Below are 72089 nucleotides of genomic sequence, written 5' to 3'. Positions count from 1 at the left end.
TAGGGAAATATCCAAAAGACCCATGCAATTTCACTGGTATTTGGATCCTACAATGCATTCCTTTGGATCAACACTTTTACATAATGTATGATAAAGTCAAGAAGGCTAACAGAAGTCCTATTGATTTCTATGGCTCTATTCTAAATATGACTTAAGCCTGGATCTGACCCAATAAAAGCTTTACCACCTTCAAAAAGTTGGGCAATGGTTACTACTTAATGGTATTTTCTCATTTGTCAATAAATAAATAAATAAATCTGAAGGTGAACTCAGGAATATGAGTTAATGCATCAAAAAACACACAGTGTCAATGACAAAGGGAGGTGGACAAAGATTCTGCATTGTCTAGAATTCACCAAGATACTGACTGTAGTGTTTCATGTTGTTGAAAGACCAGAATACATATGAAGGAACAAGTGGGAGAGTATTAAGTGTAGCTCTGGGTAAAGGGACATCACTGTTTTATACTGCTTAAATATATAAGGCCTCAGGCCTTGTCAGTGACACCAGTGCAAGAAACTTAAAGGGACAGGGCTTCCTGAAATGAAGTCAACTAATGTCCTGTTCCTCCTGCTTGTACTGCAAATATGTAGGGATGTCAGAGAATTTCGCCACGAATCTCTGGGAGGCCGAATGCCAGTGCATTCGGCCGTCCGAAATCAGTGGTGAAACGGTCTGCCCCCTCCGCCCCCCCGGGACGGGACTTACCTTGGGCAAATCTCCCTGGTGGCGGTGGCGGCTCTGGCGGCGGTGCGGCGGCTGCTGCCGCCGCCATTTCCAGTAAAAAACAAAAACAAAAAAAGTGATAGGCTACGTAAAGATTTATGTAGCCTATCACAGTTAGATTTTTAAAAGATACCGTGATAGGCTAAGTAAATGTTTACGTAGCCTATCACGGCTGAGTAAAACAAAAAACAAAAAAACGTGCGTACGCAAATGGCGGCGCCCATGGACACCGCCATTTGTGTTCCTTATTTTGGCACGTCTAGTCTACGTAAAAATTTACGTAGGGGTGCATGAAAGCCACTTACCTGGTCTCGCAGCTTGCTTTGCGGTGGGGGGGAGGTGCTTCGCTGCTCCCCCTGAGGTTCAGGCGGGGGGGGAGGCTTCCCGCCTCGCCCGGCCGAAATTCAGGCCGGGGAGGAGGTGCCTTGCCTCGCCCGGCCGCGAAATAAAAAGTTTTTTAAAAAAACGCCCCCGTGATAGGCTACGTGATGATTTACGTAGCCTATCACGGCTGACTTTGCAAATCTAGCCGTGATAGGCTACGTTAATCGTCACGTAGCCTATCATGGGGGCGTGGTTTTTTTTTTACTTTTATTGGAATGGCGCTGGCGGCAGCCGGTCGAAAGACCAGCTGCCGCCCCTGTCCCTGACGAAGACCTGCCGAACCGCTGCCGGGACCCGCCGCCGGGACCTGCCGCCAGGAGGGACATTCGGGAAGGGTAAGTCCCATCCCGGGGGGGGGGCGGGGGGCGGGTGTGTGTGGAGAATTTCTCCCCGAAACTACTTCGGGGGGCCGAATACGTTGGCACTTGGCCCCCCAAAGTTTTGGGGAGAAATTCTCCCCCATCCCTACATTTACGTAGACTACGGTGAAAATAAGGGGAACACAAATAGCATACAAATAAGGGGAACGCAAATAGCATTTGCATACGCGCGGTGTTTTTTTTTTTTTTAACTCAGCCGTGATAGGCTACGTAAACGTTTACATAGCCTATCACGGCTGACTGCAGGGATGCAAACGGTGGCGGCTATGGCTGCCGCCATTTGCAGACCCGGCCAGCCAGGATTCGCGGCAGGAGGGACGGGGTGCCTCCCCCCCGGCCAGAATTTTGGGGGGGAGGGACGGGGCGCCCCCCCGGCCAGAATTTCAGGGGGGAGGGACGGAGCGCCTCCCCCCCAGCCAGAATTTTGGGGGGAGGGACGGAGCGCCTCCCCCCCACCGCGAATCAATTTTGTCATAAGGTAAGTGACTTTCATACATCCCTACAATATGAAGAGGGGAATGACCCATCATAGTTCACTTTTGCATGCAGATCACACAATGACTTTTGGATCCAGTGATGAAGATGTATCACTCGCATCATACAATATGAACTGAATCTTTGCCATGTCATATTACTTAATATTCCCTTTTTTATTTGTTAGCTGCATGTGTTCCAGGGAAGTTACTTCAAACATTCAGCTCTGAGGCATTGAGGAGATGAGTTGCCAAATGAATTGTACCTAATTTTATGTAAAAATGCCCAGTGAGTACAAAAAGCAATTACATTTTCAATCTGATCAATAGATATTAACTAAATGTAAGTCTTCATATTTAAATATACTAATTAGTTCTGCAATGCTTTACACACGTGGAAATGTTATGGTGAGATCATGAGAACAACATTTGTGTTCCTGTCCATGCTTCCTAACATTGATACTTTTCTCTGCCATTCTGATAAAAGAATTGCATCCATTGTTTTTCATGCTCCATTCATGGTTTCAATGTCATATTCTAAGATTAATTAAGATTAAGGGCAACAAGTTAGTTTTTTGGATAGATCATCTATTGTCATGTGTGCCTGTAAGCTCTCTACATTCTGAGATACTGGCTTCAGTATTAATATTTATTATGAAATCTCACAGAACACAAAATCTGCTGACAAGTTCAGCCAGGCAGTCCTCTGAGCAGTGAGGTTGCCAGCCTTGTTTAATGATCTTAGATCTATTCTGAAGCAGTAGGGGCCCCAATCTTGCAAGGAGTGATTAGTAAAGGCCATACCTGAGATGAGAACAATGTAAAACAATGGGTTGTATCCAGATTTAATCTTAGAATATGACATTGAAATCAGTGGGACTTCCATTAGTCATGTGGCAAGCTGCCAAGAGGCATAGGTCAACTTGCAAGAGGATTCCACTAGCAGTACACTAAGGCTGAGATGCTTCATAAGACAATACAGGATCAGGACAGTCTGACATCAATCCCTGGGAAAATTCTGGAGCAGATCATAAAGCAATCCATCTGGAAGCACCTTGACAACAATGCCGTGATTACTCGAAGCCAACATGGATTTGTCAAAAACAAGTCCTGCCAGACAAATCTGATCTCATTTTTTGATCAAGTCACCTCCCTTGTAGACCGTGGGAATGCTGTAGACATCATATACCTCGACTTCAGCAAAGCTTTCGACAAAGTGCCCCATGATATCCTGATGAGCAAACTTGCTCGAAGTGGGCTAGATGAAACAACGATCATGTGGATCCACAGTTGGCTACAGAATCGGACTCAAAGAGTGCTTATCAATGGGACCTTCTCAAGCTGGGGAGAGGTAACGAGCGGGGTACCGCAGGGCTCAGTCCTGGGCCCAGTGCTCTTCAACATTTTTATTAATGACTTGGAGGAGGAGGTGCAGGGAATGCTGATCAAATTTGCAGATGACACAAAATTGGGAGGGATAGCTAATACTTTGGAAGACAGAAACAAAATTCAAAGTGATCTGGATAGACTGGAGTGCTGGGCAGAAAACAACAGAATGGCATTTAATAGGGACAAATGCCAAGTTCTGCACCTAGGAAAAAGAAACCAAATGCACAGTTACAAGATGGGGGATACGTGGCTCAACCACACTACGAGCGAGAAGGATCTTGGAATTGTCGTCGATCACAAGCTGAATATGAGCCAACAATGTGATGTGGCTGCAAAAAAGGCAAATGCTATTTTGGGCTGCATTAATAGAAGCATCGCTTCCAAATCCCGGGAAGTACTAGTTCCCCTCTACTCAGCACTGGTTAGGCCTCATCTGGAGTACTGTGTCCAGTTCTGGGCACCACACTTTAAGAAGGATGCAGACAAGCTGGAGAGGGTTCAAAGGAGGGCAACAAAGATGATCAGGGGACTGGAAACAAAGCCCTATGAAGAGAGACTGAAAGAACTGGGCATGTTTAGCCTTGAGAAGAGAAGACTGAGGGGAGATATGATAGCACTCTTCAAGTACTTGAAAGGTTGTCACAGAGAAGAAGGCCAGGATCTCTTCTTGATCATCCCAGAGTGCAGGACACGGAATAATGGGCTCAAGTTACAGGAAGCCAGATTCCGGCTGAACATCAGGAAAAACTTCCTGAGTGTCAGAGCAATACGGCAATGGAACCAATTACCTGGGGAGGTGGTGGGCTCTCCCACACTGGAGGCCTTTAAGACGAGGCTGGACAGCCATTTGTCAGGGATGCTCTGACTTGGATTCCTGCATTGAGCAGGGGGTTGGACTCGATGGCCTTGTAGGCCCCTTCCAACCCTACTATTCTATGATTCTATGATTCTAGGACAATGTGGTGGATTTTTGCATCCTTCCCATCTGAATTTGGCCCTGAAAGACTAACATTCCAGTCCCTGGGCAAAACATTGTGGTGCTTGGATAGCCAGGAGAGCCCAATCCATGTCCCAGAGGCATAGTACACTTGAAGGCATCTAATCTCCAATATACCACTGGTAGCATCATCAGCATTAGTATCACGGTCAAAATGCCTCTGAATCTCCCACATCTGCTACATTCCCCAGAGTATTTATTATTATTATTATATTTATTTATATCCCGTCTTTTTCCCAATACTGGGACTCAAGGTAGCTTTACAATGTTAAAACTTATACAATTAAATGTGTGTGTGTGTGTTTGTGTGTGTGTGAGAGAGAGAGAGAGAGAGAGAGAGAGAGAGAGAGAGTTTCAACAATGTTTTGTAATCGGGTGTGCTGGGCTTTTGGGAGTAGCCCAAGAAGTCCGAAGAGGCTAATATGACTTTGGGAGTAGAGTAGCCCAAGAAGTCCAAAGAGGCTAATATTCCCATGCATGATGCAACTATCAGTTCCTGCAAAATTGGGTCCCAATTATCATTACATATGAAGTGTTTCTAATACACATAATGTGGCAATTGCCACCAGAAGATTGAAAGTGCTTGGCCTTGTTCACCATTGACACATCATGCCTTATAGGAAACTGGAAGAGAAATTAAATCTTACACTGAAAATGTTTACTTAAAACATTTAGGTAAGCTTTATTGTTTCCTGTGATTGTGGTGTATGCCAGACTGATTTGCCAACTTTTCCCTTTCCTCTAGTCTCTCTCTCTCTCTCTCTCTCATCTATATCTATCTATTGAATTCAGTAAGAGTTATTATCATTATTTTTATTTATTTCATTATACCGCCGCATAGCCAAAGCTCTCTGGGTGGTTTACAAGGTTTTTAAAAATATATAGCAGCATTACAAAAGATAATAAAAAACACATGCTCTGAAATATGCATAGAATTGCAGCCAATCTTTCTAGATTTATAAATGCTTCCTCTTGGAAGTGCATTTTGCTGACATAATTATCTGTTACTGATGTGAATGAGTAGAATAATACAATCATTTCAGTTCAATTTGGTTGTAGAATAAGATAATTTCAAGTGCTCTTATATATTCTTGAAGCAGCAAAATGCTGTGGGAGAGATCATTGTAATGTTTGACTTAAATGGATAATCTGGTATCATGTATTCCAAATGAACATAAATAAATATATTACTATATGAACAAATGCAAATGCTATTGTAGCTATCTAATACCCCACAACCAATTGTTCATTCAGTTGGGCTGTAAGTGTGTGATGATGGAACATGCTTTATTTCTTGGTCACAAAAGGGCAAGGGTGATCATGCATGAATTCACTCATTTAATGTTACACTCATGTAATCAGTGATCTCCAGGGTTCTGGCTGCAGTAACATTTGCACTAGCTTAGTGTTGCATTTAATGCGAGCACAGATCCACACTACATTACTATCACCCAACACCCATTGAAGTATTAAAGCCATACTTTGGCAAGAGCAGTAACCCTCTTGGCCTGTGAAGTTCATTGGGTGCTTTGTATTAGGCTACACATTGTGTTGGGTCATCTTAGATTGCTGACTTTATTCATAAATCCATGTCTACTCTATGCTGCATCTCTCATTGATTCCAATGGAAAGGAACCCTAGCTTAGGGCAAAGCAAATTCTTTGCTTGCAGGAGATCTCAATTTCAGTCCCTGGCATCTGCAATAAAAAAGTGAAAAGATTAGCTGGCAAGAGATGTGGAAGATCGTTTGCAAAAATGCTGAAGAGTTACTGCTAGGTGGAGTAAACAGTACTGGGCTGGATGGACACATTGTCTGAACTGGTAAAAGTAGGTATGTACGGACTGTGTAAAATCAGCTCCATCTGTGTTTCTCAGATTGTTGGGCGCCTTCTGCTCCATCATCTGCCCAGAGACGGATGTAGATGATTTTTTTTTTTTGTCATGCAGAAAAATCTGCAAATTATTATGTAAGTATTTACATAATTTACCTCAGTATGTAACATTTAGTGTATTTTCCCCCATTCCATTCAATGTCTCCTCAGAAGAAACTACATATTTTCCTACAAATATATATGTGTAAGTTTTGGGAAAGTAAAAAAAAATCATCCGAAAGTCCACAGACCCCACGTGGCCTGAAGGGGTTGCTCTGCAGCGGATTCTGCTGGTTGGATTCTTAGAAATCCCAGCACATTTTAGTCCATCTCTAATTTCTCCAGCATCCCTAGGCAGCATGCTATGTTCCTTCAAATCCCCATCCCATTAACACTATTCTGTTTGAGCTGATCTGGAAGCTACATGCTGTCTGATCTATGAATGTCAACATGCAAACAGTCACTTGTTATGCAGTCATTCAAATTAATCCTACATTGTGTAGGATATATATATATATATATATTTTGGAGTAAAATGCCATAGATGAATGCACATATAATATTTCCTCTAATCCATGATACTATTTTTACTAAAAGGTTCCTAATACTTAGTAAGAATTCTTCCCATTTCAACTTTCCTCTGACCAAGGAAGTGTCTAATTTGCAATATTAATAAATGGATATGAGTTTGGAACTTTGGTTACAATATCTCCAGATGAATTTCTTTTGCCTTCTAGGCATCCCAGATTTTACTATAGCCTTGATGAATACAGATCCCAAAGTCTCCTAAGAATTCCAAATGAATGCCATAAATCACAGAACATAGAGGAAGGCTGGGGGAAGTGGGGCCCTCCAGATTACAACTCCCATCTCCCTTAGTCAGCATAACGAATGGTGAGGGATGATGAAGTTGCAGTCCAGCATCTGGAAAGCCCTATGCTCCTGACTTAGCAGATATATGAAGTGATATATGTATATAGATGCTGCAACCTAGATAATTTTATTTGGACTGCTGTGCTAGCTAGAAATTATCATTTTGTTTGGATATGCTGCTTGTCTGATCTTCTCCATGAAACTCTTTGGTGAAAAAAAGTGCCGTCAGCGCACCATATTACACACTAGTGGGCAGCTTTGCAATCACCTTCTGTTCTAATCTTGTCACATAGATCTTCTATCAAGTCTCACAGTTATCAACACTCTCCTGTTTTGACATTTACCTAGTTGAAGTTGGGTTTCTTGCACAAGGTGTGTGTGGGAGAGTGGGAGTGAGACGGGTGTAGGGGTTTAGATTTTCATGGTGTAGAACAATAATGTCTTTCTTAGTCCTTACATTGTTCACGTCTTCAGAGCTCCCCTTTTTTTTCAAGTACTAGTGAGTACTAGGTTCCTGAATTTGGGCACTTCTGATGATTGTTATTCCCCCCGCTCTCTTATGATATATCTTCTTCTCTCTCCACCACCCCCAGCTTTCATCCTTGCCACCTGCTTTAATCTCTGCCACCACTATCATTAACTGCTTCATTGGATAAGGAGACAAGAAATATTCTGGATCATGATGATGCCCTCTTTTAAGTCCCTAATACTAGGTTGGTTTCAATATTCCCCTATTTCCATGGGTCTACTTTAAAGATGGTGTGCTATGGTCCATTGGGTCACGAAGAGTCGGACACGACTGAATGACTGAACAACAACAACTTTAAAAATGTGTATATGCAATGCAGACCAACTGTGCATTCAATGGAATCAGTGAAAGTGAACCTCAGATGTGTATAGGCAAGTAGGCTCTCTGTTGGATCAAAAACTTTGCATGATTGACATTGTTAAATAGACAGAGGTTGCTCATATAGAACCATGGGCACTGATGTTCTGTTTTCCAACATTCCACTGAGTGTGCAGAGATCTGGGGCAACAAGGCTGGGGCACAGGCCCACTTTCCCCTCTCTACACTTCCTTTATTTAGGAAAGAATGAACAGGGCTACTCTCATTAAAACTTTGAGGAGTGAATAAATTGAACAAAACTGTTTGCCCACTACTCATTTAGCAAATATGTATCTGGTGAATTTCATTGCTAAATTAGAGGAATCCTGTTTAAATTAACTGCTGAAGTAATATTGGTAGATTAACACGTCTCATCTTCTTACTCCCACATGTAGCATGCAAGTAAGGAAGACAAAATGAGCAATCTCACTTCCAAGTCCACTTTTCTGCTGCTGGAGTTCTCAGACGTCCAAGAACTACAGATCTTGCACTTCTTTGTGGTCCTAGCATTGTACCTGATGGGAATTGCAGGAAATCTTCTCATCATCATTGTAGTTGTTCTTGATCACCAGCTGCACACCCCCATGTACTGTTTCCTCATAAATCTGGCCATCCTGGACATTGGCACAATTTCAGTCTTACTGCCAAAATCCATGGTGATGACCCTCATGAATAACAGCTCAATTTCTTATTCTGGATGTGTGGCTCAAGTTTTCTTTTATTTCTTCTTTGGATCATCAGATTTTGCCCTCCTAACTATAATGGCACATGATCGCTACGTCGCTATCTGCAACCCCCTCCAATATGAGAGAATTATGCACAAAGGAGCCTGTCTGCAGATGGTCACCACTGGGTGGATTGCTGGTCTTTTTAATGCCATCTTACACACTGGTGCCACCTTTGGAATCACCTTCTGTTCTAATATTGTGAAGCAGTTCTTCTGTGAAGTTCCACAGCTATTAAAGCTTTCCTGCTCTGACATTTACCTAGTTGAAGTTGGATTTATTGTATTAAGCAGTAGTATAGGACTAGGATGCTTTATCTTCATTGTCATAACATACATGCAGATATTTGCTGTGGTACTCAGAATCCCCTCTGTACAAGGTAAACAAAAAGCCCTCTCCACTTGTCTTCCCCACCTCACTGTTGTCTCTGTGCTTCTATTCAGTGGAATCTTTGCCTATGCAAGGCCACCCACTAATGCTTCTTCTGGTTTGGATATAGCTTTTGCTGTAATATATCTCATAATTCCTCCTATATTGAATCCATTCATCTATAGCATGAGAAACAAAGAGATCAAGGCTGCTATATGGAAACTGTTAGATTTTGGGCTTTCTACTAAAAACGTCTTCAGCATTGTCCTGTTAGTGTACGATTGTATGACGTTTTGCAAATGAATATTTGTCTCTGGAATTCTTAATTTTTTTACTATCAATATGCCTCAGTATTCAGCATACAGTAATTCTGTCACATAGAACTGGTTGAAACATAATGCTAACCTGTGGTTTATTTAACCCATGGTTAACCCATGCTTTGTTGCTGTAACCAGGGCTTATCTGGCAGACATACTGTGGTTTCTTTTCTCAATCCCTGGGTTGTTTTCCTTTTCCTTTACCTGCTCCTTTTCTGTATCCTAAATGCCTTTGTGGCACCATCTGACATGTACAGAAGCTGTGTTTTTTGTTTTTTTGTTTTGCTTTTACCACTCTTGCCCATCACCTCTGTAGCCTGGTGAAACAGCCCATGAATAACTCACAGTTCTGGGTTCATATGTAACAACAACCCAGAGTTTAAATACCCAGAGTTCACAAACCAACAACAAACCATGGGTTCTCTGGGTTCCCACACCATGACAACCCTGAGTATGGGTTCAGTGTGGGTTGTCATTGAATCCTGGGTTATTGTGTTGTGTGAATCCAGCCACACTAACAAACCATGATTTGTTAAACACAAAGAGAAGCCATGATTTGTTGTTGGATTGTGAACTGTGGGTTGTTTGTGGTTAACATGCCATGGTTTGTTAGTGTGGCTAGGTTCACACATCACAACAACCCAGGATTCAACAATACATGGTTTAAATAAATCATGGGTTAGTATTATGTGTGAATTTGGTCCTAGAGTGCTCGCTGACCCATCTACCCTTTTCTCTGTGTTGTTTATCCTTGTCAGGGATGTTCATCAGTTTTGGATGATGCTTGAAGTCCAAACAGAATCAGACCACTTCTGCCCAGTTCTGTTGTGTCCAAAGTCAAAGTGGGTTTCCCTCCCCAAACAACAGAACTGAACCTTCCCCAGAATGAAGGTTTGTTAGTAATTTGTGTTTTGTTGCTGTGGGGTTTTATTTGGTCTCCTGCAAAAGAAGGTGTCTCATAACTTTCCTTATTCTAATACCACTGAGCTGATGTGGCGGGGGCTGGGGGAATGGAGGGAGTGATGTTGAGTGACTGATAGGTCCACTGCCTAATGCTATGGCACATTTTACCAGGGGTTCCAATCACTGGGCTTTGTGGGAGGGATTGATTTGAGACTAAAATTTGAGTTGAAAAGGATGTGCCTCCCAGCTACTCCACACTTTCATAGTTGGCATTTTGGTGGCTTAAAGAATGTGTTTATTTGTAATTTTTGTTCTTGATGCTTCTGATTCCTCCTTCAAGCCCTTCCTCCTTCCCCTAGAATTCCTTTTCCCCATTTCTTCTCTTGCACTGCATTCTTATTCTGTTTCCTTGGCTGATCCTCACCGTTTCCCCCCCCCCTTCCTAATCTTTCTTCTTTCTCTCTTAGGATAGTTTAGCCCCCCCCCTTTTGCTTCTTCTGCTACAGGGGGAAAGAAACTTTGTTTTAAAATCACTTTGTTCATTCTATTTTAGTTCTTTTTCTTTAGTGTGTGTGTTTTAATTTTACTTAATTTATTAATGTGGGATAATAACAGACACTAGGGGGGTGATAGAGAATGTGTTTCATCAACAGCCACTTGTCTTGTTCATCCCTCTCAGTGTCCTGTTACTTCCTTTTTCCTCCTCATTCTCCTTCCTCTTCCTTCTCTTTCTTCTTCTTTTCTGCCTCTGCAACAAATGCCATATGGTGTCTCCAGAGGGGAAGCAAGAAAACATATGTCATGCCTTTGCTTACTTACACTAATGAATCCTGCCTTAGGGGGTGCTTGTATTTAAACAATGCTACATAGCCTTCTCTGATGATGTGTACAAAATAGAGATGGTGGAGAATTCCGCCACAGATTTCAGTGAGGCCGAATGAACTGGAATTCGGGCCCCCGAAACCTGTGGTGGAATGGCCTCCCACCCCCCGCCACCTCATGGAATAGCCCCGGAACGAAACTTACCTGGGGCTCCGGTGGTGGCGGCTGGTCTTTCGACCGGCTGCTGCAGCCACCATTTGCATCCTGCAAGGCTGCTGTGATAGGCTACGTAAGTATTTACATAGCCTATCACAGCAAAGAGCAGGGACGCAAACAGCGGCCACTACGTAGGGATGGCAGAGAATTTCTCCCCGAATCTTCGGGAGGCCGAGCACCAATGCATTCGGCCCCCCGAAATCGGCGGTGAAATTCTCCGCCCCCTGCCCCCCCCAGGATGGGACTTACCTTTGGCGAATGTCCTTCCCAGCGGCAGGTCCCGGCGGTGGTTCGGCAGTGTTTTGTCACGAACTGGGGGCGGCGGCCAGTCTCCCGACCGGCTGCCGCCACCGCCATTGCAAAAAAAAAAAAATAAAGTAAAAAAAACACCACACACCCGTGCATAGGCTACGTAACGATTTACGTAGCCTATCATGGCTAGATTTCCGAAGTCAGCCGTGATAGGCTACGTAAATCGTCACGTAGCCTATCACAGGTGACTTTGAAAAAAAAAAAGGGCGTACGCAAATGGCGGCGGCCCATGGGCGCCGCCATTTGTGTTCCTTATTTTGGCACATCTAGTCTACGTAAAGATTTACGTAGACTACGGCGAAAATAAGGGCACGCTATTTGCGTTGCCCTTATTTTCGCCGTAGTCTATGTAAATCTTTACGTAGACTAGACGTGCCAAACTAAGGAACGCAAATGGCGGCGCCCATGGGCCACCGCCATTTGTGTACGCGCTTTTTTTTTTCAAAGTCACCCGTGATAGGCTACGTGATGATTTACGTAGCCTATCACAGCTTACTTTGGAAATCTAGCTGTGATAGGCTACGTAAATCGTCACGTAGCCTATCATGGGGTCTTTTTTTTTTTTTACTTTTTGTTTCACAGCCGGGGAGATGGGGCGCTTCTCCCTGGCCTGAATTTCAGCCGGGTGAGGCGGGAAGCCTCCCCCCCTTCACCTGAACTTCGGGGGGAAAAGCGAAGTGCCTCCCCCCCACCGCGAAGCCAAGCTGCGAAAAGGTAAGTGACTTTCGTACATCCCTACCGCTACACCGTTTGCACCGCTGCTCTTTCCGTGATAGGCTACGTAAGTATTTACATAGCCTATCACGGTAAAGGCAACTACGCAAATGGCAGCCACTATGGAGCACAGCTGGCCAAGGGAGGATTCCAGGGGGAGGGATGGAACGCCTCCCCCCCACCGCGAATCAAGCTGCGAAAAGGTAAGTGACTTTCGTACATCGCTATATAAATATTTTTTACGTTATGTAGCCTATCATGGCCAGGGGCAGGAACACAAATGGCGTCTGCTACACTGGATGCCATTTGTGTCCGCAGCCCCGGCAGCAGATGGCTGCAGACCGAAGACAACAGACCTGGACTGGCCAGCGCCAGGTAGGCTCCATCCCGACGAGACTTCGCAGGGTAGCGGGGAGGGCAGTCTGTTCCGCCACGGACTCCGGGGGGCCTGATTCTAAAGAGTCTGGCGGATTTCTCTGCCATCCCTACTCCAGTCAGGATAATCTATATAAACAAATCATTCTCCACTAATTGTTGGAGGGGATGTGGTCAGAAAGGTACCTTTGTGCATATATGGTGGGATTGTGAGAAGTTGCAAAATTTTGGGAGAGGATATTTCAGGAAATATCACTTATTTTGGGGAAAGAGATTTCAAAAAACACCGAAATCGGCTTTACTCAACCTATACTATGGGGAAAATCAAAATATATTGAATAAAAACTTGGTAGTTTTTTTTTTGTTAGCTGCAGCAAGATTGCTAATAGCCAGGAAATGGAAAGATGCAAAGGGTTTAACTATTGCAAGCTGGTATAACATGAGAAATTCCCCTTTCAGAAAAACTCACAAAAAAACTGAGAATTATAAAGGGCATAAAAAAGAAGGAATCATTTCATGTGGACTGGTGACCTTTTATTATTTATACAAATATATCTGCAATGAGGATTGAAGTACCTAGCACATTTGAAATGCTTTGGCAGAGATGAAGAAATAAGTTTATGAAATTTATGTATTAATTATGTATTAGTTTTCATCGAGGACAATATATGTTTATACTTAAGGACTCTCCTTGCTGATTGGGTTTGATAAAATTTCCCAGTGGGCTGTTGTGGGGGGTGGGGAGGGTTATTGCTGTTGTTTGTTTTGTATTGTATTTGTCCTTAGTAAGCATATATATATATGTGTGTGTGTGTGTGTGTGTGTGTGTGTGTGTATGTATGTAGGCAGGCAGGCAGGCAGGCAGGCAGGCAGGCAGGCAGGATTGTTGAAAAGAGGGAGTGGGGATAGGAGGTAGGTAGGCAAATATATTTGCAAAGTAGTTGAAAAGAGGGAGGGGGGAAGGGAGGAAGACCCGTTGGTGAGAGAGAGAGGGAGAGAGAGAAGGAAGGAAGCTGGAAGGATAAGATATACAAACTGGTTAAAAGGAAGGAAGGAAGGAAGGAAGGAAGGAAGGAAGGAAGGAAGGAGGGAGGGAGGGAGGGAGGGCAGTTGAAAAGAGTGTGGGGAAGGAGGTAAGTAGGCAAACATATCTGCAAAGTAGGTGAAAAGATGGAGCAAGGAAAGGAGGGAGGGAGACTGACTGGTGTGTGTGTGTGTGAGAGAGAGAGAGAGAGAGAGAGAGAAGCTGGCAGGGAAGATATACTAAGTTGTTAAAAGGACGAAAGAAGGAAGGATTATTGGAAAGAGAAATTGGGGACCATCATTTCATGGACAGATATGGAGACTAGAGATATATTTCAATAATTACAATGGAATCTTCTCTTTTTTTAAAAAGCCATATGGTGTCTCCACAGGGGAAACAAGTAAGCATAGCTCATGCCTTCGCTTACTTACACTCATGCACCCTGCTTTAGGGGGTGTTTGTATTTAAATCACGTTAGATAGCCTTCTCTGATGATGTGCACAAAAGCACTAATAAAGTTGGTTGATTTGAACTTCTGTTAAACTGGTTCTAGTCTGTTTTTATTGCCTCTGAGACTAAATGCTGTGTTGCCACACTTTCTTGATATATAAGAAATGTCTTCTGTAAGTCACACCAGACTTCCCAACATTGGTTATGGGTCCAGGAAGCAGTAGTTCCTTCTCAAAATAACTAGAGACTGCATGTGTGGTCAGTTTATTGGCTGAAGCCACACACACATCAAAACAAGTCTTGATTTTTATTTTTATTTTTAATTGGAACCATGGCTGAGAGAGCAGACAAAAAGTGGTTCCCAAACTAAATGCAGGGAACTATCATTTTTGGTGCTTCAGACTGAAAAACTAACTCGGAGCAGCTGGGACTCTTGAAGCACTGGATAAAGAGTGACCCAGGACAGGATAGGAAGGCAGTCTAAGGTGGGGCTGCAAAGACGTAAAGGCAAGAAATGTATTAATACAATGCTTACAAGATGAACAGATTGTGCATATAAGGGGAGAAAGAATGGCTGCAGATATGCTTAGAGCACTGCAGAAATTACATGGGGAAGATGAGACCCAGAAACAAGTTTTATCCTTTAGAGAACTGTTTTCTACAAACTTAAAGGAAGGAAGGGATGCTGATAAGCATATTGCAAGTCTACTAAATATAGTTATTATTATTTATTATTTATTAATTACATTTATATTCTGCCTTTTTTCCTCCTTAAGGAGCCCAAGGCAGCGTACATAGGAGCCCAAGGCCTCCTCCTCCTCCATTTTATCATCACAACAACCCCGTGAGGTGGTTTGGGCTGAGAGTCTGTGACTGGCCCAAAGTCACCCAGTCAGCTTCCATGGCCCAGTGGGGACTAGAATCTGGATCTCCTGACTTCCAGTCCAACACTCTCACCACTACACCAAATTGGCTCTTACACCACACTGGTAAATATACTAGAAATGCTGGCCACATCAGGGCAAACATTAAATGATAAGCTAAAAATGGGGCTATTTTAGAGATGTACGAAAGTCACTTACCTGTTCGTGGATTATGCTGATGCTGCGGGGGAGGCGTTCCTTCCCTCCCCCCAGAATCCTGGCCGGGGGGGGAGGCACTCTGCCCCTCCCCCCCGGAATCCTGGCCAGCCGGCTCCGCTCTGCAGGGATTCTGCGGAGCCGCCAGCCGGCTCTGCCAGCGGCCGGACATCCGGCCGCTGGCTAGCAGGGACGCAAATGGCGGCGGCTATGGCATCCCTGTTTGCATCCCTGCAGTCAGCCATGATAGGCTACGTAAATGTTTATGTAGCCTATCACGGCTGACTTAAACAAAAAACAAAAAAAATGCACGTACGCAAATGGCGGCGCTCATGGGTGCCGCCATTTGCGTTCCTTATTTTGGCATGTCTTAGTCTACGTAAACATTTACGTAGACTAAGACGTAGACTAAGATGGCGAAAATAAGGGGAACACAAATAGAGTAGCGTCTAGTGGTAGTACACCATTTGCGTATGCACATTTTTTTAAAAAAATGTTTTTAAACATTTACGTAGCCTGTCACGGTGTTTTTTTTTAATCTAGCCATGATAGGCTACGTAAATCTTTACGTAGCCTATCATGTTTTTGTTGTTGTTGTTGTTGTTTTTTACCTGGAAATGGCGGTGGCGGCAGCCAGTTGGAAGACTGGCCGCCGCAGCCACCGCTGCTGAACCTCTGCTGGAGCCGCCGCCAGAGCCGCCGCCGCTGCCAGGAAGATCCGCCCCAGGTAAGTCCCATCCCAGGGGGGGCGGGGGGGTGGGGGGCCGTTCTGCCACCAATTTCGGGGGGCCGAATGCGCTGGCATTCGGCCTCCCCGAGATCCGTGGCGGAACTTTCGTACATCCCTAGGCTATTTCTAAGTTCTCTTCCACAGAGCTACTCTGCATTTGTTTCAATGATAAGGAAAGAACATTTAGTGTTTTACTAAGCTCCATCAGGGGAGAAGCACTACGACAAAAGCCTTGTGAAGTGGCTGAAACACAGAGTGGCTTAAATTCCATGATCACCCCAAACAAGCCCAAAGGCAGGCATTTTCAAAGCCAATCAAAGCAAGCAGACACACAAAAAAGGAGCCACCCACATGCCCTAAAGTCAACAAAAGGGCCACCTCCAGAGGTAGTTCTGGAGCAATTTTAAATCCCCCAAGGGGACACAGGGCCCAAAGGATTATCATCAGCATAAAAAAAAAAATCACAGAATTTTTAATGGAACCCAAAGAAGAATTACCAAAGTTACCCGTGACTCCTGATGATGTGGACAGGCTGCTTGGTTTGGTCAAAAAGACATCTTGCCCTTTCGATCCTTGCCCATCCTGGCTTGTAGACAGGCATGTAAAAGAAAAGAGATCCAAACTCGAATTCAGAGCCGAAGAAGGCATCATGGTTGGCTATGCTCCAGGAAGCAAAGGATACAGAATCCTACCCCGAAGACAGACAAGACAACTGTATGCTGAGTACCGTTCTTCAGTGAATGAGAAGTGACCAGAGATGTGGTGGTGATGACTACAAAGGTGACAGTGACAACAAACAGTGACAACAATATTGCCTGACACCCAGAGCAGCGGCCATCACCTAAACACAACCAGATGGGGAAATACAGGCAGAAGCTCTCAGAGAGCCAGCAGATGAGATGGAGGACTGAGAGACTGATGTGGAAACAGATGCAACTCCTGAACCAAATCCCAGAAGCTCACCATGGTCCGAAAAAGGAGGTCTAGCTGAATGACTCACCTACCTTGCAAAGTCGTCATTACCACATAACTCAACATTATGGAAAGAAGTAGAGGATATTGTCCACAGCAGAAGCAAGCAAATGGAAAAGGGTAGCACAATAAGAATTGTGGCAGTACGCAAAAACAAACTGCATTCTTACGAAGCTGCCAGGTGGCAGAAAGGCCATAGGCTGCAAGTGGTGCAGAAGGGGAGACAGAATGATACAAGGCCAGGGTTGTTGCCAAAGGCTGCTTCCAAAAGTATTGTGAGGACTATGGTGAGCCTTTTCCACCAGCTGTGAAACATGCTACAATAAGAGTACTCTTGAGCCTAGTAGCTCCAAGAAACTTGGACATTGAACACCTTGATGTAAAGATTGCATTTCTTTCATGGAAAAAGAAAAGAAGGGTTGTACAAAGGTTCATATAAGGGTTCCTTGCAAGAGGAAAAAAGACAGGATATAAATGCAATAAATAAATAAGCAAGCAAGCAAGCGCCATGATTTACAAGTGACAACACGCATCTCATGTACAAACTGCAGAAAAATTATTTCTGCCTTAAAAGAAGGTGCAAGAGCATGGAATGAAAACCTGGACAAGATGCTGACCAGCCAAGGCTTTAAACAAGGTAAAGCTGACCCCTGCCTCTTCACACATTATAGAGAAGGCAGATGGACATTTATACTGACTAATGTCAATGACCTGATTATATGCCATGATAATCCAAAGGACTAGGGATTACTAGGGGTTACCTGAGGAAAAAAAGCAGGATATAAATAAATAAATAAATAAATAAATAACGGATTGTGTAAATTCCACTCTGTCTGTGTTTCATGGATTGTCAGGTGCCTTTGGTTCCGTCGTCCATTCACAGATGGATTCAGTTTTTTCCCCGTTATGTGGAAAAATACGCAAATAATTACATAAGAGTAATTATTTACATTTACACAACAATTTACATAATTTACCTTAGTGCGTAACATTTAGAGTATTGTCCCCCATCCCATTCAACATTTCCCCATTTTATTACCAGTCCCAGCAGAAACTTGTGCATTTTCCTATGAATAAATATACGTAAATTGTCGGTGGTAATCCACCAAGCTGGAGCCCCCAACCAGACTCTGCTGCCATCCCTAGAAGACTAGGGATGGAAGGACTCACCCGCACCCACCTTCGTCAGGTGCTTGCCAACCCGCCGCTACCACCTGTCCCTGCTCACGGCTAGGGATGTACGAAAGTCACTTACCTTTTCGCAGCTTGGCTTCGTGGTGGGGGGGAGGCACTTCGCTTTCCCCCCTGAAGTTCAGATGAAGGGGAGGAGGCTTCCCGCCTCGCCCGGCCGAAATTCAGGCCGGGGAGAAGCGCCCCGTCTCCCCGGCCGCGAAACAAAAAGTAAAAAAAAAAAAGGCCCCGTGATAGGCTACGTGACGATTTACGTAGCCTATCACGGCTAGATTTCCAAAGTAAGCCATGATAGGCTACGTAAATCATCACATAGCCTATCACGGGTGACTTTGAAAAAAAAAAAAGCGCTTACGCAAATGGTGGCAGCCCATGGGTGCCGCCATTTGCGTTCCTTATTTTGGCACGTCTAGTCTACGTAAAGATTTACGTAGACTACGGCGAAAATAAGGGCAATGCAAATAGTGGGCCCTTATTTTCGCCGTAGTCTACATAAATCTTTACGTAGACTAGACGTGCCAAAATAAGGAACGCAAATGGTGGCGCCCATGGGCCGCCGCCATTTGCATACGCGCTTTTTTTTTTTCAAAGTCACCCGTGATACGCTACGTGACGATTTACGTAGCCTATCACGGCTGACTTTGGAAATCTAGCCGTGATAGGCTACGTGAATCGTTACGTAGCCTATCACGGGGTTTGGGGTTTTTTTTACACTTTGTAATGGCGGCGGTGGCAGCCAGTCGGAAGACCGGCTGCCGCCCCCGCCCCCGACGAAAGGCCGACGAACCGCCGCCGGGACCTGCCGCCGGGAGGGACATTCGCCAAAGGTAAGTCCCATCCCAGGGGGGATGGCAGATAATTTCACCGCCGATTTTGGAGGGCCGAATGCATTGGCGCTCGGCCCCCCGAAGATTCGGGGAGAAATTCTCTGCCATCCCTACTCACGGCATGTAGGGATGTCAGAGAATTCCGCCATGGATCTCGGTAAGGCTGAATGCCAGTGCATTCGGCCCCCCGAAATCCATGGTGGAATGAAGCCCCCGCCCCCCCACGAAAGGCGCGTGAAATGGAGCAGTTACCTACTGCTGTCCGCACTGACTTGCAAATGGCGGTTGCGCTGCGGCCGCCATTCGCTTCCTCATCATAGCTGTGATAGGCTATGTAAACAATTACGTAGCCTATCATGGCTAAGGCAGAGATGTTATTTGTGTCCCTGCGGAGGCCGTGATAGGCTATGTAAGTATTTATGTAGCCTATCACGGCAAGCTAAAAAAAACACAACAGCGTAAACAAATGGCGGCCGCTATGGCGGCCGCCATTTACGTTCCCTTTTTTCCGCTGTTTTAGCGTATGCAAATATTTACGTAAGCTATTACGGCGAGAAAAAGGGGAACGCAAATAGCGTAGTGGGCGCTATTTGCGTTCCTTTCCCCCCCCGCCACAATATTTAAATATTTAAATACATAAATATTTAAATAAATATTTAAATACATAAATATTTACGTAGGCTAAAATGGTGGGGGGAAAAGGAACGCAAATGGCGCCCACTACGCTATTTGCGGTCCCCTTTTTCTTGCTGTAATAGTTACGTAAATATTTACATAGGCTAAAACAGCAAAAAAAAGGGAACGCAAATGGTGGCCGCCGTAGCTGCCACCATTTGCATACACTGTTGTTGTTTTTTTGCCTGCAGGATGCCCAGCGGCCGGACGTCCAGCTGCAGGCATCCCCAGCTGGTGGCTCCGCAGAACCTCCGCGGAGTGGAGCTGGCCAGGTTAGGATTTTCCCCCACCGCAAATCACCCCGTCGAAAAGTTAAGTGACTTTTGTACATCCCTAACGGAACGTGAGCTTCTAAACAGCCTGATGAGCACCAGAGGAAGCCACAGGCTGTCCGCCCTTGTAGCGAGCTGCCGTTTTGTACAACAATGGCAGCTTTAGACCTTCTGTATTATTAATGTTTTGTAATTGTAGGGGTGCACGAAAGTCACTTACCTGGTCTCGCAGCTTTTCGCGGTGGGGGGGTGGCGCTTCGCTGCTCTCCCCCCGAAATTCAGGCCGGGGGGGAGGCTTCCCGCCTCGCCCGGCCGAAATTCAGGCCAGGGAGGAGGCGCCTCGCCTCGCCCGGCTGCAAAATAAAAAGTTAAAAACAAAACAAAACGCCCCCGTAATAGGCTACATGACGATTAACGTAGCCTATCACAGCTAGATCTGCAAAGTCAGCCGTGATAGGCTACGTAAATCGTCACGTAGCCTATCACGGGTGACTTAAAAAAAAAAAATGCGCGTACGCAAATGGCGGCCCCCATAGGGAGCTGCCATTCATGTTCCTTATTTGGTCGCTGTAATCTACGTAATCTTTACGTAGACTACAGCGACCAAATACGAAACGTGAATGGCAGCTCCCTGTGGGGGCCGCCATTATCCAAACGCGCTTTTTTTTTTTTTTTTTTTAAGTCAGCTGTGATAGGCTACGTGACGATTTACGTAGCCTATCACGGCTGACTTTGCAAATCTAGCCGTGATAGGCTACGTTAATCGTCACGTAGCCTATCACGGGGGCGTTTTTTTTTCTTTTATTGGAATGGCGGCGGCGGCAGCCGGTCGAAAGACCGGCTGCTGCTCCCGCCCCGCACGAACACCCGCCGAACCGCCGGCCGGACCCGCCTCCAGGAGGGACATTCGGCAAAGGTAAGTCCTGTCCCGGGGGGGGGGTGCGGGGTGCAGGGGGGTGCGGAGGATTTCTCCCCGAAACTTGTTCGGGGGGCCGAATACGTTGGCGCTCGGCCCCGCGAAGTTTCGGGGAGAAATTCTCCGCCATCCCTAGTATTGATATGTCCACAATGCCTATCAGGAATTGTGAACATTTCACATGGAATGCGACTCGCCAAGTCTGTTGGATGGGGCCCCATTGAATGACACCTTTCTGATGGCTCCTACAAGCCAGAAACCAGTTTCTGTGTCCTGATTAGATCAGGCCCTTCCTAACTCTCTGAAGGTGGTAAGTGCAATTCATTCATTCATTCATTCATTCATTCATTCATTACATTTATATCCTGCTATTTGCGTTGCCCTTATTTTCGCCGTAGCCTACGTAAATCTTTACGTAGACTACAGGGACCAAATAAGGAACGCGAATGGCGGCTCCCTATGGGGGCCGCCATTAGCGTACATGCTTTTTTTTTTTTTTTTTAAGTCACCCGTGACAGGCTACGTGACGATTAACGTAGCCTATCACGGCTGACTTTGCAGATCTAGCCGTGATAGGCTACGTTAATCGTTACGTAGCCTATCACTGGGGCGTTTGTTTGTTTTTTTACTTTTCTTGTAATGGCGGTGGCGGCGGCAGCCGTTCGAAAGACTGGCTGCCGCCCCCACCCCTGATGAAGACCTGCCGAACCACCTCCGGGACCCGCCGCCGGGAGCAACATTCCTAAAAGGTAAGTCCCATCCCGGGGTGTGGGGTGGGGGGTGGCGGGGGGTGGGGGAGAATTTCTCCCCGAACCTTCGGAGGACCGAATGCATTGGCACTCGGCCCCCCGAAGTTTCGGGGAGAAATTCTCCCCCATCCCTAATCCTGCCTTTTTTCCTCCTTAAGGAACCCAAGTTGGTGTATATAATCCTCCTCCACCTTATCCTCACAACAGCAACCCTGTGAGGTGGGTTGGGCTGAGAGTCTGTGACTGGCCCAAAGTCACGCAGTGAGCTTCCATGGCTGAGTGGGGACTAGAACCAGGATCTCCCAACTCCCAGTCCAACACTCTCGCCACTACATCACACTGGCTCTGGGGTAAGATTAGTATCTGTGCAGAGTAGTGATAGAGGGCTGTAGGTCCCTTGATCAAGGATGTGCTGGAGCACAGAGACCTGATACCTGGATTATTCTCTGGATGTCCAGTTGGCATCCAAAAATCATCTGGGTTTGCTGAAAAAAAAAAATCCAGTCTGATCTGCCAGGGTAGGTGGTTATCCTATCCTCTCTGCTGTGGCACCCTGGCTGTGGAATGCCCTCCCATTGGAGGCCTGATTAGCGCATATTGATTTCATTTCGGCACCAAGTAAAAAAATGGCTTTCTACCCTTTGAGGACTAAATGCACTCCCTAAAGCAGCACACTGTTTTAACTGTTTTATTGTTTTGCATTATAATTGATATTGGCTTGTTTAATGGTTTAATATGTTTTTATTTGTTTAAATTATTATTGTTTTATACTGTTTGAATTAATTTTATCTGTATGCCACCCTGAGATCTTAATGATATCAGGGGGATACAAATGTTTTAAAATTAATTAATTAATTGATTAATTAATTAAATAAATTATAAAAGAAAGTATCCCGATTTGTCCATCTTCATTTGGAAGTGTAGCATTATTTTGGAAAGTTCTCAGACCAGTCAAAGCACTCTCTTGATGTCTTAGTAACAGAACCCTTCTGGATCAAATCTCATATCTCTTGCTGTCTTCCATTCTTTCACATAGAAGTATTGTGTTTTGGCCCTCCTCCCACAATATCCTGACACCCTGACATTAAATCAATTTCCAGTGTACTTTGATAGATCCACATACACACACAAAAATGTATCTGAGAGAATTCTAGACATGCATTTCATTCACAACTGTGATAGTTTTGCATATATTCGGAAACATGTGGCTTGTTCTAATTCTCTGCTTAGATTTGTTACAACATTTGAAATGCCATTGTAAGGAGAGGAGGAGTTTCAACAATCTTTTCTGCGTAGTTGTAAACTCTTAGGAATAAGATCCAAAGAAGTCCAAACAGGCTTAAATGACTTTCATTCACATGCAGGCTGCAAGTATGAGTTGCTGCAAAATTTGGTCGCTATTATATTTACATATGAAGCACTTTTAATTTAGTTGGAACCAAAAGTGTCATCATGTCTCCACTGGAGGGATCTTCCTCCTCTTCTGAGGTGTGTGAACAGCAGATGAACTTGTAGGGATATACAAAACTCACCTTTTCACGGAATCTTTCGCAGTGGGGGGGGAGGCGCTCCATCCCTCCCCCCGGAATCCTCGACAGGTGGGGAGGCGATCCGGTCCTCCCCCCCGGAATCCTGAATGGCCGGCTCCGCTCCGTGGCCAGGCCACGGAGCAGCTGGCCAGGGCCATCTGCAGCTGGATTTCTGGCCACGGACAGGCTGGTGTGGACAGAAATGGCGGCCACCATAGCGGCCACCATTTGCGTCCAGCCAGACAGCAGTGATAGGCTATGTAAGAATTTACGTAGCCTATCATGGCTAACCTAAAAAAAAAATACCCACAGCTTATGAAAATGGCGGCAGCTACAGCGGCCGCCATTTGCATTCCCTACTTTTTGCCAATTTATCTTACGTAAATATTTACGTAAGATAAAACAGTGAAAAAAAGGGGAACGCAAACAGCGTAGTGGACGCTATTTGCATTCCTGTATTTTTCACTGTTCTAGCCTACGTAAATATTTAGGTAAGTGCCATCCCGGGGGGATTCCGCGGGGGGGGCGGGGGGCAGGAGGCCGTTCCGCCCCGGAGTCCAGGGGAATTCTTTAGAATCCGGCCTCACTGGAATCCATGGCTTAATTCTCCGCCATCCCTAAGATGAAGCCATAGAGCCTGTATTGGGAGACATGAGGGAGCCTGGGACCTCAGGGGAGAGGACTATAGGTCTGCCCCTGCCAAAACAAGGGAGAGCTGTTTCAGAGACTGAGCTGAGCATCCACCCAGTCCAGATCAGTAGGGTTCCTTTAACATGAAGTTGAAGTGCATGAAGATCAGTAGGGTTCCTTTAACATAAAGCACCTGATTCCATGGAATACCTCCTCAGGAGCAAAGATTGAAATGTAAAGCAGCTGAGCTGTGGTGTCAGGAGACCCTGGAATTGTAAGCCTGAATTTTTTGTCTGGACTCTGCTCAAAACAACACTGGTTGTCAGCTCCTTTTTTCCTGACTGTAACACAGGTCTGTGCATTATTGATTTTAGGCTTCTACCTGGTGTTTCCTCTGGATTCTGATTACACTTGCCTGATATCCTGTGCCCTTGACCTTGGATATGCCCCTGATATATCACTAGAAAATCCTTGTTTTCTGGTAACAACTCCGCTTCATCCTTGCTTAACTAGCTCCTCAGTTAACTGTGTGCATGTTTGCATGGCAACAAGGAGCTGAACCTGGCTGGAGCAGGACAAGATGTATGGAAGTGCTTGGATGAGATGGTGCATGGACTTGCCCCCATTGACACATCATGCTTTCTGGAAGCTGGAAGGAAAACTGAATCTTAGAATGGAAGGGGTTTCCTCGTTAAAAAAAATGGGTGATTTTTATCATTTACTGTGCTTGTGTATTCCAGAGTTCTTTGTCAACTTTTTCCTTTCCTCTAATATCTGACTATCTATTTATCTGTTTATTCCTCTTGAATATATAAATGGTTCCTTTTGGAAGTATAGTTTATTGTCAGAATTCTCACTGAACTTAATGAGTAAAATAAAACACCCATTTCAGTTTAATTTGGTTATGCATCTGCAGCATGTTGAAAATGACTTAGCAGGAGGTATCATTACACTGTTTGACTTCAATGGACAGTGGCCATCCGGTATGGTATATTCCAAATGAAGAACATAAATGATCATAGTACTACATGAGCAACTATAGACAATATTGTATCCAGTAATTTCCTGTAAATAACAGTTCATTCAATGGGGCGGTATTAGCTGAATACATTAATGTCTGTACTAGTTCATTCATATAGTACTATGATCGCACTCATACAGTATGATGATCGAACATGTTTCCCACCCTGTCCCAGTCACAAAAAGAAAAGGGTTATCTTGAGTCAGTTCACTATTCTAACTTTGCAGTCATCTCATTAGTGTTCTGCCAGGTTATCCAGTTGCAGAACATATTCACTCACTCTGTGTTGCATTCCATTGGATCAAATCCACACTAGAGCAGTATCACCGATTGAATTATTGGATTACCCACTGGGCTAAGCCCTGAACAATCCAGCACTTTGACTTTCCCCATCATGCTGAACAACCTATGAATGCAGCAATTGTAGGTTGTTGATGGCATGCTGGAGGCAGTGCACCTGCTCTTTCCCATGCTTTCCCAACAGCTTGTGGATTGTTTAAACCATGGGCTGTCACTACGTGCGAACTGGCCAAAAGCCATGAGTAACAATTTGTGAGCTGGGTTAGCCAGAAAGCTAAATGCAGAGTGACTGTTGTCTTCAGGAAAGAGTTCCTGGCTGAAACGGAACCCAGTTTTTTGGTCTGCCCTCATGGAGCAGTGATTACTGCTCATAAGAAATAACTGAGAAATCCAGAATTTCCGGAAGCATATCCAGCCCAAAACAACACATAGCAGCAATGCCATGAATTTGTGCTCTTTCTAGTTCAGGTCTTACTTCACACAAATAACAACAACAACAATAATATGTTTTTACTGAGTACATACACAGACACACACACACACACACAATCACCCTGCAAATAAAGCCCGTTATTATGGCCATTTTTATGAGTTTGCACTTAATGATGATTTATGCAGTAAGTATCCCATGGATGGTTGGGAAGGACTGAACACGCTATCTGGTGACCACTCACCTCTTCTGCTTTGCATCCAAAACTCAGTTTGAACCCATGGGGTTGTTGTTTTAATTCTCTGGGTTGCTTGTCCCTCCACAATCCACAGTTCCAGGTTTGGACATCATAGTGACACCCCAGGACCAGGGCTTTCCTTGGGTAGTTCTGCAAACGGGAGACCAAGCGGAAGTGGCAAGCATGCAGGGGGCAGCGACTGGGCTCACTCTGGCTCAGTAGTGACTAACTATGGATTGTTGAACCCATAGTTAGGCATTATGTGTGACCTGGGTCATGGTGTGGGGGTGGCTCTGTGGCTGAGCAGGAGTCATCAGCCCTGCCAAATAGCCCAAGTAGTCCTTATGCCCATGTTGCTCAGATGAAATAAAAAAAGTAGTGCAGTGTAGTCCAGCACGGCTGTCATATCTGCTGGCTGGCTGTTGGGTGTTCTTAGAGAAAATGCAGTTAGGGAAGGCTGTGATGTTTAGGGCTATGCAGCAACCCAAAGGAAGGAAGAACAAACAGAAGGAAGGAAGGAAGATGATAGATAGATTAAGGCTGCAGTTCCATGCACACTTTAATAGTAAGTCTTATTGAACACAATTGGAACACCCACACCCCCCAGCAGCCATGGAGAGGATTGTGCTGTAAGGCTGGAATCCTATACACACGTGCTTGGGAGTAAGCCCCATTTCACTCAATGGTACTCACTTTAGAGTAGATCTGTATAGAATAGTGCTGTTAAAGTTCCGTAGAGGTGATGATCATGCAGAAGATGGGGGCGTATGGGCAGGGCAAATGAGAAGCAAGAGGAAGACTTTCACATATATTTCCTTTTAGTATGAGTTCAGAGTTATGATCAGCGTTCAGGATTTAGCTGTATCTCTGCAGAGTATCTATAAGGTTACCCCCCAAGTAGGGTACTGGGTGCATCTTCTCTCTAGTGCTCATGGATGTAAACGTATGCACACACAGTCTGGGACTAGACAATGCACAGCTAGCCATTTTACATCTTAGAGACACTTCTTTTGAACTGTTAGTAATAGAATGTAGGGCCATTTTGTTTTTCAAGTATATCTTTTTTCTTTTGATTTACCTTATTTTTAATGTTCATCCTTTCCTCCAGAAGCTAAGTATCTTCCCATTTTTATCCTCATAACAATGCTGTGAGGTAGGTCATGCTAAGAAGAAGGGAGTTTGCATGCTGGTCCACCTCACACAGTCAAAATTCATTAGCCTCCTGCTCCCTCCCTCCTGTCCTGTGCAGTTGTCATGTCTAGTCTGAGACAATGAGTCAGTCTGTGTCTCTTTCTGCAGTGTGTGTGTGTGTTTGAGAGAGATTCTATATGTGTTTATTTTTCCTTTGTCTGTATAAACCGGGTAAGTGAGAAAAAAAAAGGAACATGTTGCATTTATGCTGTCTATTATGGACAAGGTACAAGAGCTTATTCCTCCCAGGAAAGCATGAATGATTATTTCCAGTAACTTATGGCATTGTTGTTGTACACAAAATTGCCTTCTTTGACTCTGTGTGTGTGTGTATGTGCGTGTGTGCACACACACTTGGCCATGTGCACAAATGTCAAATGTGAGTTCAGTGTTGCAGACACAATACAGTCTGCTAGCCCCAGGGAACATCATGATGTGGTTCCAGCCCTATGCATGGCAGGATAAAGCCTGGAGCTAAGGTGGCCACAGCCCCTCATATCAGGGGACCCATGAAATAGCCCAGATTCCCACCTTTCAAATATAACTCACCATCATGAACTGTTCAATTTCATTTGATACTGAATCAGGAAATCTGAACTACAGTGATGCCCCCTTTAAGTCCCTTATACTAGGTTGGTTCCAATATTCTCCTCCTTTACTGTATATGTGTGTATAGAAGGATGGGGACCAACTGTGGTTTCAATGGGATGAGAGAAAGTGTATGGCTGTATGCCAGCAGGCTCTCCACTGGATCAAAATCTCTGCATGGTTGGCATTGCTAACTGCATGGAGTTCACACACATAGAACTGTGGGCACAGATGGTCCACTTTTTGACATTCTAATGAATATGTACAGATTAGGGGAAGGGCTGGCTGGAACAGTTCAACTCCCCCTCTATGCACTTGTTTTACTTAGGAAATAATGAGCAGGGAGCACTGACAATACAACTTAGAAGAGAATAAAACATTGAACAAAATTGTTTTACTGATTACTGATTTAGCAATCAGCAATTACTGATTTAGCTAACAAATAGCTGGCAAATTTGATTGGTAACTTAGACAGATCTTACATAAATTATCTGGTTAATTAGTATTAATAGATTAACTGTTCTTGCCTTCTTCCTCACAAAGGTAGCAGGCAAGTAATGGTGGGAAAACTGAGCAATCTTACCTCCATGTCCACTTTTCTGCTGCTGGAATTCTCAGACATCCGAGAACTACAGATCTTACACTTCTTTGTATTCCTAGCAGTGTACGTCATTGGACTAACAGGGAATCTTCTCATCATTATTACAGTTGCTTTTGATCACCACCTACACACCCCCATGTACTTCTTCCTCATAAATTTGGCCATGCTGGACCTTGGAACAGTTTCAGTCATCGTACCCAAATCCATGGCTATGTCTCTCATGAATAGCAGGACAATTTCTTACTCTGGATGTGTTGCTCAAGTTTTCTTCTATTTCTTCTTTGCTGCATCAGATCTTGCCCTCCTAACTATTATGGCACATGATCGCTATGTTGCGATCTGCAACCCCCTCCAGTATGAGAGAATTATGCACAAAGGAGCCTGCCTTCAGATGGTAGCCATTGGGTTGATGGCTAGTCTTCTTTATGCCATAGTACACACTGGTGCCACCTTTGCAATCCCCTTCTGTTCTAATATTGTCAAGCAGTTCTTCTGTGAAGTCCCACAGTTGTTAAAGCTCTCCTGCTCTGACATTTACCTTGTTGAAGTTGGGCTCCTTGGACTAGGCTGCAGTTTAGGAGTAGGCTGCTTTATCTTCATTATCATAACATATATGCAGATCTTTGCTGCTGTACTCAGAATCCCCTCTGCACATGGTAAAAACAAAGCCCTCTCCACTTGTATTCCCCACCTCACTGTTGTCTCTGTGCTTATATTCAGTTCAGTCTTTGCCTATGCAAGGCCTCCCATTGATGCTTCTACTGACCTGGATATAGCTTGTGCGGTAATCTATGCAATAATTCCTCCCATGGTGAATCCATTCATCTATAGCATGAAAAACAAAGAGATGAAGGCTGCTTTGTTGAAAATGTTAAGATTTGCATCTTTACTCTTGAACCACCTTTAGAGCTGCTGTGTAAGAATACAAACGTACAATGTTTTGAACATTAATGTTTGTCCCTGCAATGTTTATCCTTGTGATATACACATTTTGTTATTTGGGATTATAGTTGTGCTATAATTTATACATTCCTTGACTATAATTTTAGACCAGCCAATAGCCAAGTTCCCTGGGATGTGTAAAATACTGAAAACATAAAATATGAACAATAAAACAATGAATAAAGCCTTCAAATTATATGGCCTCTTCAACCTATTTTTGTACAAAGAAATTGGCTGGACCATTTCACTGGTTTTCCAGGAGGAGGAGGCATGTGACACCTGTTTCGTGGAGGTGGGTCTCTCTATTATCAGTGGCTGCACCGCAACATCTTTCCTCTTTTCTAACTGTTTGTGGTTTTTGGATTGCGACTGCCACATAACTGGCAACAGCAGCAAGTGCATTGGCAGCATGGGCACCATTTTGATTCCTCCACAATGACCCATGCCTACCATCATTTTTGGGGTTCTGTGTGTTTGTGTGTGGGGGGGTGTTGGGGGGAGGTGTCCACCATAAAAATAATGGTAGAGAAAATTCTACAAAATGGTTTTCTGTTTCTTGGGTGGGGGGTGGGTGGGTAAGAAAATGCACAAAATCAGTCCCCCCCCCAAAAAAACACAATCTTTTGAGGAACCATGGGTCAAGTCTAGTCCTTATTCTTCAGGGATCAGCTCCTTCCCTAGGGTCATGCATGCCTTAGGTTTCTGAGGGTGACTGTGGATTAGGGATATTGGAAAAATCTGCAATGGAATCACATGGATCAGGGTTCCTATCAATCCAACCTGTGGATTCAGGAGGAAACCAGCTTTTACCAGGTCACATGGATTCTGCTGAATTGTGGATTCACGGTTGTTGTTGTTGTTGTTGCTTTTAGCTTTCTGGACCTTTACACAAATTCAGTCATAGAAAAATATGTATAATAAAAATGTTGAAAAACAGCAGGCGAAAATGTGCATTTCCCCCATTAATTACTGCATTAAAATGTGCATTGAGGGGGATTTGCACTTTTTTTCAGGGAGGAAGGGTATAATGTTGTGTCCAGTGATGTTCCTAGAGCCAAACTACAGGGGGTAGGTCTGAGGCCCCACACAGTCCCCCCAACAACCCTCCAGGCAGGCAGGAATGGGAGTGGGTCAACACAAGGCATGTATTAGAGCAAAAAACTGCACCAGCCAGTTGAGGCTACAGCTGTGCGCCATTTTAAAGCAAAGTATTTTGGGAGGAAAGCGATGGCAAACCTAGACAGCATAGTAAGAAGCAGAGACATCACCTTGCCGACAAAGGTTCATATAATCAAAGCTATGGTTTTCCCAGTAGTAATGTATGGCTGTGAGAGCTGGACTATAAGGAGGGCTGAGAGCCAAAGAATTGATGCTTTCAAATTGTGGTGCTGGAGAAGAGTCTTACGAGTCCCCTGGACTGGAAGGAGCTCAAATCAGTCCATCCTAAAGGAAATCAACCCTGAGTGCTCATTGGAAGGACATTCTGTCATTCTGGTGCCCTTATTGTTCATGCAGAGTAGTTCCATGATAGATTCCCCTTCTCCATTGTTTTTAATGCAGGCACTACAGAGTAGTTCACTGTTGTTGCCAGTAGACATGAGGGGGCTTTTATCCATTTCTCTGACAGCAATTTGTCCCCACAAAATTGTCATCCTAAACTGACCCGCACAGCCCACACACACACCACCTGAAAGGAACAAGGTAAAGAGAATCTGTATATCTTCCTCCTGGAGGAGCAAAGTGATTTGGGTGATCTGAGCAGCTAAAAAATATGGCATGGAAGAAAGGGTCAACCATCCCCCTGCAAGCAGTGCTCCATTCAGCTCAAAGCCATCCACAACTGGTCCGCAATTTTAAAAGATACTTTAGGGAGGCAGGGGAATCACAGAATTATACATATTATGTAGTCTGGGCCAACACATTTTTCTAGGGGTGCACGAAAGTCACTTACCTGGTCTCGCAGCTTGCTTCGCGGTGGGGGGGAGGTGCTTCGCTGCTCCCCCCAAAGTTCAGGCCGGGGTAGGGAGGCTTCCCGCCTCGCCCGGCCGCAAAATAAAAAGTTAAAAAAAAAAACGCCCCCGTGATAGGCTATGTGACGATTTACGTAGCCTATCACGGCTGACTTTGCAAATCTAGCCGTGATAGGCTACGTTAATCGTCACGTAGCCTATCACAGGGGTGTTTTTTTTTTTTTTACTTTTATTGGAATGGCGGTGGCGGCAGCCGGTCGAAAGACCGGCTGCCGCCCCTGCCACTGCCGAAGACCTGCTGAACCGCCGCTGGGACCCGCCGCCGGGAGGGACATTCGTGAAAGGTAAGTCCCATCCCGGGGGGGGGTGCGGGGGTGGGGGGTGGAGAATTTCTCCCCGAAACTACTTCGGGGGCCGAATACGTTGGCACTCAGCCCCCCAAAGTTTCGGGGAGAAATTCTCCCCCATCCCTACATTTTTCAAGATTTTGAAGCTAAGACACAAAATCACCACTTTTATGTGGTATATTCCCCAATGAGATATGCTTCTCACATTCTATTTTTGGTCCTAAACCATCTGCCTGCTGGGCTTTATCAGGGCTAGCTGAGGGGTCATGCACTCATTGAGATTCACTCCCCAATGGGAAGACTACTGTGGCCCTGCAAAATTTCTTTGTCCTACTTCTCCTTCTCCTTCTCCTTGCTGTTGCTGCCTGTTCATCACTCCAAACTAAGAGCAAGGAGAAGGAGAAGCATTTCCACTTGTCTTGATGTCCTCTTGGTATGGTGGCCTCTCACCTATCATCAAACGAGAGGCTGCGCACCACAAAAGGGGACAATGCAGGGCACATTAGCATCAAATTTGCATCAGCTAGTTGATAAGTACAGATGCAAATTTAAAATAATTACTAGAATGTTAATGTCACAGAAAGCAAGCCATTTGCTTATTCAAATCTGTCTGTCTGTCTATCTGTCTATCTATCTGTCATCATTCAAAGTCAGGAGTTAGTCATCCATTTTGACTACCTGTTGACTGATTCTCATGAAACATACTTCAATGGAAAGCGCTTGACAGTAGGGATGTTGGAGAATTCCACCATGGACTCCAGGAGTCCATGGCGGAACGGGACAATCCCCACCACCACCCTGTGGAATCCACCTGGGACTAGGGATGTCAGAGAATTCCTCCACAAATCTCGGTGAGGCTGAATGCCAGTGCATTCCGGGTGGCGGCGGCTCTGGCGGCGCCTCCAGCGAAGGCGGTGGCAGCGGCCGGTCTTCCAACCGGCTGCCACTGCCGCCATTTCCAGGCTTGTGGGGAAAAAAAAAGACGTGATAGGATACGTAAATCTTTACGTAGCCTATCATGGTTGGGGGTGGGTTAAAAAAAAAATGCATACGCAAATGGCGGCGGCTATGGTCGCCGCCATTTGCGTTCCTTCTTTTTGGCCATCTTAATCTACGTAAATATTTACGTAGACTATGACGGCGAAAACCAAGGGGAATGTAAATAGCGTAGCGGGCGCTATTTGCGTCCCTTTTTCATTCACCGTTTTAGCCTACGTAAACCTTTATGTAGGTTAAAACGGGGAATCAAAAAGGGACGCAAATGGTGCCCGCTACGCTATTTGCGTTCCCCTTTATTTTTGCCGTCATAGTCTACATAAATATTTACATAGATTAAGACGGTAAAAAGAAGGAATGCAAATGGCGGCGGCCGTAGCCACCGCCATTTGCGTACACTTTTTCTTTTTTTTTTTTTACCCGGAGCCCTCTGCAGCTGGAAATTCGGGTGCGGACAGCTCTGGCCTGGTCGGGCCGGGCCTGGCTGGCTGCTCTGCAGAGCTGCCGCGGAGCACAGCCGGCCGTTTGAGGATTCAGAGGGGGAGGAACAGAGCGCCTCCCCCCATGGCCAGGATTCCGGGGGGAGGGACGGAACGCCTCCCCACCCACCATCAACATAATCCGTGAAAGGTAAGTCACTTTCATGCATCCCTACCTGGGACAGAGCCTACCTGGTGGCGGCACTGGCAGTGCTGGCTCTGGGTGGTTTTCCGGCCGCTGCCACGCCGGCTGCCATTTGCGACCCTGCCAAGCCGTGATAGGCTACATAAGTTTCTAGGCAGCCTATCATAGCTAACGCAGGGATGCCATTTGTATCCCTGCGGTAGCTGTGATAGGCTACATTTATATTTACGTAGCCTATCACGGCAAAAGGCAGGGACGCAAATGGCGTAGCAGCCACCATTTGCATTCCTGCCTTTTGCCGTGATAGGCTACGTAAATATATACATAGGCTATCACAGCTACAGCAGGGATGCAAATGGTGGCTGCAGCCCAGCAGCGGACAGATGTCTGGCTGTGGGTGGCCCCGGCCGGCATTTCCATGGAGTCGCTGCAGAACGGAGCTGGCCAGGGAGGATTCCGGGGGGGGAACGGAGCACCTCCCCCCCCCACGGATGGCCCCAGCAGAACAAGGTAAGTGTTTTGTACACCCCTACTTGACAGACACACAGATTCCACAAATAACAGCAGTTTTCACTAGAATTCAAAGCTGGGAGTTTATCTATGTACATAAAGCGATTATTATTATTATTAGTAGTAGTAGTAGTAGTAGTAGTAACAACAATCAGGCTATCTTCTATAAGAATCTACTACAATGTTTATTTCTAATATAAAAAATAGCAAGTATAATTAAATAAACAGAATAAATTGCACAACGAAGCAACATGAAATATGAACACACACAGAAATCTGTACACTTTTATAAACACAGGTTCAGGGCAAAGTACAATGATATGCCAGTAACATATGGCCTAGTATAAACAAATTGTCTAGGGATTAAGAGACACCTACAGTTAAAAGTAACCCCGTCACACTTTAGTTATTGCTCAGAAAGGAAGTCTCTGTTAAATTCAACAAAATAACATGTATATATTACACTCATTACTAACATGCCTAGACATCAAACGCTTACCAGTAACAGTAAGTGGCAGGCGAACCGCAAGTCTAACCACACCACACATGACTGCGTTAATTCTACCCCTCTCAAACCCATAGAGAAGAAACTTTGCACCTCCACCTGGATGCTGCCCCACTGGCCTCTGGAAACCTGCATATGCAGGCAATTCATAGGCCTTTGTAGACCCTAGGGCATCACCTACTATCTGTCTGGTGACTGGGCTTGAGAGTACCTACAAATTCTGGGAAGGGTAAACTGGAAAAAATCAGAGGGATGATGTCACTTTGAACCCACAAAGACAAGAGGTTATTTTGCATTCATTGACCAGTATACCATGGAAAGCATTTGTCCTCTAGGGATGGATGAAAGTCACTTACCTGATCCCGAAGCTTGCTTTGCGGTGGGGGGGAGGCGCTCTGTCCCTCCTCCTGAAATTCTGGGCAGGGGGAAGGTGCCCCATCCCTCCCCGCCGAAATTCTGGCCGGGGGGGAGCGCCTCGCCTCTCCGGCCGCAAAAGTTCTGCTCCTGCCGGGACGCAAATGGCAGTGGCTGTAGCCGCCGCCGTTTGCTTCCCTGGCCTGCAGTCAGCCGTGATAGGCTAGGCTATGTAAATGTTTACGTAGCCTATCACGGAGGGGTGGCGGAGAATTTCTCCATGAATCTTCGGGAGGCCGAGTGCCGATGCATTTGGCCTCCCAAAAGTGCTGGGGAAATTCTCCGCCAGCCCCCCGCCCCCCCCGGGATGGGACTTCGGTGAATGTCCCTCTCAGTGGAGGGTCCCGGTGGCGTTTCGGTGGCATTTCGGAGGGGGCGGCGGCCAGTCTCCCAACCGGCTGCGGCCGCCGCCATTACAAAAAAAAAAAGTACAGTAAAAAAACTACAACACACACCCGTGATAGGCTACGTGATGATTTACGTAGCCTATCACGGCTAGATTTCCAAAGTCAGCCGTGATAGGCTACGTAAATCTTCACATAGCCTATCACAGGTGAATTTGAAAAAAAAAAAAAAAAAGCGTGTAAGCAAATGGGCGCCACCATTTGTGTTCCTTATTTGGACAGGAGTAGTCTACGTAAAGATTTATGTAGACTACAGCGAAAATAAGGGAACGCTATTTGCATTGCCCTTATTTTCGCCGTAGTCTACGTAAATCTTTACGTAGACTAGACGTGCCAAAATAAGGAACACAAATGGCGGCGCCTATGGGGCGCCGCCATTTGCATACTTGCTTTTATTTTTCCCCCAAAGTCACCCGTGATAGGCTACGTGATGATTTACGTAGCCTATCACGGCTGACTTTGGAAATCTAGCCGTGATAGGCTACGTAAATCGTTACATAGCCTATCACAGGTGTGGGTTTTTTACTTTTTTTTTCACGGCTGGGGAGATGGGGCGCTCCTCCCCAGCCTGAATTTCACCAGCGAGGGATGGGGCGCCTCCCCCCCGGCCTGAATTTCAGCCGGGCGAGGCGGGGCGCCTCCCCCCCTCGCCTAAACTTCGGGGGGAGAACCGAAGCACCTCCTCCCCACCGCAAAGCAAGCTGCGGGACAAGGTAAGTCCCTTTCGTCCATTCCTACCATCACGGCTGACTTTGGAAAAAAAAAAAGCGCCCACGCAAATGGCGGTGTCCATGGGCGCCGCCATTTGAGTTCCTTATTTTGGCACGTGTAAATAGTGTTGCCCTTATTTTCGCCGTAGTCTACATAAATATTTACGTAGAATACCCGTCCCAAAATAAGGAACGCAAATGGCGGCGCCCATGGGCGCCGCCATTTGCGTACAAGTTTTTTTTTTTCTCAAAGTCAGCCGTGATAGGCTACGTAAACATTTATGTAGCCTATCACGGTGTGTTTTGAAAATCTAGCCATGATAGGCTATGTAAATCTTTACGTAGCCTATCACATTGGTTGTTGTTTTTTTTTTTACTTGGAAATGGTGGCGGCAGCCGGTCGGAAGACCGGCCACCGTTGCCGAACCACTGCTGAACCGCCGCTGGGAGCCGCCGCCTCGAGGGACATTCGCACAAGGTAAGTCCCATCCCAGGGGGTGGCGGGGTGGTGGTGGACCATTTCTTCACCAATTTCGGGGGGCCGAATGCGTAGGCATTCGGCCTCCCGGAGATTCGTGGAGAAATTCTCTGACATCCCTCATCTCAGGAAGTGAAATTGGTCTTCTTCAACATTTTCAGTTACAGCAATTTCTTTTTGAACTTGTTATGTCTAGAGGAATACCTGACGAAAACTTTAGAGAGTCGACACACATTGGGGTTCCATAGACTGATGAGCATAACAGATATAGTTGTTTTGAGATTTTGACTGATTGTTTATTATTGTGATATAGTCATGAGTAACATAGGTCCTATTGATTTCTATGGGTCTCCTCTAAATATGACTTAAGACTGCCATCTGACCCAATATAAAGGATAGCATCTGATTTCTGAAGGTGAACTCAGGAACAGAAGCTGATGCTTCAAGATACATACACACCCAAACACACACATGCATACACACACACACACACACACACACAGAGTCACTGATAAAGATAGTAGGAAAGATATGCTTCATTGCCTCAAATTCACCAAGACATTGACTGTAGTATTTCAGGCGGTTGAAAGTTCAGAATACATATGAAGGAAGAAGTACTTAGTGAAGCCCCAGGTAATGGATCAACAGTATTTTATACTGCTTTAATTAATATGTCCTCAGGCTTTGTCCCTGATACACCAGTGCAGGAAACGTAGCGGGAGGAGGCTTACTGAAATAAAGTCAACTAATGTCCTGTTCCTGCTGCTTGAACTTCAAAGAGGCAAATGACATATTAGAGTTCAATTCTGCATGCTCATCACACAATGACAGCTGGATCCAATGACAAGGACATATCAATAGCATCACATCACATTGGGGATGTTGCGGGCGCCCGACTGGGTCCAGAATTCATCAGGCAGGCTCCCCCGGCTCGTGACCCCCAGATTGTGCTCACCGAGATGCTCCTTGTTCGCCCCCCACTCATCTCCGCTCGCACTTTCCTGGACTCACCACAATCCCGTTCGGTGAGTGCCTGCCATTTTCGCGCCTTCGATTTCTACGTAAAACAGGAAGTTAAAAAATGTGCATATTTAAATATGTTGTTTGGAGCTGGGAAAGCTAAATAAGCACAATATTAGAGGGATTTTACTAGGGATGTACGAAACTCTTACCTGGCTCCGCACCAGGCAATCCGCAGTGGGGGGGGAGGCGCTCCGTCTCTTCCCCCGGAATCCTCCCTGGCCGGCTCCGCTCCGCTGCGACTCTGTGGAGCTGCCAGCTGGGGCCGCCCGCAGCAGGACATCCAGCCACTGGGCTGCACTGGGATGAAAATGGTGGCTGCCGTAGCTGCCGCCATTTGCGCCCCTGTCTTTTGCCGTCATAGGCTATGTAGCCTATCACGGCTAAAGACACAGATGCAGATGGTGGTGGCTACGCCATTTGCGTCCCTGCCCTGAGCTGTGATAGGCTACATAGATACTTATGTAGCCTATCACGGCTTGCCAGGGACCCAAATGGTGGCCAGCATAGCGGCAGCCATTTGGGGCTGCAGCCTGGCAGCAGCTGGAGCCGCTGGAGCTGCTGCCGCCATCGCCGGAGTCACAGCCAGGTAGGCTCCGTTTTGCGTGGCTTTCGCGGGGTGGTGGGGCAGGTTGCTTCGTTCCGCCACAGATTCCAGGGGGCTGAATTCACTAGAATTCAGCCTCCCTGGGATCCATGGTGGAATTCTCTAACATCCCTAGATTTTACCTCTAATATTCATCCAACAGTGAATTTAGAATGTAGCTATGTCACAATGCATGTAGCATTATTCCAGAAGCATATTGGGGGAACATGGGAATCCAACCTGCTCCTACCAGCATTTGTTACAGTTAGCCCCTCCCCCTGCCTCCAGTGCCCTTCTCCCCCCCACCAATCTCTTCTCCCCAACCCCATCAAGAACTTCATGTAAAATGATGCCCTACTTTCACACACATTCTGAGAGTGGGGTTGGGTTGGGGACATGTGTCAGCATGCTTAGTTCAGATATACTTAGTAAAGCAATGCATTGAAAGATATATATTAACAGCTGTATATGGATGTGTTGGTTTATCCCTATAGATTGCCTTTGAGAGGGATGTTTATAATTTTTTGATCAATCTTGTCTACCAATCAGTTATTAATTTTTTCACACAATTTTCACAATTTTTTCATGCCTGTCTCATTCTACTGGTGTCGTGGGATACTTCGGAAATCAGGGTGCTGGTGCCTATGATCTTCTTTTGCTAATATTTAATGTAAGTCTGGTGTTCAATTAAATATGATATTGGAGGCGGGGTCAAATTTAGACCATCATCCTTGATGGAATATCCACCTGTACTATGCCTTTGGACAGTGCATGTAGTTGAATCCAACCAGATGCTGATGTCATTATTAGAAATGAGTAACAGGGAAGCAAGGCTCAGTACGATCATCCCAGTGGGAAGACAGGAGTCTTCGTTTTCAAAATGTTATGGTGAGATCACGAGAACGTTTGTGTCCCTGTCCATGCTTCTTATCATTGCTTTTCTTCTCTGCGATCCAGATCGAGGAATTACATCCACTGTTTTTCATGCTCCATTCATAAGGGCACCAAGTTAGTTCTTGGGATTTCTCATCTTTTGTCATGTGTGCCTGTAAGCTCTCTACATTCTGAGTTACTGGCTTCAGTGTCTATTATGATGAACTCTCACAAGATGTAAAATCTATTGATAGATTTCGTACAGGCAGAATTCTGTACCATGGGGTTGCCAGTATTGTAGCATTATCTCAATCTTTTCTGGAGCCAGCAGTGCCCCCAATCTTGCAAAGGATGATTAGCAAAGGCAATAACTGAGAACAATGTAAAACAACTAGTTGTATCCAGATTTAGTCATAGAATATGATATTGGAATCAATGGGACTTCCATTAGTCATGTCATATGGTCAGCTTCAAACAGGCATGGGTCAACTCACAAGGGGATTCACCTAGCAGTACACTAAGGGTGAAATCCTATGCATGCTTAGGCAGAGAAAAGGCCTACAACACACTGCACAGGGGAATGCTGGGAGTTGTAGGGATTTTCTCTGTCTAAACATGCATAGGATGGCACCCTAAGGCTCAGATGCTTCATAAGACAATACTGGACCAGGACAATGTGGTGGATTTTTGCATCCGTCTCATCTGAATTTGGCCCTGAAAGACTCAGGAAAAGTGTGGATGTATGCATGGAGGGTAATTTGAAGCAAGCACAGTATAACACATACAGCCTGTTCACTCCCTAATCCCGCCAGATATTTAGAACATCTTTCATGCTGTCAACTATGCATCTGTGTGCACTGTACACATGCACAAAATAAAAATAAATATGTTGATTAATAAGGCAAAATGGAACAGAGGGGGAAAAATGTCCAACCTCAGTATAAAAAAACCCCTCCATTTGGCAACTGGCCTATAATGACAAGGAAACAAATTTCTTTTTTGAAACAATGTCTAAACAAAGTAGTTCAAAGTCTGAAACAGGACAGGGGGTGACCCTATGCTCATTATGGTGCCAACTCCCCTCAAGAATATTTTGAGGCCTCAACATTTCAGTCCCAAGGAGACACATTGTGGTGCTTGGATAGGCAAGAGGGCCCAATCCATGCCACAGAGGCATAGCACACTTGAAGGATCCTAAGCTCCAATATGCCATCGAGAACATCATCAGCATTAGTATGATGCCCAGATGTCTCTGAATCTGTCATACTGTATCTGCTACATCCTCCAGAATAGGTGGCAGCACTCTACACAGGCAGATTCTGAGGGCCCGGCAGCTCCTGATGTGGCCCCTTCACCGTCCACTTCACTTTGGCTGGAATTTACTGTGTGAGTAGAAAGGAATCCCCATTTTGATATTCCCACAGCACTTGTAGGGCGGTTGTATTCACTATGTCATGCAGCTCATCATGAGGAAGTCTGTTGGATGGGGCCCCACTGGATGACATCTTGATGATGGCTGCTTCAAGCCAGAAACCAGTTTCTGTGTCCTGATTAGGCTGGACCCTTCCTACGTTTCTGGAGGAAGAAAGGGTAATGGAGGGAGTTTAGGATGAGTACAGAGTAGCAAAACAGGGCTATAGGCCACTTGATACTTCTGTAGTGCTGATGCTAAGATCAAGGATGTGCTGAAGCACAGAGACCTGATGTCTGGATTATTCTATGTAGAGATGTATGAAAGTCACTTACCTTTTCGACAGGGCGATTTGCGGTGGGGGGGAGGCGCTCCGAACCTCCAGCCGAAATCCTGAACTGGCCGGCTCCGCTCCTCCGAGATTCCACGGAGCTGCTGGCCGGGGCCGCACGCAGCCGGACATCCGGCCACTGGGCAGCCTTCTGGGAAAAAAAACCCTGTGTACGCAAATGGCGGCGGCTACGGTGGCCGCCATTTGCGTTCCCTTTTTTTTCGCTGTTTTAGCCTGCGTAAATATTTACGTAAGCTATTACGGCGAAACGCAAATAGCATAGTGGGCACTATTTGCGTTCCTTTTTCCCCCCGCCGTTTTAGCCTACGTAAATATTTATGTAAGCTATTACGGCGAAAAAAAGGGGAACACAAATAGCGTAGTGGGCGCTATTCGCATTCCTCCCCCACCCGCCATTTTAGCCTACGTAAATATTTATGTAAGCTATTACGGCGAAAAAAAGGGGAACACAAATAGCGTAGTGGGTGCTATTTGCGTTCCTTCCCCCCCCCCCCGCCGTTTTAGCCTACGTAAATATTTACTTAAGCTATTACGGAGAAAAAAAGGGGAACATAAATAGTGCCCACTACACTATTTGCATTCCCCTTTTTTCCGCCGTAATAGCTTACGTAAATATTTATGTAGGCTAAAACAGTGGAAAGAAAAGGAATGCAAATGGTGGCCGCCATTGCCACCATTTGTGTATGCTGTTTTTTTTGTTTGTTTGTTGCCGTGATAGGCTACATAAGTATTTATGTAGCCTATCACGGCAAAGACAGCTACGCAAATGGCATGGTGGTCGCCATTTTCATGGCTGCCTTTGCCGTGATAGGCTATGTAAAAAGTTATGTAGCCTATCACGGCAGCCTGGCTGGATGCAAATGGCGGCCGCTACGGCGGCTGCCATTTGAGTCCACAGCAGCCAGCCAAAAGGCCAGCTGCCACTGCCGGAGCCGCTGCCACTGGAACATCTGCCCCAGGTAAGCTTCGTCCCGGGGGGGATTACGCGGGGGGGCGGGGTGGGAGGCCGTTCCGCCACGGGTTTTGGGGGTCCGAATGCCAGTGCATTCGGCCTCACTGAAATCCATGGCGGAATTCTCCGCCATCCCTAATTCTCTGGATGACCAGTTGGCAATCAAAAATCAAGTCTTGGCTGGCTGAAAAAATCCAGTCTGATCTGCAACTGGAGGGGGTTATCCTATCCTCATTCTTCCATCTTGAAGCGTAACATTTTTTAAAATCTTCTTGGACCAGTCAAAGCACTCTTTTGATGCCTTAGTAACACAACACTTCTGGGTCACATCTCATATCCCTCACTGTCTTCCATTCCCATCTTTCACATAGAAATATTGCGTTTCCACCCTCCCACCCACCAAATATCCTGACACCTTGACATTAAATCAATTCCCAATGTACTTTGATAGATCCACAAAAAATCTTCCGAGAGAATTCTAGACACGGATTTCACTCGCAAGTGTGATAGTTTTGCATATATTCAGAAATATGTGGCATGTTCTAATTCTCTGCTTAGATTTGTTACAAAAATTGAATCTGCCATCTAAATGAGAAACAATCTTTTCTGCTTAGGTGTTCTGAACTCTTAGGAATAAGATCCCAAGAAGCCCAAACAGACTTAAATGACTGCCATTTGCATGTAGGCTGTAAGTATGAGTTGCTGCACAACTGGGTCCTTATTATCTTCACATATGAAGTGTTTCTAATTTACTTGGCCCCAGAAGTGTCATGCCCCCAATGGAGAGATCTTCATCTTCTGAGGAGTTAGAACTCCCTGCAGGAGATGAAGCCATAGAAACATCTGTATTGGGAGACATGGGGGTCTAGGCCCTCAGGGGAGAGGACTCTGGGTCTGCCCTGGTCCAAGCAGGCAAGTTCTGTATCAGAGACCAAGGCAGAGCAACCACCCAGTCCCAGAGCATGCCATCTTCTGAAGAGGCAGATCAGTAGGGCTCCATTAAGATGAAATGCCCGACTCCAAGGAAGAAGTCATTAGGAGCAAGGGCTGTAATGTACAGCAGCTGAGCTGTGTATAAGCCTGCATTGTCTGCTTGGACTTTCCTGATTCAACACTGATTCTCAGTTCTTGTATTCTGACTGAAACCCAGGTTTGGATCTGTGCATTAATGAACTCAGACTTCCATCTGATGCTGCCTCTGGACACTGGTTAAGCTTGCCTGATATCCTGTGCCCTTGACCTTGGATAGGCCCCTAACATATCTCTGGAGAATCCTTGTTTGCTGGTAACAACTCCGCTTCGTCCTTGCTTAATCAGCTCCTCAGTTGTATGCATGTTTGCATGACATCAAGGAGCTGAACCTGGCTGGAGCAGGACAAGATGCATGGAAGTCCTTGGATGAGAGGGTGCATGGACTTGCCCCCCATTGACACATCATGCCTCCTAGGAAGCTGGAAGGAAAACAGAATCTTAGAATGGAAGGGGTTTCCTCATTTAAAAAATTGGGTGATTTTTATCGTTTACTGTGCTTGTGTATTCCAGAGTTCTTTGTCAACTTTTTCCTTTCCTTTAATATCTGACTATTTATATATCTATTTATTCCTCCTGAATATATAAAGGGTTCCCCTTAGAAGTACAATGTGTTGTTGGAATTCTCACTGAAGATGAGGAGTAGAATAAAACAACCATTTCAGTTTAATGTGGCTATGCATCTGCAGCATGTTTCTAAATGTCTTAGCCAGAGATATTGTTACACTGTTCAACTTCAATGGACAATGCGCATCTGGAATTTTATATCCAAATGAAGAACTTAAATAACAATAGTACTATATGAACTCACACAGACAGTGTTGTATTCAGCAAATGCCCTGTAAATAACAGTTCATTCAACTGGGCTATATGAGTCTGCTGATGGAACAAGTTTCCCACCCCATCGCAGTCACCAAAAGAAAAGCGTTGCCCTTATTTTCGCCGTAGTCTACGTAAACATTTACGTAGACTACAGCCACCAAATAAGGAACGGGAATGGCGGCTCCCTATGGGGGCCACCATTCGCGTACGCGCTTTTTTTTTAAAAAGTTACCCGTGATAGGCTACGTGACGATTCACGTAGCCTATCACGGCTGACTTTCCAGATCTAGCCGTGATAGGCTACGTGAATCGTCACGTAGCCTATCAGGGGACTTTTTTTTTTTTTTACTTTCGTGTTCGCGGCCGGGCGAGGCGGGAAGCCTCCCCCCCCGGCCTGAATTTCGGCCGGGCGAGGCGGGAAGCCTCCCCCCCCGGCCTGAATTTCGGCCGGGCAAGGCGGGAAGCCTCCCCCCCCCGGCCTGAACTTCACGGGGGGAGCAGCGAAGCGCCTCCCCCCCACCGCGAACAAGCTGCGAGAAAAGGTAAGTGACTTTCATCCACCCCTATCTAGTGCACATGGGTGCGAATGTATGCAGTATGCACACAGTCAGGGACTAGGCAATGTAGAGCGAACCATTTTACATCTTAGGAGACACTTACTTTGAACTGTTAATAGAATGTAGGGCAATTTTGTTTTTCGGGTATATCTTTTTGCTTTACCTTATATTTGTAAAGTTCTGCTTTCCCCCAAGAAGCTGAATATCTCTCCATTTTTATCCTCACAACAACCCTGTGAGGTAGGTTAGGCTAAGTTTTAGGGACTTTGCATTTGCTGGACCAGCTCATGCAGGCTAAATCCACACTACCGCTTTATAGTGGTATCGAAGTGCACTGATAACTGTTGGAGCACATTACACATTTGATATACCAGTACCATAGTGTTATTTTCTTGCTTTTGATTCCACATTATCCAAAATACCACAACAAATGTCATTGTGTGTCCTACGAGGTGCAAATATGCAAGACGGATATCGCATTACCACAATGGGATTTTAATGATATGATATGACACAAGGAATAGATCAGGCCAACGTAAAAATTCATTAGCCAGCTTCCCTCCCTCCTGTTCTGTCCTGTCCTGTCCTGTCCTGTCCTGTCCTGTCCTGTCCTGTCCTGTCTGGCTATCATGTTTATTCTGAGACAGTGAGTCTGTCTGTGTTTCTTTCTGTAGTGTGTGTGTGTGTATGAGAGGGGGGGGGGATTCTGTACGTGTTTCTTTCCAGTGTCTGTGTACAAAATGTAAGTGGAAAAAAGGAACATATGTTTGCATTTGAGTTCTTTATTATGGACAAGGTACAAGAGTCTGTTGCTTCCAGGAAAGTATGAACAATTATTTCCAGTAACACATGGCATTGTCAAGAGTATGTGTGTGTGTGTGCCCACATATGGCCATGTGCACAAATCTCAAATGTGAGTTCAGTGTTGTGGGCACAATACAAATGGCTAGCCCCAGGGAACAGCAGGACATGGTTCCAGCCCTGTGCATGGCGGGATAAAGCCTGGGGCTAAGGCGGCTACAGCCAACAGCCCACCATCTCAGGAGGTCCATATGCTAGCCCAGATTCCCAGCTTTCAAGTAAAAATCAGCATCATAATCTGTTCAATTTCATTGGATAAGGAGTCAGGAAATCTGAACTACAAGGATGCCCCATTGAAGTCCCTTATACTAAGTTGGTTCCAGTAATCTCTTCCCCCCGTAAGTCTACTGTGTATGGGTGTATAGAAGGACAGGGACCCACTGTGGTTTCAGTGGAGTGAGAGAAAGAGTATGGCTGTATGCCAGCAGGCTCTCTCCATTGGATCAAAACCTCTGCGTGATTGGCATTCCTAATTGCATGGTCTCACACACATAGAACTATGGGTACATATCATTGACGTTTTGACATTCTAATGAATATGTAGACATTGGAGGAAGGGTTGGTGGGAACAGTTCAATCTCCCCCTCTATACACTTGCCTTACATAGGAAAGAATGAACAGGGAACACTGTCATTACAACTTGGAGGGGAGAAAACATTGAACAAGGCTGTTTGGCAATTACTGATTTAGCAAATAAATATCTGGTGAATTTGATTGGTACATTACACAGATCTTACTTAAATTATCTGGTTAATCAGCATTAATAGATTAACAGCTCTTGCCTTCTTCCTCCCAAAGGTAGCAGGCAACTAATGGAGGAAAAACTGAGCAATCTCTCTTCCATGTCCACTTTTCTGCTGCTGGAATTCTCAGACATCCGAGAACTACAGATCTTACACTTCTTTGTGTTTCTTGCATTGTACGTCATTGCACTAACTGGGAATCTTCTCATCATTATTACAGTTGCTCTTGATCACCACCTACACACCCCCATGTACTTCTTCCTCATAAATCTGGCCATAATGGACCTTGGAACAGTTTCAGTCATGGTACCCAAATCCATGGGTATGTCTCTCATGAATAGCAGGACAATTTCTTACTCTGGATGTGTTGCTCAAGTTTTCTTTTATCTTTTCTGTGCAGCATCAGATCTTGCCCTCCTAACTATTATGGCCCATGATCGCTATGTCGCTATCTGCAACCCCCTCCAGTATGAGAGAATTATGCACAAAGGAGCCTGCCTTCAGATGGTAGCCATTGGGTGGATGGCTAGTCTTCTTTATGCTGTATTACACACTGGTGGCACCTTTGCAATCACCTTCTGTTCTAATACTGTTCATCAGTTCTTCTGTGAGATCCCACAGTTACTAAGGCTCTCCTGTTCTGACATTTATCAAGTTGAAGTTGGGCTCCTTGGACTAGGCTGTGGTTTAGGAATAGGTTGCTTTATCTTCATCATCATCACATACATGCACATTTTTGCTGCTGTACTCAGAATTCCCTCTGTACATGGTAAAAACAAAGCCCTCTCCACTTGTATTCCCCACCTCACTGTTGTCTCTGTGCTCATGTTCAGTTCAGTCTTTGCCTACGCAAGGCCTCCCATGGATCATTCTTCTGATCTGAATGTAGCTTGTGCCGTGATATATGCCATAATTCCTCCCATGGTGAATCCATTCATCTATAGCATGAGAATCAAAGAGATCAAGACTGCTTTGTTAAAATTGTTAAGATTCGCTTCATTGCTCTTAAACCATCTTTAGAGTTGCTGTATAAAAGTACAATTGCATGATCTTTTGAATATGAATGTTTGTCCCTGCAATGTTTATCCTTGTGCTATAAACACTTTGGCATTCAGTATCATTGCTCAGCTTTATTTATTTATTTATTTATTTATTTATTTATTGCATTTATATCCCACCATTTTTCCTCCAAGGAACTCAAGGCAGCGTACATAATCCTCCTCGTCTCCATTTTATCCTCACAACAACAACCCTGTGAGGTGGGTTGGGCTGAGAGTCTGTGACTGGCCCAAAGTCACCCAGTGAGCTTCCATGGCCGAGTGGGGACTAGAACCCGGATTGCCCAGCTCCCAGTCCAACACTCTAGCCACTACACTACACTGGCTCTCAGCTTTGCACAAATTATGAGAGGTAGAATTGAAAAGGCGATCAGTCAAGAAAGGTTTCTGTGAGGTTAAATGAAAATCAGCGGGGTGGGTTATTCTAGCCTTAATAAAATCGAAATTGTTTCACCAATCATCCTGAAAGTCACATGAGCCATACAGAAATGCTTATTTTACTTATCCTGAATGTTTCGGGAATATTAGTCAAAGATTGAGGGAGAAAGGCAAGTTAACAGAAAAAAATAAAATAAATACTTGGTCACTAGGAGTGCACAAAAGCCACTTACCTGGTCTCGCAGCTTTTCGCGGTGGGAGGGAGGCGCTTCGCTGCTCTCCCCCCGAAGTTCAGGCCGGGGGGGAGGCTTCCCGCCTCGCCCGGCCGAAATTCAGGCCGGGGAGGAGGCGCCTCGCCTCGCCCGGCCGCGAAATAAAAAGTTTAAAAAAACAAAACAAAATGCCCCCGTGATAGGCTACGTGACGATTTACGTAGCCTATCATGGCTGACTTTGCAAATCTAGCCGTGATAGGCTACGTTAATCATCACGTAGCCTATCACGGGGGCATTTTTTTATTTTTTACTGTTATTGGAATGGCGGCGGCGGCGGCCGGTCGAAAGATCGGCTGCCGCCCCCGCCCCTGACAAAGACCCGACGAACCGCCGCCGGGACCCGCCACCGGGAGGGACATTTGTGAAAGGTAAGTCCCGTCCCAGGGGGGGTGCGGAGAATTTCTCCCCGAAACTTCTTCGGGGGGTCGAACACATTGGCGCTTGGCCCCCCGAAGTTTCGGGGAGAAATTCTCCGCCAACCCTATTGGTCACACAGTGTTGGCACTGAAAACATGTGTTGGCACCGTTTTGTGTCATAGAATCATAGAATAGTATGGTTGAAAGGGGCCCAGAAGACCATCGAGTCCAACCTCCTGCTCAATTCAGGAATCCAAGTCAGAGCATCCTGACAGGTGGCTGTCCAGCCTCATCTTGAATGCCTCCAGTCCAGTGTGGGAGAGCCCCCACCTCCCTAGGTAATTGGTTCCATTGTCGTATTGCTCTAACAGTCAGGAAGTTTTTCCTGATGCTCAGCCAGAATCTGCCTTCCTGCAACTTGAGCCCATTATTCCGTGTCCTGCATTCTAGGATGATTGAGAAGAGATCCTGGCCTTCCTCTCTGTCTCAACCTTTCAAGTACTTGAAGAGTGCTATCATATCTCCCCTCAGTCTTCTCTTCTCAAGGCCAAACATGCCCAGTTCTTTCAGTCTCTACTCATAGGGCTTTGTTTCCAGTCCTCTGATCATCTTCATTGCCCTCCTCTGAACCCTCTCCAGTTTGTCTGCATCCTTCTTAAAGTGTGGTGCCCAGAACTGGACACAGTACTCCAGATGAGGCCTAACCAGTGCTGAGTAGAGGGGACCTAGTACTTCACAGGATTTGGAAGCTATGCTTCTATTAATGCAGCCCAAAATAGGATTTGCCTTTTTTGCAGCCACATCACATTGTTGGCTCACATTCAGCTTGTGATCTACAACAATTCCAAGATCCTTCTTGCTTGTAGTGTCCACCATTTCCCAAAAGCTGGAGGTTTTATATGAAAACTACATATGTTTTCCTATTCCCTCTCTATTGTAGTTGGTGGAATTTATTTATTTATTTATTTATTTTTTAAATCAATTTACGTATTTTTCAATTTTTTTATTGTTATACTGACTCTCTATGAGATTTCATAACTCAGCACTCAGAATGTGTGTGTGTGGGGGGGAGGGATAACCTCCGTGTCAAGAAAAAGCAGCAGCAGTAGCTATCTGAGTTTCTGGGACTTCTGTGTATCTGTATGCAGACAAGCAATCCCCTCAGCATGACCGGACTCCACTGCTTCTGTTTCTTGGTCTGCACTCCCAGCCATTCCCCTTCTTCCTCTGCTCCCCCTTTCCCCTTAATTGTTCATGTTACTAAGGCCCCCTTTTTTTATTCAAGTGCTGGGAAGAGGGGCCCGAGAATGGAATGGGAGTGAAACATTGCTTCATAAGCAGGGCTGTCTTTCCTTGAGGGCAGAAAGTTTTGCTGCCTGGAGTTTGAGAAGCAGGCAATCATGCTGACAAAGCTGTGGTCAAGCCATAGAGCAGTATGAGAAAATGTTACATTTGTTACTCCCAGCAACTAGCAGCTCCATGAGTCCAGAGTGTTTCCATGTACCCTGATAAGGCCTAGAGTAACATCAGCTGCCTAAAGCAATCTGCTTTTTCTTTACATGGCAGTAATTCCCCTCCCCCCTCAACATTCTGAGTGCTGCATTGCAAAATCTCATAGAGATTCATTATACCAATGAAATTTATTTTTAAAATAATTTTTTCAAAAATGAAATTCCATTCCACCAACTACAATAGAAAGGGAATAGGAAAACATGTACGGTTTTCATATTTGGCCTCCATCCTTTTGGCAAATGATGGTCACAGAAAGTTACCAACACATGTTCTCAATGTCAACACTGTAAGACCAAGTATGTATGTATGTATGTATGTATTTTTCCGTTGACTGCCCTTTCTCCCTCAATGTTTAACCAATCTTCCTGAAATTTTCAGGTTATGTAAAATAGATATTTCTTTCTGGCACATGCAACTTTCTGGAAGATTGGTGCAACCCTTTCAATTTTATTAAGTGTAGAATAACCCACCCTCTGATTTCCATTTAACATGGTGGAACCCTTTTTTTACTGATTACCAGATATGATAAATATATTGCCATCTGCAATCCACTTTGATATGAGGCTTCACTGTGTTACTAGTATTGTACGTGGCTGGCAACCATGATTGGGAATGCTCTCATCATTGCTGCTGTAGTACTTGACCATCATCTGCACACACCCATGTACTTTTTTGTTATGAACCTGAGCATGATGGACTTTGGCACCATAACATAGTGGCCTTCACTATGCTGCGATTCTTACTTGCAGCATGTTCTCCATCACGTTCTGCTCTAACATTATCGATCAGTTCTTTTGTGAAATCCCAGCATTGTTGAAGCAACAGTGAGATGGGAAAGGCAAGTGCAGAGGTCTCCGACTATCAGTTCATCTCTCCAGGATTGGGGGGAGGTGTCTTCACAAGTTATTTACTCTGAGGTGGCTGCGTTTGGGGGTTGTTAGGGATACATGATGTCGTAGCCATCCAGCAGCCACCCTGGAGCTTATCACAGAAAAAAAAATGGATTTTCTGAGACTGCTTGAAGTCCAATTCTTTTCCTTAAGTTGGGTTCTCAGCAGTATAGTTGTTGTGCTCCCCCACCCCTGTATTTACCTCAGGTATGCTAGCCCTGCCCAGGGGTGTGCCTTTCACCATGACCCCAAGTCCAGGGGTGTTTTGTGTGTGTTTCCCATTCCTGCACAAATGAATTAGCATCTACTCAGAAGTAACTCCCATTGTGCTCAATGAGGCTTGTTCTCCTGAATTGTCACTTCAGAATTTACAGAGATCCCCCTCAATTGAAATGGCACAGTTTAAAGCACGAATTCCCTAAAGGCTATAAAGTGCAATCTCAAGGCTCCTATTCTCTGTTGTTTGGTTTATTACCTTAGGAAGTAACTACTCCACATCTTTGTTATAGGGATCCTGCACAGCATCGGGTTAGAAAGGGGGCTGGTTTCCCATCCCTGTGTGCCTCCCCTGTCTTTCCCAGCGCAAGCATATGTGTGTTTACTTGGAAGTAACTCCCATTGTGCTCAGTAAGGCCTGTTCCCAAAATGTGCACTCCAGGGAGTCACTGAGATTCCCATGAATCAAAATAATGCATTTAGGAGCCTTAATGTTGAAGCTTTGATTGATCCAACATGGCAGCTGGAACACTGTGCTCTTCTACTGATTGTTTATTTAATGGAGTAAGTAATGCATGGGGGGGGAGAGAAGGAGATCATTTGGCAGGGAGAACACACTGTTCTTTTAATGATTGTTGCGTTAAGAAAGTACTTAATACAGGTGCAGGCAGGGGAGAGAGAAGGAATTATTTTTATTGAGACAAAATATGTTTCCCCTTTTTCCCAGCACGCATATGAATGTCTACTTGAAGTAACTCCCATTGTGGTCAATGAGGCTTGCTTCTGAAATGCAGGTGACCTGGAACTTCAGGGGAAAGGGCGAGGGGGGGGAGAGCCCAGTGCGGGGATCCTCTCTTATTGTTTGAGCAGCCCCTACCAGTTGGATGACGTTCACTCCAACCCGTCCCTCCTCCAATGTATGTTCTGTGAAGAGATTTTTACTGGTGTAGAGCACTCACTCGTGGAGCCCTGCATGGTCCAAAGTGATTCCTTTTTAAAACTACAGTACTCCTCCATTTGCTACTCCTCCTGAGGTCAAAGAACCCCCCCCCCGACCTTTGCTATTACATATACCATAGTTCCACCCATGATGATGAATCCAATGGTCTATAGCATGAGAAAGAAGAAACTCAAGGATGCCCTGTGGAACCTCTTTGGAGGTTACCATTCTTCCCATGCCATTTGCAGAATTGTTCAGTGAAGTGTAAGTGGAACATGGCACATACCAGTAGGGATGGTGGAGAATTCCACCACGGACTCCAATGAGGCTGGATTCTAAGAATCTGCCCCACTCTGGAGTCCACGGCGGAATGAAAGATTCACCTACGCCACCCGGGGGAATCTGTGCCAGCTGGATCCTACCTGCCACCATCCATCCACTGCCCTCCGCTGCCCTCCACCATCCGCCACTGCCTGTTTTTGGGCACAAATGGTGTCGGGCGTAGCAGACGCCCTTTGAGTCCCTGCCTTTTGCCGTGATAGGCTATGTAAATATTTACGTAGCCTATCATGGTAAAAGGCAGGGACGCAAATGGCATCCCTTACACTGGACACCATTTGCGTCTGCAGATGGGCCGCGGCCAGAAGTCCAGCAGCAGCTGGCCCCGGCCAGCAGCTCCACGGACTTGCCACGGAGCGGAGCTGGCCGGGGAGGATTCCGGGGCGGAGGGATGGATCGCTGCCTCCCCTGCAGACCCCTACAGACCCCAGGTAAGGGGGTTTCTGACATCCCTACTTCAAGTGTGCAATGTGTCTGGGGCATGGATTCAGCTCTCCTGGCATCCACTACGCCATTTGCATCCCTGCTTTTTGCCGTGATAGGCTACGTAAAGATTTACATTGCTCTTTGTCTCCTTCCCCCACCCCAACTAATTGGCTGATTGCTCCTGCATTCTTCCCTGCACCCAGTCAGCTGATGAGTGGCAGGTCTTTTGAGTCCCCCCCCCCAACCCTTTTCCATTAGCCCAGATCACAGCAGTCATCCCACAGCTATACAACAAGACAAGGGGAGAGCAGTCCTGCTAAGAATGAGCAGCTACTGCAGAAGGAGAGAGGCACAGTAGAGGTGGATGGAAGCTGCCAGTGGCCCCTAGGCCTTGCAGTGAAAAAACACAGCTGAAGGATCACTATAATAGTGTCAAAATGGTGGGCAGCTCACAATCAGTAAGGCCTAAGGGTGGTTTCAAAATGGAACCTCACTGTACTGCTAAGCATGGTCCTCCCTAAATCTCTGGAGGTAGTGAAGAGAATGGGGGAAGATCAGTATGTGCACAGCGCCGTCATAGAAAGTTGTTGCTGACTTGATAATTGTGTGCCACAGATGCAAAGACCAAGGGTTTACTGGAACATAGAGACCTGAAATCTGGATTATTCTCTGGATGTCCAGTTGCCACCCCCCAAAAAAAAGTTTGGATTTTCTGAGAAAATCCAGTCTGATCTACCAGGGGAGGGGGATTATTCTATCCCTCCTCCACCACCTCATTTTCAAAGCGTAGCGTTTTCTTGCAGTGCACTCAGTCCAAGAACTTTTTTGATGTCTTGGTAACATAACCCTTTTGGATTCAATCTCATCTCTCATGTTCTATTCCATTCCCATCCTCTCACCCAGAAGTTTTAGATTTTGTCCCCACCCCACCCTTGCCTGCCCATATCCTGATGCTTTGACAATAAATCATTTGCCAACAGTACTTTGACATAATAACAAGAAAAACCACTCTAAGAAAAAAGTTAGATATCGATTTCACTCACAAGTGTGATCATGTGTTACAAAAGCAGAAAACGTGTGTGTGTGTGTGTGAGAGAGAGAGAGAGAGGGAGAGAGAGAGAGAGAGAGAGAGAGAGTTTCAACAATGTTTTCTAATCAGGACAGGTGTGCTGGACTCTTGGGAGTAAGATCCCAAGAAACTCAAAGAGGCTTAAATGACTCCTATTCCCGTGCATGATGTAACTATCAGTTGCTGCAAAATTGGGTCCCTATTATCTTTACACATGAAGTGTTTCTAATATTAGCATACACATAATGTGGCAATTGCCACCAGAAGATTGAAAGTGCTTGGATGAAAGGATGTATGGACTTGTTCACCATTGACACATCATGGCTTATAGGAAGCTGGAATGGAAATTCAATTCGTACACTGAAAGTGTTCATTTTAAAATATGTAAAACGTTTGGGTAAGTTTTATTGTTTACTATGACTGTGGTGCATTTCAGAGTTGCATGCCAACTTTTTCCTTTCCTCTAGTTTCTCTCTCTCTCTCTCTCTCTCTCATCTATCTATATCTCTCTATTATGTTCAATAAGACTTACCATTATTATGATTTATTTCATTTCTATACCGCCCCATAGCCGAAGCTCTCTGGGCAGTTTACAACCATTTAAAAAATATATAGCAGCATTACAAAAACACCTAATGAAAACACTTGCTCTCAAGCATGATTAGAATCGCAGCCTCTCCTTCTTGATGTAAAAGTGATTCCTCTTGGAAGTGCATTTTGCTGTCATTATTCTCTCAGTTATTGCTGTCAGTGAGTAGAATAATGCACTCAAGTTTAATTTGGTTATAGAATAACTACAATTTTTCAAGTGCTCTTATACATAGTTGAAAAAGCAAAATGCTGTAGGCGATATAATTATAATGTTTGCCTTAAATGGATAATCTGGTATGATGTATTCCAAATGAAGAACTTATATAAAATATAGTACTATATGAACAAATGCGGATGCTATTGTAGCCATCTAATGCCCCACAAATAACTGTTCATTCAGTTGGGCTGTAAATGTGTGATGATGGAACATTTTCTTGGTCACCGAAAGGCAAGGGTGATCTGGTGTGAGTTCACTCTTCTCATGTTGCACTCATGTAATCAGTGATCTCCTTCCGGCTGCAGTAATATTTGCACTAGCTTAGTGTTGCATTTAATAGGAACACAAATCCACACTAGGTGACTATCACACATTGAAGTATTAAAGGCATACTTTGGCAAGAGCAATAACCCTCTTGGCCTGTGAAGTTCATTGGGTGCTTTGCATTAGGTGAAACTTTTTGCTGGGTCATCTTAGATGTTTGGCTTCATTCATAAATGCATGTCTACTCCATGCTGCATCTCTCATTGATTCCAATGGGGTGGAATCCTAGCTTCGTGGCAGGGCATATTCTTTGCTTGCAGGAGATCTCAGTTTCAATCCCTGGCATCTGCATTAAAAAGAAAGAAAAGATTAGGTGGCAAGAGATGTGAAACATCTTTGACAAAGATGCTGAAGAGCTACTGCTATGCTAGATGGACAAATTGTCTGACCTGGTAAAAGGCAGCATTCCATGTTCCTTTCAACCAGCTAATCCTAATATTGTGTAAGAAATCTTCCAGTTTCAACTTTTATCTGAGCAATGAGGTGCCGAATTTGCAATATTAATACATGGATATGAGTGTGGAGCTTTGGTTACAGTATCTCCATATGAACTTCTGTTGCCTTCTAGGCATCCCACATTTTACTAAAGCCTTGATGAATATGGATCCCAAAGCCTGCTAAAAATCCCAAATGCATACCATAAATCACAGAACATAGTGGAGGCCTGTGGAATGTGTGGCCCTCCAGACTGCAACTCCCATCTCCCCTAGTCAGCATAACCAAGTTGCAGACCAACATCTGGAAGGCCACACACTCCTGGCTTAGTGGTTATATGAAGAGATATATGTATAATAGATGCTGCAAGCTAGATAGTTTTATTTGGCTAGTTGTGCTAGCCAGGAAATATTGTATTGTTGACATGCTGCTTGTTTGATCTCCCCCATGCAACACTTTGGAGAAAAAGTCCCAACAGTGCACCATATTACACCTGGTGGGCAGGTTAGCAGTCACCTTCTGTTCTAATATTATCAAAAAAAAAAAGATCTTCTGTCAAATCCCACAGTGATTAAAGCTCTCCTGCTCTGACATTTGCCTAATTGAAGTTGGGCTTCTTCTACAAGGAGAGTGAGGGAGAATGCAGGAGAGAGGTGTGTAGGGGTTTGAGTTTTTCACAATGTAGAACAATAATGACTGGTTTAGCCCTTAGATTCTTCACCTCTTCAGGCCCATTCCTTTTGCTTTCTTTTTTCAAGTACTAGTGAGTTCTAAGTTCCTGAATTTTCGCATCTCTGATTATTGTTGTTCCCCCATTCTCTTCTGAAAAGTACTTTCCTCTCCCAACCATCCCCAGTTTTAGTCCTTGGTGCCTGCTTTAATCTTTGCCACCACTATCATGGACTGTTTCATTGGGTAAAGAGACAGGAAATATTCTGGACCACAAGGATTCCCCCTTTTAAGTCCCTAATACTAGGCTGGTGCCAGTATTCCCCTATTTCCATGGGTCTACTTTAAAGAACTATATATGCAATGCAGAACAACTGTGTGTGCAATGGAACAAGTGAAAATGAAACCCACATGTGTATATGTAAGTAGGCTCTCCATTGGATCAAAAACTCTGCATGATTGGCATTCCTAATTAGATAGAGCTTACACATATAGAACTGTGGGCATGGATGCTCCCTTTCCCAACATTCCACTGAATGTGCAGAGATCTGGGGCAGGGATGGTGGGCACAGGCCCACTTCCTCCTCTGTACATTTGCTTTATGTAGGGAATAATGAACAAGGCTACTGTCATTAAAACTTCGAGGAGTGAATAAATTGAACAAAAATGTTTCCCCACTACTGATTTAGTGAATGTGTCTGGTGGATTTGATTGCTAAATTAGAGGAATCCTGTTTCAAATAACTACTTTACCACTATTAGTAGACTAACAGGTCTCATCTACTCCCATGTGTAGCATGCAAGTAATGACGACAAAATGAGCAATCTCACTTCCATATCCACGTTTCTGCTGCTGGAATTCTCGGACGTCCAAGAACTACAGATCTTGCACTTCTTTGTGTTCCTTGCATTGTACCTGATGGGAATTACAGGGAATCTTCTCATCATCATTGCTGTTGTACTTGATCACCAGCTGCACACCCCCATGTACTGTTTTCTCATAAATTTGGCCATACTGGACCTTGGCAGCATTTCAGTTATAGTACCAAAATCTATGGTAATGTCCCTCATGAATAACAGCTCAATTTCTTATTCTGGATGTGTTGCTCAAGTTTTCTTTTATTTCTTCTTTGCATCATCAGATTTTGCCATCCTAACTATAATGGCACATGATCGCTATGTCGCTATCTGCAACCCGCTCCACTATGAGAGAATTATGCACAAAGGAGCCTGTCTTCAGATGGTCGCCATTGGGTGGATTGTTGGTCTTCTTTATGCCGTATTACACACTGGTGGCACCTTTGCCATCGCCTTCTATTCTAACATTGTCCATCAGTTCTTCTGTGAAATCCCACAGTTATTAAAGCTCTCCTGCTCTGACATTTATCTAGTTGAAGTTGGATTTATTGTACTAGGCAGTAGTATAGGACTAGGATGGTTTATCTTCATCATCATAACGTACATGCAGATCTTTGCTGTGGTCCTTAGAATTCCCTCTGCACAAGGTAAAAAGAAAGCCCTCTCCACTTGTCTTCCCCACCTCACTGTTGTCTCTGTGTTTACATTCAGTGGAATATTTGCCTATGCAAGGCCACCCACTGATGTTTCTTCTGTTTTGGATATAGCTTCTGCTGTGATATATGTCATAATTCCTCCTATATTGAATCCATTCATCTATAGCATGAGAAACAAAGAGATCAAGGCTGCTTTATGGAAACTGCTAGATTTTGGGCTTTCTTCTAAAACCATCTTCAGCATTGTCCTATAGGACTGTAGGACCTTTTGCAGGTGAATTTCTCCCCTAGAATTTTTAATCTTGTGCTATAAATGCTTCAGTATTTAGTAGGGATGTACAAAAGTTCTGCCACGGATCTCAGGGAGGCTGAATGCCAGCGCATTCAGCCCCCCCAAATCGGTGGTGGAATGGCCCGCCCCCCCCCGGGACAGGACTTACCTTGGGTGGATCTTCCTGGCGGCGGTGGCGGTTTGGCGGTGGTTTGGCGGTGGTGGCTGCGGCGGCCGGTCTTCTGACCGGCTGCCGCCGCTGCCATTTCCAGGTTAAAAACAAACAAACAAACAAACAAACAAAAAATCGTGATAGGCTAAGTAAAGATATATGTAGCCTATCATGGCTGACTTAAACAAAAAACAAAAAATGCACGTACGCAAATGGCGGCGGCCATGGCCGCTGCCATTTGCGTTCCTTATTTTGGCATGTCTTAGTCTACGTAAACATTTAGATGCTACGCTATTTGCATTCCTCTTATTTTCACCGTCTTGGTCTACGTAAATGTTTATGTAGACTAAGATGTGCCAAAATAAAGAACGCAAATGGTGGCCACCGCCATTTGCGTATGCGCGGGTTTTTTTTTTAAATTTAAATCAGCCGTGATAGGCTATGTAAACATTTACGTAGCCTATCATGGCTGACTGCAGGGTTTGGCCGCCGCCATTTGTGTCCCTGCTAGCCAGAGGCCGGTTGTCTGGCTGCTGGCGGAGCTGTCCGGTGGCTCCGCAGAATCGCTGTGGAGCGGAGCCGGCCGGCCAGGATTCCGGGGGGGGAGGAACAGAGCACCTTCCCCCCTGGACAGGATTCTGGGGGGAGGGATGGAACACCTCCCCCTCAATATCAACATAATCCACGGAAAGGTAAGTCACTTTCGTACATCCCTAGTATTCAGCACCTATTAACTCTATCACAGAGACCTTGTTTAAATGTAATGCTAACCCATGGTTTATTTAACCCATGGTTAACCCATAGGTTGTTCCCCTAACCAGTGTTTTTCTGGCACATGATCAGACATACTGTGGTTGCTTTTGTCAATCCCTGTGGTGCTCATTTTCCTCCTCCTTCACCTGCCCCTTTTCTCTATCCCAAATGCCATTGCAGTATAGTACTGATATGTAGAGGAACTGGGGGGGGGGGTTAACCACTCTTCCCCACCACCTCTGTAGCTTGGTGAAATAGCCCATGAATAACTCTCAGTTCTGGTTTCAACAACCCAGGGTTCACAACCCAACAACAAACCATGAGTTCTCTGGGTTCACACAACATGACAAGCCAGGGTTTGGGTTGAATTTGGGTTGAGTATGGGATGGGTTGTTATTGAATCATAAGTTGTTGTGTTCTGTCACCCCAGCCACACTAACAAACCATGGTTAGTTAACCAAAAGCAACCCACATAGAGAACCCGTGGTTTGTTGTTGGCTTGTGAACTGTGTGTTGTTTATGGTTAACTAACCATGCTTTGTTTATGCAGCTGCGTCCACACATTACAACATCTCAGAATTCAATAGTGAAGGGTTTAAATAAATCATGGGTTAGTGTTATGTGTGAACTAGGACACAGAGTGCTCTCTGACCCATCTACACTTTACTTTGTATTGTTTATCCATGTTAGGGATGTGAATCAGTTTTGTATGAAGCTTGAAGTCCAAGCAGAATCAGACCACTTCTGTCTAGTTCTGTTGTTTCCAAAGTCAAAGTGGGTTTCCCTTCCAAAGCAATGGAACTGAACCTTCCTGAGAATGAAGGTCTGTTAATAACTTGTGTTTTGGAGCTGTGGGAGCTTTATTTGGTCTCTTGCAAGAAAAGTGTCTCTTAACTTCCCTTATACTGATACCACTGAGCTGAGGACGTGGCGGGAGAGGGGATGGAGGGAGTGATGCTGACTGTTGGGGGTGTTTCTGAGCACAGGGAGTGGGATAGCATTTCAGATTCTGAAGGAGAACTGCCAGACATGGGGGAGGTGTTTTCCCAGGATAGTCCAGACATGACTAGGCTGGCTTTTCAGCTTGCAAATGTCCAGCTGGCTGAGGATAAGGGTCCCTCTTCACCCCCCAACCCCATGAGAGGCAGCAAACAGGAGGAAGCAGAGTTTGAGGAGTCTGACCTAATACACGCCAGGCACATGCGCAGAACAAAGAGAGAGAAGGCAGGGGCAGAACTTAGACAGTCTACCCGATGGGCCTTGCATGAAAAGCTGTGCTTAGAGGCCTCAAGAGAGAGAGGGAGCTCCCCCCCCTTAATTTATTTATTTATTTATTGCATTTATACCCCGCCTTTTTTCCTCTTGCAAGGAACCTTAAGTGAGGCTAGTGGGACCGCCTTCCTCTTCAAATGGCAGGCAACTCTCAGAACTTCCTTTTGAATCCCCGAAGGCATTCCTTTGTAGACTGAGAGTCACTGAGAATTTGCATCTGTATGATCCTGTGTACTAATGGATTAAAGGTAGGGATGGTGGAGAATTCCACCACAGACTCCAATGAGGCCAGATTCTTAGAATCCGGGCCCCCCAGAGTCCGTGGCGGAATGGACCACTCATCTCTGCCACCCCGCAAAGTTCACCCTGGCCAGATCCTACCTGGCACTGCTGGGTCCGGGTCCATCTGGGTCTGTCCACTGCCAGACTGTGGACACAAATGGCGTCCGGCATAGCAGACATCATTTGCGCCCCTGCTCTTTGCCATGATAGGCTACGTAAATCTTTACGTAGCCTATCACGCGAAGGAACAGGGACACAAATGGCGTATTTGCATCCCTGTTCCTTTGTGCGATAGGCTACATAAAGATTTACGTAACCTATCACGGCAAAGAGCAGGGACGCAAATGGTGCCTGCTACGTCAGATGACATTTCTGTCCGCAACCCGGCAGTCCGGCAGTGGACGGACCCGACCGGTGGTTCCGTGGACTCGCTGCGGAGCAGAGCCGGCTGGGGAGGATACCAGGGGGAGGGAACGGATTGCCTCCCCCCCCGTGGACCCCTCAGTGGACTTCAGTAGGTGGGGTTCACACACCCCTAATTAAAAGCTCTAGACTGAAGCCTCTCATCTGTGTTTGTGTTGGGCATTGAAATAGAGTGGAGGCTAAAGGAATCCTGACACTGACAGGTCCACTATCGAATGCTATGGCACATTTTACAAAGGGGTCCTATCCCATCACTATGCTTTGTGAGAGGGATTTTGAGTTGAAAAGGGTGTGCCTCCCAGCTTTCTCCAAACTTTCATAGTAGTTTTTTAACTGAGCTTGGTCCAGTGTTGTATGGAGTGGTGATTGGCATTTTGGTGGCTTACTTAACTGTGTGTTTGTCTGTGTGCGTGTGCGTGTATGTGTGTGTGTGTAATTTTTGTTCCTGATGCTTCTGATTCCTCTTTCAAGTCGTGTCTCCTTCCCATAGAATTCCTTCTCCACATTTCTTCTCCTGCACTGAATTCTTACTCTGTCTTCTTGCCTGATCCTTACTGCTATTGGTTTTCCTAATCTTTCTTCTCTCTCTCTCTCTCTCTCTCTCTCTCTCTCTCTCTCTCTCTCTCAGGATAGTTTATCCCCCCTCCCTTTTGCTTCTTCTGTTACATGGGTAAGAAACCTTGTTTCTTTCTTTTTTTTAATCACGTTCTACTTTAGTTCTTTTTCTTTAGTGTGTGCCCTTTAATTTTACTTAGGGCTCAATCCTATGCATGCTTAGACTGGAAAAAGTCCTACAACTCCAAGAAGGCTGGGAGTTATAGGACTTCTTTTGTTTAAACATGCATAGGATTGTGCCCTTCATTTATTAGTGTCAGATAATATGAAGAGACACTAGGGGGCAATAGAGCACGTGTTGCATCAACAGCCGCTTGTCTTGTTCATCCCCCTCGGTGTCCTGTAACTTCCTTTTTCCTGCTCACTCCCTTTCCTTTTCCGTCTGTTTCCTTCTTCTCTTCTGCCTCTGCAACAAGTGCCATGTGGTTTCTCCAGAGGGGAAGCACATAAGCACAGCTCATGCCTTTTCTTACTTATACTCATGCACCCAGCTTTAGGGGGTGCTTGTACTTAAGCAGTGTTAGATAGCCTTCTCTGGTGATGTGTAAGCGCTAATAAAGTTAGCTGATTTGAACTTCTTTTAAACTGGCTCTAGTCTGCATTTATTGCCTTTAAGACTAAACTTTAAGACTAATTAATTTTTGTGAACCGCCCAGAGAGTTTCGGCTATTGGGCGGTATAGAAATAAATAAATAAATAAGTAAGTAAATAAATGGTGTGTTGTCACACTTTCTCTGTATAAGGCATTTCTGCTGTGAGTCACACCAGACTTTCCAACATCGGTTATGGGCCCAGGAAGCAGTAGTTCCTTCTCTAAATATCATGAGACTGCATGTGTGGTCAGTTTAATGGTCGAAGCCACACATATATAGGGATGTCAGAGAATTCTGCCCAGATTTTAAATTAGGAATGTAAGAAAGTGACTTACCTTTCGCGGATTATGTTGATGGTGGGGGGGGAGGCATTCCGTCCTTCCCCCCGGAATCCTGGCCGGGAGGGGAGGCGCTCCGTTCCTCCCCCTGGAATCCTTGAACGGCCGGCTGTGCTCCACGGCAGTTCTGCGGATCAGCTGGCCAGGCCCGGCCCAGACAGTCCAGAGCCGTCTGCAGCCGGATTTCTGGCCGCAGAGGGCAGTGGGTAAAACAACAACAACAACCAACCGCGTACGCAAATGGCGGCGGCTACGGCCGCCACCATTTGCGTTCCTTCTTTTTGGCCATCTTAATTTATGTAAATATTTATGTAGACTATGACGGCAAAAATAAAGGGGAACGCAAATAGCGTAGTGGGCGCTATTTGCGTCCCTTTTTGATTCACCGTTTTAGCCTACGTAAATCTTTACGTAGGCTAAAACAGCGAATCAAAAGGGGACGCAAACAGCACCCGCTACACTATTTGCATTCCCCTTTATTTTCGCCGTCATAGTCTATGTAAATATTTACATAGATTAAGACGGTAAAAAGAAGGAACACAAATGGCGGCGGCCTTAGCCGCCGCCATTTGTGTACGCAGTTTTTTTTTTTAAAACCCACCCAACCATGATAGGCTATGTAAAGATTTACGTAGCCTATCACGTCTTTTTTTTTTTTTACATACAAGCTGGAAATGGCGGTGGCGGCCAGAGCCGCCGCTACCTGGAAGACTACCCCAGGTGAGTCTCATCCCGGGGTGGATCTGCGGGGGGTGGCGGGGGGGTGGCGGTCCATTCTGCCACGGAGTTCGGGGGGCCGAATGCACTGGCATCTGGTCTCTCCGAGATCCGTGGTGGAATTCTCTGACATCCCTATTTTAAATGGGATAGAATTCTGACAAATCCGGTCCATGGAATCCTCCTCAGAACAGGGCGGCCAGGTCGACGCAGACCAGAGCTCACGCAGACCTTTTTTTTTTTTTTGTCCGCTGAAGGGTGGATTTTTCGAAAATAATTACAAAAATAAAAACGTAAATCAGAAATAGAGGAAGAAAGACCGTGGATGGCTTTACGCTTTTTACGAGGCATTTTCCAGTATGGAAAATAGACTAAAATAGTCTACTATTTTCTAGTAGACACTACGCTATTTGCGTCCCCCTTATTTTCGCTGTCTTAGTCTACGTAAATGTTTACGTAGACTAAGACGTGCCAAAATAAGGAACGCAAATGGTGGCGTCCATGGGTGCCGCCATTTGCGTACGCACGGTTTTTTTTTTCTTTTATATCAGCCGTGATAGGCTACGTAAACATTTATGTAGCCTATCATGGCTGACTGCAGGGACACAAATGGCGGTGGCTACGGCCGCCGCCATTTGTGGAGCCGGCCGGCCAGGATTCTGGGGGAGAGGGACGGAGTGCCTCCCCCCCCGGCCAGAATTTCGGGGGGGAGGGACGGAACACCTCCCCCCCACCGCGAATGTCACCCTTTGAAAAGGTAAGTGACTGTCGTACATCCCTAGTATTAATACAATGCTTACCAGATGATCAGATTGTGCATATAAGGGGAGAAAGAATGGCTGCAGATATGCTTAGAGCACTTGGAGGAAGGACGGGATGCTGATAAGCATATTGCAAGTCTACTAAATATACTAGAAATGCTGGCCACATCAGGGCAAATATGAAATGATCATCTAAAAATGGGGCCATTTCTAAGTTCCCTTCCATGGAGCTACTCTGCATGTGTTCCAATGTTCAGTGCCAAGGAAAGGACATTAAGTGGTTTACTAAGCCTCATCAGGGGAGAAGCACTAAGACAAAAGCCTTGTGAAGTGGCTGAAACACAGAGTGGCTCAAATTCCATGATCACCCAGAACAAGCCCAAAGGCAGGCACTTTGAAAGCCAATCAAGTAAAAGCAAGCAGACATCCAAAGGAACCACCCACATGCTCTATATTCAAAAAAAGGGCCACCTCCAGAGGCAGTGCTGGAGCAATTTTAACTCCCCCAAGGGGGCACAGGCCCAAAGGGATTATCATAAGCACACACACACACAAAAGATCACAGAATTTTTAATGGAACCCAAACAAGAATTACCAAAATTACTTGTGACTCCTGATAACGTGGACAGGCTGCTTGGTTTGGTCAAAAAGACAACTTGCCCTCTCGATCCTTGCCCATCCTGGCTTGTAGTCCAGGGAGGGGTGATGGTAAAGGAAAAGAGACCCAAACTCGACTTCAGAGCTGAAGAAGGCATCATGGTTGGCTATGCTCCAGGAAGCAAAGGACACAGAATCCTAACCCCAAAGACAGACAAGACAACTGTATGCTGAGTACTGTTCTTCAATGAATGAGAAGTGGCTAGAGACATGGTGGTGATTACAAAGGTGACAGTGACAACAAACAGTGACAACAATATTGCCTGTTGTTATGAAGGAGACAGTGACACCCAGAGATGCAGCCATCATCACCTAAACACAACCAGATGGGGAAATACAGGCGGAAGTTCTCAGAGAGCCAACAGATGAGATGGAGGACTGAGTAGGGATGTCGCAGAATTTCTCCACCAACCTCCGGGAGGCCGAATGCCAATGCATTCGGCCCCCCGAAATTGGTGGAGAAACGGTCCACCCCCCCGCCCCCCCCAGGATGGGACTTACCTTTGTCAAATGTCCCTGGCGCTGGTGGCTCCCGGTGGCGGTTCGGCGGCAGCTGGTCTTCTGATCGGCTGCTGCCGCCGCCATTTCCAAGGTGAAAAACAACAACAACAACAAATGTGATAGGCTTCGTAAGGATTTACGTAGCCTATCACGGCTAGATTTTCAAAAAACACCATGATAGGCTACGTAAATCCTTACGTAGCCTATCACAGCTGACTTTGGTGGGAAAAAAAGACACGTATGCAAATAGCGGTGCCCATGGGCGCCGCCATTTGCGTTCCTTATTTGGGCACGTGTAGTCTATGTAAACATTTACGTAGACTACGGCAAAAATAAGGGCAATCCTATTTGCATTGCCCTTATTTTCGCCATAGTCTATGTTTACGTAGACTACACGTGCCCAAATAAGGAATACAAATGGCGGCACACATGGGCGCCGCCATTTGCATACGTGCTTCCCCCCCCAAAGTCAGCTGTGATAGGCTATGTAAGGATTTACGTAGCCTATCACAGCTGACTGCAGGGACACAAACGGCGGCAGCTACAGCCGCCGCCATTTGTGTCCCGGCAGGAGACGAGATTCACAGCCGGGGAGACGGGGCACTCCCCCCCGGCCAGATTTCGGCAGGGAGGGATGGGGCGCCTCCCCCCCGGCCAGAATTTCGGCAGGGAGGGACGGGGCGCCTCCCCCCCACCGCGAAGCAAGCTGCGGGACCAGGTAAGGGACATTTGTCCACCCCTAGCACTGAGAGATTGGTGTGGAAACAGATGATACTCCTGAACTAGGGGTGGACGAAAGTCCCTTATCTGTCCTCGAATCTTGTTCGCGGTGGGGGGGAGGCGCTTGGCTGCTCCCCCCGCGAAGTTCAGGCCAGGGGGGGAGGCTTCCCGCCTCGCCCGGCCACAATTCAGGCCGGGAGGGAGGCTTCCTGCCTCGCCCGGCCGAAATTCAGGCTGGGGAGGAGGCACCTCGCCTCGCCCGGCCACGAACTCAAAAGTTTTTTTTTTTTTAAACGCCCCCGTGATAGGCTACGTGACGATTAACGTAGCCTATCATGGCTAGATCTGCAAAGTCAGCCGTGATAGGCTACGTTAATCATCACGTAGTCTATCACAGGTGACTTAAAAAAAAAAAAGCGCGTACGCAAATGGCGGCCCCCATAGGGAGCCGCCATTCGCGTTCCTTATAGCGTTGCCCTTATTTTCGCCGTAGTCTACGTAAATATTTACATAGACTACAGCGACCAAATAAGGAACGGGAATGGCGGTTCCCTATGGGGGTCGCCATTATCCGTACGCGCTTTTTTTTTTTTAAGTCACCCGTGATAGGCTACATGACGATTTATGTAGCCTATCACGGCTGACTTTGCAAATCTAGCCATGATAGGCTACGTTAATCGTCACGTAGCCTATCACGGGGGCATTTTTTTTTCTTTGATTGGAATGGCGGTGGCGGCAGCCGGTCGAAAGACCGGCTGCCACTCCCGCTCCACACTAACACCCGCCGAACCGCCAGCCGGATCCGCCTCTGGGAGGGACATTTGGCAAAGGTAAGTCCCGTCCCGGGGGGGGTGCGGGGTGTGGGGGGGTGCGGAGAATTTCTCCCTGAAACTTGTTCGGGGGGCCGAACACGTTGGCGCTCGGCCCCCCAAAGTTTCGTGGAGAAATTCTCCGCCATCCCTATCCTGAACCAAATCCCAGAAGCTCACCATGGTCCGAAAAAGGAGGTCCAGCTGAATGACTCACCTACCTTGCAAAGTCATCATTACCACATGACCCAACATTATGGAAAGAGGTAGAGGATATTGTCCACAGCAGAAGCAAGCAAATGGAAAAGGGCAGCACAATAAGAATTAGAGGCAGTACACAAACACAAAACGTGCACTCTTGCAAAGCTGCCAGGTGGCGGAAAGGCCATAGGCTGCAAGTGGTGCAGAAGGGGAGATTGAATGATACATGGCCAGGGTTGTTGCCAAAGGCTGCTCCCCAAAACATGGTGAAGACTATGACAAGGCTTTTTGTATCAGTCGTGAAGCATGCTACAGCAAGAGTACTCTTGAGCCTAGCTGCTTCAAGAAATATGCACGTTGAACACCTTGATGTAAAGTTTGCTTTTTTTTTCATGGAAAAAGAGAAGAAGGTTGTTCATGGAACAAGCTCCATGATTTACAAGTGACAACAACAAGCATCTCATGTACAAGCTGCAGAAGGGGATTTATGTATGCATATATATTACATTTCTATACCGCTCAATAGCCAAAGCTCTCTGGGCAGTTTACACAGATTAAAAACGTTTAAAATTACAATATACAGATTTTAAAAGCCAATTCCATAAAAACACATGAACAGACAATATACACAAGAACATATATCTAAAACAACTTCAAACAACCAATCTCAAAGCAAACGACCCTAACCATAAGCCATTCCAGGGTCAATTAAAACTTATCATATACTGCCAATTTATGGCTTACAAGGTGCAAAAGTATGGAATGAAATCCTGGACAAGATTAGGGATGTACGAAAATCACTTACCTGTTCGCGGATTATGTTTATGGTGGGGGGGAGGCGTTCCGTACCTCCCCTCAGAATTCTCGATGGGGGGGAGGCGCTCCGTTCCTCCCCCCAGGATCCTCCATTGGCCGGCTGTGCTCCGCGGCGACTCCGCAGAGCAGCTGGCCAGGCCCAGCCAGGCCAGAGCCATCTGCAGCTGGATTTCCGGCCACGGAGGCTCTGGGGAAAAAAAACAAAAAACCCGTGTACACAAATGGCGGCGGGTACAGCCGCGGCCATTTGCGTTCCTTATTTTTGACTTCTTAATCTACGTAAATATTAAGGGGTATATAAGGGGAAATAAGGGGAACACAAATAGTGTAAATAAGCAGACGCAGACGCTATTTGCATTCCCCTTATTTTCGCCGTCTTAGTCTACGTAATTATTTACGTAGACTAAGACGGCCCAAAATAAGGAAGGCAAATGGCGGCGGCCGTAGCTGCCGCCATTGGCGTTTGACTTTTTTTTTTTTTTAAACCCAGTCGTTTTAGGCTACGTAAGTCTTTACGTAGCCTAAAACGTCTGGGTTAAAAAAAAAAAAGGCGTACGCAAATGGTTGCGGCCGTAGCCGCTGCCATTTGCGTACACTTTTTTTTTTTTAACCCAGTCATTTTAGGCTACATAAAGACTTATGTAGCCTGTCACATGGGTGTAAAACAACAACAACAACAACCTGCAAATGACGGCGGCTGCAGCCGGTCGGAAGACCAGCCGCCGCAGCCGCTGCCACTGAAGCCACTGCTGGAGCCGCCGCCACCCGGAAGATCCACCCCAGGTAAGTCTCTGCAGGGGATCCGCGGGGGGGTGGGGGGTTGGCAGGCCGTTCCACCACAGATTTCAGGGGGCCGAATGCACTGTCATTCGTCCTCCCCGAGATCCGTGGCGGAATACTCTGCCATCCCTACTGACTTATGTCAATGACCTGATTAAATGCCATGATAATCAAAAGGACTTGGAATGTACAGACTGTATAAATTCCACTCCGTCTGTGTTTCATGGATCATCAAATGCCTTTTGTTCCATCATCCATTCACAGATGGATTTGATTTTTTTCCCGTTGTGTGGAAAAATACACAATTGATTATGTAATTGTTCACAACAATTTACGTAATTTACCTTCAGACATAATGTTTAGCGTATTGTCCCCCATTCCTTTCCACTTTCCCCCATGTATATTTACCCATCCCAGCAGGAGCGTGTGTATTTTCCTGCGAATAAATATGTGTAAATTGGTGGTGGTAATCCACCAAACTGAGCCCCCAGCCGGTCTCTGCTGCCATCCCAGAAGTCTAGGGATGGATGGACTCACCCACACCCAGCTTTGTCGGGTGCCTTGCTGAGCCACTGCTACCATCATCATCAAGAGTCCATTTCCCAGCTCCATTTCCCAAATACATGGCAGCTGCACTGCCAGGAGATGTGTTGCCAAGCGACAGCTTCTTTAAATGTTAAGGAAATAAAGAAAGAAAATATGTGAGCTCTTGGATCACCTCACCAAAGATTTGGTAAGTAATACCCCCCCGAATGTTAGAGAACATTTGCGCCCCCCTCCAAAATAATAATGTGAAATTCCTCCCCCAACTTTTACTTCTGTACAAAGGTTTGGTTAAAAAAGGGGGGGTCACCCCACAGATTCTGTTGTGCAACCAGTGGGTCCTGCCAATTCCATTTCACAAGCAGGACCCACCACATGCGCAACAGGGACTTCAGGTACAATCCTATGCATGATTAGACAGAGAAAAGGCCTACAACTCCCAGCATTCCCCAGCCAGAGCTGGCTGGGGAATGCTGGGAGTTGTAGGCCTTTTCTCTGTCTAAGCGTATGTAGGATTGTGCCCTTAGTGCTTCCCAGATGAAGCTCTGAAATGATTGGAAATGCTTGTTTCTCAATTGGGACAGGTCGACAGAGCTCCTTTTCTGTTCCAGAAAAAAACATTTTCGCTCATCTCTAGTCTCCTGGAAAACTAAGAATTCATGTCACAAGTGGCAGGCACAGTTGGGGATGGGAATTGGCAGAGCACAGGAGAATTGGCAGGGGCATAAGCACCCATTGGATTCTGCCCCAGGTTTTGAAAATCAAGCTGAATGTTTTTATCTATGTTTTTTTTTTTTTTACAGTGTTCTAGTTCATGTCATTTAAAATCTGAGGCAGTGCAAAAGGTTGTAATTACCTGGCCCAGAATATGGTCCACCTCTTAATGTTTGTACTAGGTGTGCAACAAACTCCCACTTAGGGATGTCAGAGAATTCCGCCACGGATCTCGGTGAGGCTAAATGCCAGTGCATTCGGCCCCCCAAAGTCCATGGCGGAACAGCCTGCCCCCCTGCCCCCTCGTGGATCCCCCCCAGAATGAGACTCACCAGGGGCAGATCTTCCGGGCAGCAGTGGCTCCGGCGGTGGCTCCGGCGGCCTCCTTGGAAACCTCGATTGCTGCCAGCCTCTCTGAAATAGATATTAATAGATCCTTGCAAGCTTGCCCTCTAGTAACCCTTGAAGTCCGGGGAGCCCGCCTGGCAGGGGTGATGAATGCAGGGATCCCTAAGTCCCGCTCAGGAGCCTCCAGTCTGGCCAGAATGAGGGCCAAGTCTTGATCCTCATCGTCGGATGAGGAAGAGTCGGCCCTACGGAAGTGGCGCTTAGCTGGGGGGAAGGGGACTTTAGCTGGGGGGCAAGTGGCTTTGCCCTTGCCTTCCCCCCCCAAACCCTTCTTGGGTGGCATCACTGTGTGTTGGGAGTTCTGCCAACTGGCTTTAAATGGAACCGTGAATGAAATGCGCTTACCTATGGATATATTTGGTATGTTTCCAATTTCTCTTTCTATAATTCTTATTTATTTATTTATTTATTTATTGGTAATAATATTATACTATTAATTGCATGTAAATTAATTTGTTTATTTGTTTGCTTTGTCTTTAATTACTGTTATTATTCTTTATATTAAATCGCACCCTATACTTTCCAGGCGAAGCCTTGAGCCTTACTTGTGCTCCCCTTAAACATCTGCTCCCCCTTTTATTTATTTATTTATTTATTATAATTTATTTTCTCCTCCCTCCCCGTTTCTATCTTTATGAAGCAAAGGGGGGGGGGGTTGAAGGCACAACAGGCCACTACGGAGCAGGAGAGTGCTAAAGAAAGCCTGGGAAAATCTCAGTACTCTGGGGACGCAAGCAAAGAAGCTGCTGCTAGCACGCTGAAGGCAGCCACAGATAAACGGCCTACGGAGGTGAAAAGGAGGAGGTAAGCCCAGGCACCAGAACCCTTTCCCTTCCCTCACCTTAATAACAGCTTCCCGAAAGCGCTGGGAAGCCAACGGAGACCCCCCCAAGCCCACACAAACACGCTACAGGAAGGTGTTATGGAGCGAGAAAGGGGTGAAAACAGGAGACTTTCCCCTCCTGAAATCAGCTGGGGGGGCAGAAACGCCGCGGAATCCAGAGCGGGGACCACCAAAGAAAGGGGAAGGGAAGGGTGAAAAGCCTCTCGCTTCTGCCAGGGAAGGAGTGCAAACCACGCAGCTCAATAGCTGCCTTGTCCCGGGAATGCCGCCGCCGCTGCCACGCCGCCGCCACGCCGCCAAGCAGCCGCCCCATCCCGAAGGTACCGCCACACCACCGCCTCGTCCCTGGGGTTGTTGCTGCCGCGCCGTCGAGCTGCCTCCTCGTCCCTGGGGTTGCCGCCATACCACCGCCTCCTCGTCCCCGGGGTTGCCGCCGCTGTGCCGCCGCCTTGTCCCTGGGGTTGCCGCTGCCGTGCTGCTGCCACCGCCGCCGAAATCGAGGACGAGGGAGGACGCTGCCAATGTGCTGCCACTTGAAAAGGGCGCGAAAATTCCAGCTGGAAAAGCCGGAATGAGGAGGCTGCGGGGCAGCGCGGCCTAAATAGTGGCTGGCTAGACGCGCCCCTTGGAGACCACAGGGGCGAAAGCCAATGGCCTTCGCCCTTGTCCCGTCCTCCCCCCGCCACCCGCAACAGCCCCCCCCCGTGGCCAGGCAAGCCGGGCGCGGGGTGAGGGCACTTTTTTTAAAATGGAGGTGAATGCAGTAATAGAACATAACAGACTCATGAATGAACACATGCAACATTGGCACAGACCAGAAATAGACTGGTCCATACATCCGTGTTAGATGTCAGCATGAACAGTGTATTCTCGGCGTTTGTATATACTCTCCTCTAATGTTGTTGGTGTTTTAAGCCCTGACCAGAGGTTGGATCTAGATTTAAGCTGGATCAACTGCATTGACAGAAGTGGACTTCCTTGCCACCCTCCTTCCCACAGCCCCCTAAATGCTACATAGTGTATAAGGAGACCTATCTGAATGGGATAAGCAGTGTTGTGTGGGGCAGGGGGGATAGCCGCCCAAAAATCAATTAGAGAAGCTTCCATAATCTGAGCCCTCCCTCTGGAGGAGGAGAAATTCTGCAACCAACCCTTTATCTGAATCTGCCCCATTTTTTTAAAAAAGCCCAGACCTCAAGTGGATTTAGTAAGGAAAACAATAATTTAAATAACTATCTACAATCAGATGACCTACTAAGAAACACTCATAGTGCAATCCTATGCATGTCCCCTCAGAGGTAAGCACCATGGAATTCCACAGGACTTACACACATGAAAGTGTGCATAAGATTGCACCCTTAGCCTAATCAGAAACACATGTACTCCATGTTTTCATATCTACCTACTACAATTAATATTACGTGCTCATGTCTTTGTTTGCTTTGTTTCAAAGGTAGAAGACTCAACATGGGAGATGGAGGGGGAGTGGCGGTTCAACAGTGTTTTCTCATCAGATGTGCTGAACCCTTGGGAGTGTGATCCCAAGGAGGCAAACAGACTTAAATGACTCTACTTCCCATACATGTTGTAACTATGGACTAATATATGTTTGGCTTTGTTGTTGTTGTTCAGTCGTTAAGTCATGTCCGACTGTTCGTGACCCCATGGACCATAGCACGCCAGGCCTTCCTGTCCTCCACTCTCTCCCGGAGCGTGCTCAAGTTCATATTCATTGCAGCGGTGATGCTATCTAGCCAGCTCATCCTCTGCCGTCCCCTTCTCCTTTTGCCTTCAGTCTTTCCCAGCATCAGGGTCTTTTCCAGGGAGTTTTCTCTTCGCATTAGGTGGCCAAAATATTGGAGCTTCAGCTTCATTATCTGTCCTTCCAATGAGCACTCAGGGTTGATTTCCTTTAGGATTGACTGGTTTGACCTCCTTGCAGTCCAGGGGACTCGTAAGAGTCTTCTCCAACACCACAGTTCAAAAGCATCAATTCTTCGGTGCTCAGCCTTCCTTATAGTCCAGCTCTCACAGCCATATGTTGCTACTGGGAAAACCATAGCTTTGATTATATGAACCTTTGTCGGCAAGGTGATGTCTCTGCTTCTTACTATGCTGTCTAGGTTTGCCATAGCTTTCCTCCCAAGGAGCAAGCGTCTTTTAATTTCATGGCTGCAGTCACTGTCTGCGTGATCTTGGAACCCAAGAAAATAAAATCTGTCACTGCTTCCATTTCTTCCCCTTCTATATGCCAGGAAGTGATGGAGCCAGATGCCATGATCTTAGTATTTTTAATGTTGAGTTTCAAACCAGCTTTTGCACTCTTCACTTTCACCCTCAACTAGGGATGGACGAAAGTCCCTTACCTGTCCTCGAAGCTTGCTTCGCAGTGGGGGGGAAGCGCTTCGGTTCTCCCCCCGAAGTTCATGTGAGGGGTGGG

The 72089-nt window shown here is 45.9% G+C and overlaps 4 protein-coding genes across 4 annotated transcripts; all 4 read left to right on the top strand.

Moving 5' to 3' along the window:
- The first annotated feature begins 8395 nt into the window (after nucleotides 1–8395).
- LOC146341623 (olfactory receptor 14I1-like) lies at nucleotides 8396–9376 on the top strand. The gene has a single exon (XM_084807578.1). It carries the CDS (start codon nucleotides 8396–8398, stop codon nucleotides 9374–9376), a length of 981 nt encoding a protein of 326 aa, XP_084663704.1.
- An 18743-nt stretch (nucleotides 9377–28119) lies between these two features.
- LOC146341622 (olfactory receptor 14C36-like) lies at nucleotides 28120–29052 on the top strand. The gene has a single exon (XM_084808388.1). It carries the CDS (start codon nucleotides 28132–28134, stop codon nucleotides 29050–29052), a length of 921 nt encoding a protein of 306 aa, XP_084664514.1. The 5' UTR covers nucleotides 28120–28131.
- Nucleotides 29053–45338: 16286 nt separating this feature from the next.
- On the top strand, nucleotides 45339–46271 carry LOC146341621 (olfactory receptor 14C36-like). Its single transcript, XM_084808387.1, has one exon. It carries the CDS (start codon nucleotides 45351–45353, stop codon nucleotides 46269–46271), a length of 921 nt encoding a protein of 306 aa, XP_084664513.1. The 5' UTR covers nucleotides 45339–45350.
- A 9491-nt stretch (nucleotides 46272–55762) lies between these two features.
- LOC146341620 (olfactory receptor 14I1-like) lies at nucleotides 55763–56713 on the top strand. Its single transcript, XM_084808385.1, has one exon. It carries the CDS (start codon nucleotides 55763–55765, stop codon nucleotides 56711–56713), a length of 951 nt encoding a protein of 316 aa, XP_084664511.1.
- Nucleotides 56714–72089: the final 15376 nt, after the last annotated feature.

The sequence above is a fragment of the Heloderma suspectum genome, chromosome 6, assembly GCF_057233095.1.
Source record: "Heloderma suspectum isolate Gila_16-S chromosome 6, 16-S_ref, whole genome shotgun sequence".
NCBI classification, from domain to species: Eukaryota; Metazoa; Chordata; class Lepidosauria; order Squamata; family Helodermatidae; genus Heloderma; species Heloderma suspectum.
Note: the sequence above shows the minus strand (reverse complement) of the source record. Positions and strands in the feature narration are given on the sequence as shown.

Excerpts from the sequence above, each read along its gene's own strand:
- LOC146341622 (XM_084808388.1), top strand. The coding sequence starts at position 28,132 with ATGTCCACTTTTCTGCTGCTGGAATTCTCAGACATCCGAGAACTACAG.
- LOC146341620 (XM_084808385.1), top strand. The coding sequence starts at position 55,763 with ATGAGCAATCTCACTTCCATATCCACGTTTCTGCTGCTGGAATTCTCG.
- LOC146341621 (XM_084808387.1), top strand. The coding sequence starts at position 45,351 with ATGTCCACTTTTCTGCTGCTGGAATTCTCAGACATCCGAGAACTACAG.
- LOC146341623 (XM_084807578.1), top strand. The coding sequence starts at position 8,396 with ATGAGCAATCTCACTTCCAAGTCCACTTTTCTGCTGCTGGAGTTCTCA.